The sequence below is a fragment of the Populus nigra genome, chromosome 5 (genome assembly GCF_951802175.1).
Source record: "Populus nigra chromosome 5, ddPopNigr1.1, whole genome shotgun sequence".
Classification (NCBI taxonomy): Eukaryota; Viridiplantae; Streptophyta; class Magnoliopsida; order Malpighiales; family Salicaceae; genus Populus; species Populus nigra.
This window is the reverse complement of record NC_084856.1, coordinates 1,909,456-1,979,408: the sequence shown is the minus strand read 5'-3', so window position 1 is coordinate 1,979,408 and position 69,953 is coordinate 1,909,456. Positions and strand designations below refer to the sequence as shown.

Below are 69,953 nucleotides of genomic sequence, written 5' to 3'. Positions count from 1 at the left end.
CTCCTATGACAAAAACCTTATCAATTGAGAAACAATAGGGAGCTTCAGCTAACAATTCCAAAGCTGTGGAAATGCTCCCACATGTAATAACATTTTCTTCATCTTCAATCTCAAAACTCCGAGTCAGGACCACATTCAATCGACCCGTAAGAGGTCGGTACTTGATAGGAATACTTTCCCATGTTTTCCTACCCATCAAAATTGCATTTTGTTTCCCAGGATCCGATGTGGCCAGTGTAATCTCCTTGAAAAACTTGAGATCACAAGGCAATCTCCAAGGTAACTTTCCATCCTTTCCAATCCCCATATCTCGAGTAGCAGCCACCACAACTTGGTAACTCCTCATTGAAATCTCACCCGCTATAGCAGTAAATCGTCTGTAATTTGAAGTTAAGATTTGAAATTTAAACAGCGGTGAGGTTGCAGCCAAAGAAGCTGAATTGCAGAAGCTAGTTTTGCTAGAATTCAGTAAAACCTAAAAGAAAAAATTAGGAATGCAATTAGGGTAACTATATTAATTGGAAAATAAAAAAAAATCCAAGAAAAAAAAAATCTTTTGTGAAAAGTGAAAAACCTTTGACAGGAATAGAGTCCTTTGAGTATAATAATGCAACATCATCTGAATTATCTCCTGAATTATGATGAAAGAGAAATTCCTATGAGAAAAAAGGACTTTAATTTGCTATTCAAACGCCAGATCGTAGGAGGTGCTGACCGCCGGCGAGATTTCGAACTGGAGCTGCGGTGGCTCTATTCCAGCAGCCAAGCGAGGGTCGCATGGGCTACATGTTGTTTATTTAGGAGGGCTATACCATGGGCTGGTACTCTGTGACTATGGTTTCGACCCATTATTCTCTTAATTGATGATTATGTTTGGGTGCGATATAATACAATGTAATTAATTGTGTAAATATTTATTTGTTGGACCATTAATATTTTAGTAATGTAATGGAGGTTTTTTTATATAAATTCTTATTTCAGTTTCTAATTTTTTTTTTGAACCTTTCTATTTTATTTTTATTTACAAACTTATCCTTATTTGAAATTTTTCTGGCCCTTACATTTTTTTAAAGGTACAATTTAGTCCTGACAAAAATTTGTTGATAATTATGTTTTCACATAATTATTATTAATCGTGTAATAGTACATTATATAGCTTTTTTATTTTATATAATGTAAAGAATCACCATGGTTGTAATGGTTTATCACATTATAATTTTAAAAGCTACAAAATCAAATATAGAAATATAATTAATAATTATATTACATGATTTATTAAATTCAATTAAACATGAAGTAACAGGTTAATTAATGGGTAAATTGATCAGCAGCCAGGCCAAACAAATTATTTGCTGCACCTATTTTGGTGGTCTGCTACACACAAGATCAAAACCAGCCATGAAGGAGGCAACCTTTAGAAACGAAGACAGCTTCCACCTATTATTTAGAAACGAAGACAGCTTCCACCTATTACAAGGAGGAGGCAACCTTTAGAAACGAAGACAGCTTCCACCTATTACATGGGTCAGTAAACTGAGAACGTTGCTGCAGATTATTTGAATTCAAACACGAGGAAACAGACGACTACAGCACGTGATTCACTGCCACTCTAATGCTTCACTCCTACTAGGGCTAGTGCGCTGTGTTCAGCTCGTGGTTCGAGTTATTAAATAACTGTAAGTTGACCTTAATTAATAATTACACTCCATTTTTATTTGGAAAAATCACTCCATCCTTCATCTTAAGAATGTACAAATAGTCAACAGAACTGCAAATAGCAATAGCATATTAATTACCAGCAACCTTGAAAAAAATGCACCTGCACCTCATAACCATTCTTAAATCTTAAGCTCTGGTTATTAATGTAAAAAGAAAAACTCATTAACCAAACCTCTAAAATATAATATAGCAGCCACAAATTCAAAGCAAGGGATCGGTCACATCCTTTTCACTGCGCGCACTCTATACAAAATGACTTTCGGGATATCTATTTACAAGGAAAAAACGACATCATGCCAACTTAACGAGATAATGGTATGTTCCTTGCCTCTTGGTGCAGATTGTCAAAAACACATCTTCTCATGACTAATTCTGTCGGGCTTGCATTTCAATTTCATATAGAATGGACAATGCAACGAAAACACTTCTCTCTTCTTTTATTTTTTCGGTTCTCTCTCTTTTTAGTCTGCACTGAAAGCCAAGCCCGAGCCCATGGGGCATGGGAACACCAACATGCCAATTAAAGCCACAAATTTATTGGGTCTCCTCCTCTGTTTATTCAATGTACATCATCCAAGTGCTATACCTCCACACACAAGGAACTTCCTGACAAGAATCATCTTCTCTCGAGAAGACAAACTACCACAGGAGCAACTACTCCCGCCCTCTTTTTTTTATGGACACCAAATTCTCAACCAATGTAAATTGGAATAGTACCTTATATGTATCTGGAAGATTAATTATGGAAATTGATGGAGTGGTATCAAGACCACACTAATATATTCCTCCTGTACAGAAACCTCTTGACCAGCAAAACTTCTTTTTCTGCATCAGGCACACCAAATCTTAATCCCAATAAATGAAACATGGTGATTTCGGTCTGTGCTTTAAAATGCATGTGTAAGGCTATAACCTTACCTGAAAACTTGCTTGTTCGCGACCATCTACGTACGCAAGAAGTTCTTCTAGCCTGATCAAAGCTTCGTGCAAAGCCTTTAAATGAGAAGCATGATGGTTAGAGATATGTCATGTGGACCACAACAACTACAAAATTCCTTTCCATCCAAAGGAACATATTACCAGTTTCAAGAAAAGAAAACCAAAAGCAAGTGGTTTGCTACAGTCATCAACTTCGATAAAAGACTGAGCCTTTATCAGAAAATGCAAATTTCATGGACACATGACTTTTGCGAGATGAGAATCCAGTGCCCACTTCATTGTCCAGCTCATTTTATCTAAGTTTTTTTTTCTTCCAGATCAGAATGAAAAGGCATGCATTCATCGAGAAATCCTAGTGGCATCACAGGTTTGATTTTCTTCTCGTTTTTTCCCACCAAACACAGTGGTAGTCTCATGACTCCTTAAAGATGATAATCAGATACCTAGTAGTTCATCATGTAATCCATACAAAACATGGTCCGTGGAGATGTCATTTAGCTCTAACAATATAGGTTTACATTTCTTATGTTCTGGTTAAACAAGTCCTAAAAGTTCTAGTTATTTGTTAAATGCAGAAAAAACGGTGGCGAAGAGCCATCAGGAAAAAATGAGGTGTTGGCATATAAACCTATTTAGCATGTCCAACACTCAGAGATCCAACCCCACCCCAACACACATGGAGATTCATGTATCTAATAGCTTCATGTTTGGTTGGTAAAGGCTTATTTCTCCCAGCAGAATATCTAAGCAGGAGAGACAGTTACCTTTTTCGTTGCAATTAGCTCTGCTTCTAATGCATCCACACGATAAACTGCAGCATTAAGCAGCTCCTCCTTTTCACAAGGCATCTGAATAGGCTTTGTCTGTAATGTACCAACCTTCTCCTCAAGTTCACCCAGCCTTTTCATGACAGATGAAAGAAGGTCTGCCTCTGTAAACCCTGGAGCAGGAGAAGGGGGTCTGAATTCCTCCTTCGGTGCTGTTTCAAAAGTCAGGTCAGTAATGTCACTGGCAGAATCAGATGCTGGGTGTTTCTTAGTATTCCAAAATGCCATTGAACGAAAGAAGGCAAGAAAGGTTATGAAGAAGGCCACAAGCAAAGCCCAGACACGAGCGGGGATCCCTTCTGAAGTCTTCTCTACACTTAACAGAGAAGGTGTGCCTGCAACCAATTTCATTAATTTTATTCAGCGCATGATATAATATCATATCAAATAACATTGACTCCAATTTAAACTAGTGAATTCTTAGTGAAATCCAACTAGCCATGTGGATGCCCCTTATCAGAAAAGATAATAGAGCATAAACCTATATCCAGGCAAAAAAAGATCTGGGACTGTCAATTAATGTTCTCCCAAAACAATAGGAGTCTTTAGGATCTCCATATCAAGGCAATCAAAGGTTATGCTTTTATATTAAAGTATCATACATACAACCTACTACGATTGGTGTTCTTTTGACTTCTCCAAAGGAAACACAAGGAAAATGGAACTCTTATTAGTGAAACTACAATAAAAGGGTTATTACATTTAACTTCATTTCAAAGTTCACTTCTCAAGGCTGCCACAATCCTATGCATTCGTATGTTGGAACTCCCACCAAGCGTTAACTGCTACACAATGTTCTTCTACACAAATTTTGTTCACTTGTTTTACATCAAATGATACCATCTTGTTCAAAGGTTCTAAAAATCTACGTCAGTCATTAACTATTACCAATCAGAATTTCTCCATACAATAGAGTTGGTAGCAAATAAGAATGGTGCAGAAACTTGCTAACCTCTGGAAGTACATAAATCTTGAAATTCAGCATCCACCGTCTTGTCAATCATAGGTATGTATTCATCATATTCAGAGACACTGGCAGTACTCATCCTACCAGCCATCCTGGCCTATATAAAACATCCAAGCATGGCCTATGAGATCAATTAATTTCAGATATTAACATTATACACACACACACACTCTCTGCATTTCATGCAAAGAAATGGATTCTGTCGGAAGATACGTTAATGCATCAGTCTTCTAGACTGAAAGTCTGAAACAACTTTAACTGAACTTCAAATAGACTAGTACATTTAAACTTCAGAAAAGCTTACTTCTTCAGAGACAGGAGCCAGCCTTGGCAGCAAATAGCTCCCGGTTGGCTTAGGAGAGACAACATCTTCCACTTCAGATCCTGACTCTGCAGTGGATGTATCACTTGTTTTTACCTGGTTTGGCCAAATATAAAACCAAATTTAGATAGCAAGCAGTCGAAATACTATGTTACAAGACAAAAGCTGTCCTGAGAGAATTTACCTTCACTGGATAGAATGGCTTATCAAGAGCAATTACCCTGCCCCCACTATTTGAAATAGTTACTATTTGTCTGGAATATAGTGCTTCGCCACTATGAACCATCTGGACACAGGCAAATAATCATATAGCATGAGTATATAAGAAAAAAGCTTAATAAAAAAAAAGAGTGAAAAAGGGTTTCAAAATACAACAGCACTGCTGGTAATTTCAAGTAACTACCAACCTTTAAAATGTTTGGATCTTTCCATGGCCCCCTATCAGATCTCATACAACCTCCCTGATCAGCACACGTACAGCTACCCCCAAGAAACTCGGGCAACTCACTGAACAAATTCCAAGATATTTTAAGAGGTTTTAGACAATATGTATAATTGAAATGGATGATGATTAGCAAGGAAATAATCAAAGAATTGGTTACCTTGAGTCTATTATTTCAAGTAACTTGTTCTGGTACTTGTTACCAAGAACCTGTTAAAATTCCAAAATCAGCTAATATACATCTGTTAAACTGTAAATTTTTGGCAATTCAACAAGATTAAGGAAAGGACCACTCACATGAATCTTGGAAGCCGTGTGGGAATCAATAAAAGATTTCACTGTTCTCCAAAGCAGCTTAAAACCAGGACCAGCGTTAATGACATACATTCTGCAAAGTGTCTGCACAATTTGTTGTTTTAGCTCTTGTAATAAAATGACATCCCAGCTTGATTTTGGGACGGAAGATCTAGTGTTAAAAAAAAGCTTCTATGAAAATTGCAAGAAAAATCACATGCCTCAGGATAGTTGTCACCATCAATCTTCTGAAGCTGAATGATGAGTTCTCGTGCAGACTTGGTGAAGTTTTTCAAACCCTAAAGAACAATTTTTTTGAACAAGAATGCAGAAGGTAACAATCTTAATGAGTTACTAAACAAAAATTTGATTATTAATAAGGAAAAAAAGCAGCTACCATACAATTCCTTGCACATCCAAAATAGTTGTACTTGAATCAATGTGTCTCTTTGCAGCAATGGTGCAAGCTGGAAACTTAATCGCAAAAGTCCTTTCAAACTCCTGCACATGATATCTCAAATATCTTTCTAAAGTGGTCACTTCCAGAAGTTTGCTGGAATCAACTTTTCCTAGTCTTTCGATGTAAACAGGTCTGCCATCCTTATCTACACCATGATAACCCTGAGGGTAGTACTTTCGAACTTCTTTCAACTCACTGAACTCAAAATCCTGAACAACAAAGTTTTCAACATCTCTTAATTAACAACATGTTACACTTTACATCAGAAGAAAAGGGAAAAACAGCAAGATTGTATGATACTAACTACTAAACTCAAGAACAGCCCAAACAGAAGGAAGAATTAAGCGTACAGAAACAGAGAAGGATTGAATCAGTGTTACCTCCAAAATGGTGTCAGTACCGAAATCTTTCCTCCACTGTAGCATGTTGGTCCACATCTGTTTTGCTTTCTCGACATCAAACTTCCTTGCTTTTAAGAACCTGCAAAGCGAAACTCTTGGGTACTGAAGCCGCACAGAAGTTCTGGTAACTATGCCTCATTTTAAGCATCAACAAATATGTGACTATAGAAACATTAATAAAAGCTAGCACTTCTGATATGTACAATAAAACTGAATATGAAACAGCCACTATAGAGGCTCATATTAAAAGCCTATTTTTAATTGACTTTAAACCAATATGAACAGTGCAACTAACAATGTTAATCATCCTCCCTCTCATTGCTTCTGCAACCGAAATAGAAATTCTGAAAGAAAAAGACAAAAAGAACTAATGAATTACATGACAACGTATACTAGGTGAGGTCAAAGTGGAGATTCAAAAAGAAATCAGGAACACAATAACTTACATCTTAACATTGAAGACTTTGACCAGCCAATCATTTTCCTTCTTTTTTTACAGGCCAATCTTAATTTATTTATTGACAGCAAGTGGCAAATTACAGAGTCAGCTCTTGAATATTATTTGGAAAAGGATGTAACAGCTAAAACACAACAAAACCCATTCAGAGTTTAAGGAAACAAGCACTCATGTAAGTAATCAATAAATTATAATACAGAGTCTAACAAGAAATCAATAAATTATAATACAGAGTCTAACAAGAAATCAATAAGAGGACATGTCAAGAATTAAAAACCTGCAGCAGCCCCGAGTATGGCCGCTTCAAAATAGCAAAAAGCACAGAAAGCAAGCAAGATATTTTATCAAAACAATAATAAGCACAACAAGCGAGCAAGGAAAAAAAAGAACCTCAATAACATGTGATAATCATCATGCCTGGGAGGAAGCAAATCCTCCGAAATAAGTGCCTGTTTAAATGCATCTACAAGCCGAAGCTCCTCGACATCTCGAACATCCTCAATTGCAGCAGAAACCCCTCCACCAACACCTCCACTGCCGCCATTGTTTTTCTTGCTCTTCTTGAGAGAACGCCTGAATTTACTAGATGCCTTTATGGCTTTCTTTTTCAAACTCCCGATTCTAGTCTTCCTATCTTCCTCCGAGTTATCAAAATCCGATTTCCGCTCCCTTTTCTCATCATTACTAGAGAATCCCTCAAAGCCTAAAAGCCACAAATAAGATTAAAAAAAAAACTAATAGGAAATTTAATTTCAAGGTATTATAAAAATTCATTACAAATTAAACCACTATTACCTTTCCAAATAATCAAAGAAATGAAAGACAATTTTGGTATGGAATTCATGAGAAAAAAAATAAACAGAAACTAACAATAATCGACAATTCAAATCCCTAGAATCCATTAAAAAATTAAATTATCAAATCAAAATCAATAGAAAATCATAGATTGAAGATGTTAAAGAAACAGAACTTACAAGGCCGAGCTAAGAGATCCAACGGACTCGACATGAAGATAATTTAGAGATCAAGATTACAAAAAGAAATCAAAAACCAATTCGATTAAGAACTGCAACTGTTGAATCGCTTATTTGGATCTGATTTTGACGAAATTAAGTATCTTTATGATCTTTCCATGGACTCCTTGCTGCTGCTTATGCTTGTAGAGGAAAAAAGTAGTCGTAACGGAAGGAGAAAGAGAGTTACGATTTGGAAATTGATAAACTGAAGAAAACAAGACAGTGGTAATAAATAATAATTATTTGTGAAGCAAATTCAAGTTTAATATTTTAACTGAAGAAGAGTGGAAGGTGGAAAGGCGGAGAAACGGCGCGTATAGATGCGGAATTGCCTGGTTAAACTTGATTTGTTTGTGGGTCCTATAGCCACGCGGCCGTAAGAGGTGGAGCCAAGTGGGGTTCCAGCTTTGGCGGGAATTTTACTAGCCGACACCCCTGGGTCATAGCAGTTTTGTTTTAATTGCTTTTTTCTTGAATTTGCAACTTGCAAGAATTATCTTTGGATTTTAAATGCAAAACTTGAGGGTTATTTTCCTACAATTTTGTGATAAATTCCTTTAAGAATTAATGAACCTTGTTATTTTGCTTTATATTATGTCACATATATCATATTTTCTTTAATTTATATATGTATATATTTTTAATCAAAATAAATAGTGAGTTGGATTTGTTCGTGTGAGTATAAAAAATAGATTTTTTTTTATTTTTAACATCAATAAACTAAAATTATAATAAAATACTAAAAAAATATTAAATTAATAATTTTTTATGTCAAATTAATTTTTAAAGGTGTATTTAGAAGTATGGTAATAATTGCTTTTTAAAATATTTTTTATTCAAAAAATATATCAAAATAATGTTTTTTATTTTTTAAAAAAATATTTTTAACATTAATAAATTAAGATAATCTAAAAATATAAAAAAAAAATAAGCAAAATAAATTAAAATTTGATAAAATTATGGTTGCACCGCCGAATAAAACACCCCCTGGAACGCGTATAAACACAGTTTTTATCACAAAAACAAAACTCACCGGAAGCAGGGTCGGTTCCGAAGTTTTCTAGTCTAACCGGTTTAACGGTGTACTAGAACTGCTCCAATAACCATCCTTTTCATTTATCATTTTTTATCGACAACTAGATTCTCTCGGAGCCTCGTTTACAAAAATAAATAAATTCAGCTAAGATAAAAGAAACTCATTTTTCAGCTCCCGAGCCACCAAGATAGACTCTTTAATAAGAAGCAAAGCCTGGTTCAAAGGAAGAGAGCCATCGGGTCCCTTGCTGATTCTGTAATTTACACTTGCGTGTTTCGAAATATTCTGGCCACGAATTTTCTAATCTAATTACAGTAAACGCCTTCCTCACTTCTTCAAACATCCCCAGATTTAAAACGTGTTGCTTGCTTGACTGTATGACCACTGCCCAATTTAAGGGATCATGGAAACCTCAAGAGTTGAGAACGTAAATATTCCAGTGCATTTCAGAGTGTTTACAAAAATTTTAAAAAAAATTATTTCTATTTTAAATTAATATATTTTTTATATTTTTAAATTGTTTTAATATGTTTTAAAATAAAAAGAACTTTAAAAATAATAACAACTACCGTGACGATACATGTCAAGAATCCTTACAACTACCTGAGGTCGCTCTTATTTATCATCTGCCATTTGGTCTAATCTTAAGATTTCCTTTGCGAAGATTTGAATTTTCTTTTCGGGTGGAAGTATGTTGGGTCGTGTCGGCATAACTCTTGGCAGAGAGATAACCTACTAAAGAAAATAATCCCAGAAATCATGTTCAGGTTGCCTCTCTCTCACGCATGGCTATGGTCCGAAGTTGATGGAGAACAACATCCAATTCTACCGTGTCAAACCAGGCTTAGCATAAGCACGAAATAAACATGAACACGGCAACACAGAAATGCTGGCAACGCCCTTTGAAAGGAGGCACTTGGGAAATCTATCTAAACCTAGAGGGGGGAAGACAAGGGTCAAGCTGGAAATGCCCTCACCAATCAGGCAATTACCATGCAGAGTTCTAACAGGCATCGAATCTGACAGAGACATTCGGACCTAGGAATGACGAGTATTAAATAAAACACACACATACAAGAGAGAGTCATCTTCAATATCATTTACTGGATTTCAAACATTTATAGGGTGCTGTGATTTTAGATACCCTTAAGACATGCTTTGGCAAAAGCTATAGAGCATAAAGCAGTGAAACGTTTGATGCCAAGGCAAATCTCTTGCGTGATTAATAGCTAATGAGCATTGCCTTCCATACAAGTAATATGCGGAAATGAACTGTAGTCCATTGCTTCCAACATTACATTAGCAAAGTTTATCTATACATATATTCACAAACTTGCTACGTACATATTGATAAAAGGGGGAAGCGACATAATCCCGCCATCCTCATCAGCTTCCAACAATGGTTTATATGCACAAGTTTAAGCTGTGAGAACTGAAACAGCCAAGAATAAACAACCTGTTAGTTAATCTTTTTCAATTGAATCAAATCCAAGAAAATTTTCATTTGGAATTAAACACTGATTAGATTTCCACCTTTTACGTATATTTCTTCAAGTTCCTCTTTGCTCGAAATTGACCAAGTTTGTCTCTCCATTGAGCTGTAGAAATCACGGAAATTATGAAGATAGCAGCAGTGAAAATAACTAATTAGCATGCTAAAAGTATGGGGGCCACAGTGCGGTTTCAATAGACAAAGGGCAACTTAGGAAAATTTTGGAACCAGACCTTTCACAATGATGAACAGCAGGGAGTTTTAAAGTTTAAACCCACAAGTTATTATTACATTTGACTTTGTGTTCAATCAAAAGTTATTTATGTAGACTGGTATGTGCAGTGCAACGATACAAGAAAAACCAATCTGGTTTGTTTGAAATTGATGATGGCTATTGGCTAAATAGACAAAGGAAGCCACAAGGGGGGGGGGGGGGGGGGGAATGCAGGAAACATGCAGCCAAAAGGCAATGGGCGCAAGAGATTGAAATGAAACATACCAGCATCTCCATAACGCTCCTCAATGGCAGCAGTCAACATGTTGCGCACAAGATCAAACTCCTTGGTATCAAGACAAGGTTGACCAGTGGGCCTGAACCATATTAATTCCAATTACACTTTTCTTTCTCAAAGCATAGGCATAATTTAGATGGATTCAATTACTTACTGTGCAAATTACTAATTCAGTTATCAATCTGAAAAGGATGCCAAACTATTGATAGTTAACTTTAGAGTCACACACAGTAGCTATATTCTTGAATCTAGGAAAGGCCACATTAATCCCTGAACATGGACTACAAAACCCTTGCACATATACAAAGTCCTGACTTCACATATCTTGACTGGTGAACACCTGCTATCTAAAGATTTTGAGGCTCACCGATCTAGTTCAGTGAATAACAAGCCATTTGAAGCATGGGACTGAATTGGCTTTCCAGATTCAATGACTCTCATCCCATCACTGTATGCCAGGTACTTATTGACTTGAATAGGAACCTGCACAGAATTAGAAAAGATGCACCTCTACAAATCAGTAAACCATGGACAAGTTTGTGAGGGGTTCAATTTAAACACATGAAAGAATGCTAAAATTCCAACAGCAAAGCAAAAACTCGAGAAACCAGCTGGTCACTTCAGCAGTTGGCCTCTAACAAGATTTATTTCAGTTTACTACTTAAGTGACTCCACTGCAAATCTTGAATCAAACTTTCTTCTCATTCCTAGTAGACAAACAATTATCAGAAAGTTTCTCTCTCTTTCCACTAAAAGGAAAGGGAAAATGATGCAGGAAAAACAGAGAAACAACTAGCATCTTAATGATTGAAAGTACTAACTAGCATGTAGGTGTCAAACTCTGCATCATGATTTGACATACTTCACCAAGATAAAGATTTAAGGATTTCACCATTACATGCAACAGATATGAAACGGACATGAAAATCCATCTGACTCAACATTCCGCAACAAAGAAGTATGCATTAGCATTTCACATTCACATATACCAGATACAAAAGGTCATACATGAATACCATTTCAGTCAACATTTTTAGGGCTTTTTTCAACAGGAAATGTCAATAGGGCTTGTGCCTTCACCCAGTCAAACAAACTTTGGCTTAGAATATATTTGGTACACAGCCAATAAAAAGATAGGAATTCTGTCCACAATTCCAAATGAGATTTTACTTGAATGTCCTCCATCATGTAGACAACATGCTACTATTCTTCAAATTTTTCACATAAATGGGGGGGAGGGGGCAAGAAACGGAGTACCTTGCATCTAACTGCTATATTGATAGCATCTGATGGACGAAGATCAAAGCTGACACATTCTGTTTCATTACCAATCTGCAACAATGTCAAGGTGTAAACCCCTTATACCTGTAATTATACAAGTTAGTCAAATCAAATGAAAAACAAGGGGTATACCTTAGTGAGGTACAACTGAGCAAAGTATGCTTCATGCACTCTCTTAGTAACTCTTACGAGTTTGACCTGAGCATCATAATCAAAACATCGGGTAAATTTATTTATTTTTTGGATAAGAAACATAGGAGTGAATTGGTAATATTTCAATTGCAGTGGCAGACAATAAGGAAAGAAGATTTCATATCTCCATAGATTTTCTACGTTGAAAGCTGTAATCTGCCATATGACATTAAGCTATTTGTACACTTCCATGTTCTCAAGCCTGGCCTCTCTCTCTCTCTAATGAAAAGAAAAGAAGAAATACCAACTTACTTCGTAACCCATCTTTTCAACCATCTCCTTCACCACTTGATACATAGTTGGCCTTGCCTGGAAACCGACAGCCAAATTCCTCAGCATTGCTATATATGAAACAAATCCAAGTAGTTGCCAAAGTCCAAATTTGACAGCTCAATTATTCCGAAATAAAAATCCTACCACAGTAAGGAAGCTAAATACATACAATTTGGACATTGCGCACTGCTGCCATGAGCAACACACTTGGCATCTCCACTGCAATCAAATGTAAATCATCACTTCAAAAAGAAGAAGGAAGCAATACTCTTCAAAGTGTTTCAAAGAATCAAATGCTATACATTCGAAACTATCAAGTATAACAGTGAACATACAAACAATAATTGGGAGAAGAAGACCAGTCCCGTCTTCCATCTTCAATACAATTGCTGGATGCGGAGCGTTGTCTGGTAGATGCCCACCTTGAGGGTTGTTGTGGACACATCGCAAGTGCCTCCCATCCCTCATTTTGATCACAAAACCATCCGATCCACTCTTCACCTCAACTACATGAAAAGCCCAATTCAAATTAACAATTCACGTTTCACCCCAAACAAACCACATTACACAGAAAACTTCATTGATTACTCAAATAGCGCTAGGCTGAGTTTGGTTCGTGTACGGACCAGAAGCAAGAGATACAGGAAAGATAAAAACATGTTTGATTTACGAGACAATGACAGTAAAAAAGTGAAATTTTATACTTTCAGAACATGAACATGAAGAGCAAAAACATGTCCCTCTGTCATAAATGTCTCCGTCTTTTCTATTCTAGACAATAAAAAAGGCTACGCTAATAAAATTCAAAGGCAAACCATACCAGCTTCAACTACACTAGAGTTGACATAATCTCCATGATTTTCATTGAAATTCTCTGCTGTACTCCCATTACCATCTGATGATGAGCTCAAACTACACTGCACTACACTGCATCTTCGCGCTTTTAGTTGCCGAGAAGTAAGAACCACCTTAGATTTGCAACCACTTAAGCCCTTAAATCCCCGCAATTCACTTCTAATAAGCCAACCCTTCACCAACGGACCAGTCATCGGGAAGCTGTAAGTTCCCGCTTGTTTTGCACGCACAGCAGGATAAATTACTGGTCCTTGCAGTGACCCCATGTCTCCGCCTCCGAAAAAACAAATCAACTAAAACAAACATATACACGAGAGGTTAAAAATGTAATTAACAGAAAAACCGAGGTGAAATTGAAGATATATATATATAATTTACAATTTATGATCAAAGGAAGAAACCGTATCTTTTCCAAAATTAGAAACAAAAAACATAATAATTAAATAATTTTAAATTTATAAAAGAAAATCCACACTGTTCAAAATTTTATATGATCATCTTCTCCACAAATCAAACGAAGAATCACGAAACTGAAAATCAAAAAATATCCAGAACGGGAACGCACCTGAAAAAAAACGGGTCACGTGTAAACAGTAAAACCTTCAGTTTCTCGATCTTGTATTTACAATTTTCTGTAGAAACGATCGAAACAAATTAAAGAAAAGAAAGGATCAAAGGAGATGAAGTGGGTTAGTTGTTGAAGGAGGCTTAAGGAATTGAGAGCATTTAGAGATGGGAGAAGCGACAGTAGGCATCAGATAAAGGGGGGAATGAGAGACGGGGGGCGAGTAGATAAGAGATTCTGTTTTTTTGGCTTGGCTAAGGGAGGGTGTGCGAGAGCGAGAGAGAGAGCGAGCGAGGGGCGGGCGGGAGAGAGAATGAAGGATATAACTGGAGAGAGGTAAGCTGGGCTTTTCTTATCGATATTTTTTGAAAATGACAGTTTTAGCCTTGTCAGTCTGTTTTTAATGGCATACTGGTGGTATTTTGGCTGTGTCCGAATGACAAGACACCTTGATATGTGAAATTATAATCGTGCTGATGATTTTTACTGTTTGTCCGGTGGAAAATAGTTTTTTTAAAAAATAACTTTTAAAAAAGTAAATTATTTTATGTTATTATTAAATAAAATAGTTTATTTTCTAATTTATTTTCCATCCTGCCTTGTTATCTGCCATTTGAGAAAATTTCTTCAGCCAGTCTTGCATGCATTTCTTTTTTTATGAACGAAATAGTTTCATTAATCAAACCAATCAAAAGTCAAACTCTCCTGCTTGCAGACAAAAGGTGTTTACAAGGAAGAAGAAACCACTTTCAACTGCAACAAAACATTAATATCTTCAAAATATTACAACTGACATATCTCAGAGAACTTGGAACTTCAATATAGCTTCCTGCAATAAATTGGATCTGTAAACAAACTATTTTGTACTGCTTGTATGATGCATGTACTCATCACGTTTCTCAAAAATCATCTTCGGAAGAAATGAGAAATCCTTTGCCTCAAACCTATTAGAATTCGATTTACCGTCATTACACTTTCCACCAGTCTATCCAGCAATAGTTTCATTCTTAGAGTTCCTCACATTAACATAAGTTACAAAAGAATATTGAAAGCCATTTTCAACCAATGGTGGAGACGAATACCAAGGCTGAAACTTAGAAAAAGCAATGCTTGGAATGAACGTATCACACTCAACACTAGTCTCAATCTCCGTAACATGGATGGCATCACATCCTGGACCATTAAGTGTTTCCCTGCATCAAAAAACCAAAATATTCTGTGTAGCACAGTTGAGACTACCACGGAAAGTAAAGCATTCATTGACTAGCAAAATTACCTCAATATCTGGCCACCTCCTATGACAAAAACCTTATCAATTGAGAAACAATAGGGAGCTTCAGCTAACAATTCCAAAGCTGAGGAAATGCTCCCACATGTAATAACATTTTCTTCATCTTCAATCTCAAAACTCCGAGTCAGGACCACATTCAATCGACCCGGAAGAGGTCGGTACTTGATAGGAATACTTTCCCATGTTTTCCTACCCATCAAAATTGCATTTTGTTTCCCGGGATCCGATGTGGCCAGTGTAACCTCCTTGAAAAACTTGAGATCAGAAGGCAATCTCCAAGGTAACTTTCCATCCTTTCCAATCCCCATATCTCGAGTAGCAGCCACCACAACTTGGTAACTCCTCATTGGAATCTCACCCGCTATAGCAGTAAATCGTCTGTAATTTGAAGTTAAGATTTGAAATTTAAACAGCGGTGAGGTTGCAGCCAAAGAAGCTGAATTGCAGAAGCTGCTTTTGCTAGAATTCAGTAAAACCTAAAAAAAAAAAACATAGGCATGCAATTAGGGTAACTATATTAATTGGAAAATTAAAAAAAAATCCAAGAAAAAAAAATCTTATTGTGAAAAGTGAAAAACCTTTGATAGGAATAGAGCCCTCTGAGTACAATAATGCAACATCATCTGAATTATCTCCTGGATTATGATGAAATAGAAATTCTTCTGAGAAAAAAGGACTTTAATTTGCTGTTCAAACGCCAGATCGTAGGAGGTGCTGACCGCCGGCGAGATTTCGAACTGGAGCTGCGGTGGCTCTACTCCAGCAGCCAAGCGAGGGTCGCATGGGCTACATGTTGTTTATTTAGGAGGGCTATACCATGGGCTGGTACTCTGTGACTATGGTTTCGACCCATTATTCTCTTAATTGATGATTATGTTTGGGTGCGATATAATACAATGAATGTAATTAATTGTGTAAATATTTATTTGTTGGGCTATTAATATTTTAGTAATGTCATGGAGGGTTTTTTATATAAATTCTTATTTCAGTTTCTAATTTTTTTTTTAATCTTTGTATTTTATTTTTACTTACAAACTTATCCTTATTTGAAATTTTTCGGGCCCTTACATTTTTTTAAAAGTACAATTTAGTCCTCACAAAAATTTGTTGATAATTATGTTTTCACGTAATTATTATTAATCGTGTAATAGTACATTATATAGCTTTTTTATTTTATATAATGTAAAGAATCACCATAGTTGTAATGGTTTATTACATTATAATTTTAAAAGTCACAAAATCAAATATAGAAATATAATTAATAATTATATTATATGATTTATTAAATTCAATTAAACATGAAGTAATAGGTTAATTAATGGGTAAATTGATCAGCAGCCAGACCAAACAAATTTCCTAATCGCTTATAAAAGAAAATCCACACTGTTCAAAATTTTATATGATCATCTTCTCCACAAATCAAACGAAGAATCACGAAACTGAAAATCAAAAAATATCCAGAACGGGAACGCACCTGAAAAACAACGGGTCACGTGTAAACAGTAAAACCTTCAGTTTCTCGATCTTGTAATTACAATTTTCTGTAGAAACGATCGAAACAAATTAAAGAAAAGAAAGGATCAAAGGAGATGAAGTGGGTTAGTTGTTGAAGGAGGCTTAAGGAATTGAGAGCATTTAGAGATGGGAGAAGCGACAGTGGGCATCAGATAAAAGGGGGAATGAGAGATTGGGGGCGAGTAGATAAGAGATTCTGTTTTTTTGGCTTCGCTAAGAGAGTGTGCACGAGAGAGAGAGAGAACTAGAGAGGGGCGGGAGAGAGAATGAAGGATATAACTGGAGAGAGGTAAGCTGGGCTTTTCTTATCGATATTTTTTTAAAATGACAGTTTTAGCCGAGTGACAAGACACCTTGATATGTGAAATTATAATCGTGGTTAAGAATTTTGCCTAAAGTGAATTTTAAAAAAATAATTATTTTTTAATGTGAGGTAATGTAATAAAAAATAAATTGAAAAATATTTTTTAGTGTTTGGTTATATCATAGAAAATTAGCTGGAAAATAACTTATTAATATTTTATTTTTCTCAAGTTTATTAAAATAATGAGGTACAAATCTTACAAATTAAAAGGTTGAATGAGAATAAAATTGAAAAAAATATAATTTTATAAATTATCTCAAATAAAATAAATAATAATCAAAATAATAGAGATCAAATTTAGAAAATAAAAAAAATAAAAGATGAAGAAATTAAAATAATAATAATTAACATTTCATAAATTATTTCAAATAAAATAAGTAACAATTAAAAAAATAAAGATCAAATTTGATAAATAAAAAATTTCAATAAAAAATGATAAAGAAAAAGTAAATAACAATTATAAAAATAAGGACTAAAATTAATATAAAAATTAAATTTTAAGAGATGAAATTGAAAAATAAATATTCAAAACAAAATATACGTAGCAATTAAAAATTTAAGGATCAAATTTGATATAATCAGTAAATAATATGATATTTCTAAATTTTTCACAACTTCAGAAAGTGTTTTCCGCCTAAATTTTCTAGGAAAATACTTTCTTGAAAACTAAGTTAAATTTTTCTCTGACTAGAAATTGTTTTTCATTGACCAACTTTTCTAGTGACAAACAAACACGGGAAATTTTAGAAAGTAGTTTCTCCCAAATCAATTTTCAAGAAAGAAACATGGCTTTTATAAATACCCAATTATTTACCAAGTGTGCTAAAGCACTTCTTGTACTTTTTTATAATTGAAAATCACTATTTAAAAAATAAAAAATAAAAATATTTTTTCAACTTTACAAATTAGGTTACAATCTGAAATAATTTTATTTTTATTTATTGTTTTTGTTCTTTTTAATTACTTAATCCAATCAATTTGAACATAATTATTAATTGATATACATGATAAAATTACTCGAATAAAATCAAAACATTTAATAATAATAGAAAAAATATCGGTATAATCATGTCATAAAAACTTATATTACCAGCTTAAATATAATCACATTAAAAATAAAAATTCATGCTTGAAATACGAAATATAAATCATTTTTTCCTAAGTGAATGACTGACAATTACTATTAGAGTGTCATGGTATTTTCTGTCTCTATCCGGACAGTTTTAAAAAAAGTTGTCACCGAGAATATATCACTGTAATATTGTAGTGAGTATAAGGGTATTGTTGTTATTGATCAAATGGATAAAACATAAGGCCTGGGACTGGAGCCGAAGTTCTGCGAGGTCGCATCATTGTAGCAGAATCACGTTGCGGGCGGCCGAGAATATCACGATGCCCATATGACTGCCGCGTGTGTAATGATTGGACGGGTCGATCTGGATAAGTCTCTCTGCCTCCTAAAATATCAAATTTCTTGCTTTTTTCTTCAAAAATCAAGTATTCACTTTCACTGGGTCACTGCCCTCGTTTATCGACACACTGTTGTTATGATCGGCCAGTATTCTTCGACTTTTACCAAAATTATATAGGAAGTGGATAATTGTCGTAGCACTGGATACAATAAATTGCGAGAGTGAAATTATTTTTTTATTCTTCGTTTTTTTAAAAAAAACACCTCTGAAAGTGGAGGTGTTTTATTCTTTTCCACCATTAAAAGATTATTGGGAACAAGTTAGTTTTTTTAAAAAAAAAAATTCAATAAAAATATATTTTTACTCTCAAAATCAACAAAATTTAAAATTATTGAACAATTTTTTTTTTACTTTTCATAAACTTTTAAACAATAAATATATTTTTTTACTCCATGATCAAAACTATGCTAGGTTGTTAACCAAAGCTTTTTTTTTGTTATTTTCTTTTTTATATAATTAAAATATATTATTATCCTCATAAAAGATTAAAAAAAAAATAAGGTTTGTATTAAGAAGTGCTTTTGTACTTTGACTCAATTTTTTTTAATTACCAAGGCTATAAGTGGCGTTTAAATATTTTTCACGTTAACTTTTTTATTTTCTATTCAAGAAAACTGCTAGCATATACTCATTAGGTACTAACAAATAAATGACATCTGTACCATTTGGATGGTGCATGCAACATTATTTAGTATCCAAACATAACCTTTCATTGTATATTTAGAAGCGTTGCCATGTTTTTTTTTCTCAAAGCATGATGTATGATAACATAGGGTGGTTGGATTGTTGCTTGTAATAGTTTCCTTATTTTCTTTATCCTCTAAGATAATGTACACAATTATCCTTTTTGTTTTTGCCTTTTCAATTTTAATCCTTGTTTTTTTAATTTTTGTTTTTTTTTGTATTCATTTTATAAAAGTCTTGTTTATTTTCATTTAATCATCCAATTAAAAATTTTCATATGTTTTTTAAGTTTGATTTATTTTCAATTTCATTCTTCAACCGAAGTTATTTGTTTTTACTTTTTCAATTTCAACCCTTATTTTTTTATTTTTAATATATTCCCTTAGCCCTTTTGTTAAAGTTTAATATGTTTTTAATTTCATCTCTCAACCAAAGTTATTTGTTTTTAACTTTTCAATTTCAGCCTTTAATTTTTTTATTTTTTTTTATCTTTTATTTTTTTTATAAAAGTTTTGTTTGTTTTCAATCTAGTCCTTCAATTACAATTTTTTATATGCTTTTTTTTTTCCTTAATTTTTTATTTTAAATTTATTTTTTAACTTTTTGCAAATTTTTTACTGCCTTTCAATTTTCATATTTCAATTAAAGTTTATATTGTTTTAGTTTTTTTAATTTGACCTTTGTTCTTATTTGTTTCTCCTTCTATTAAAGCTATTTTTCAATTTAATACCCTCCTATTGTAATTTTTTGTTTGCCCTCCGATCATATTTTTTAATTTTCATCTTCAATCTTTTAATTAATATTTTCATTAAATTTTTTTGTATAATTGATTTTTTCCTTGATTTCATCTTTTGACATTTGATTTGTTGAGGATCCGGCTCCGTGTTTTTTTTATTTGTAGTGCTCGTGATCTAATAACTTGGATCGCGAGTTTAAAAATTTAAAGTCGTTCAACATCTTCTTTTTGTTTTGCTCATTTTTCATTGTGATCTTATCATTTTACATTAGTTTTTGTTTGATATTAGTTTTGTGATTGTCTTATATTTCTTTTCCATAGATTTATTCTAGTCGTATGACTTCAATCACAAGTTTTGCATGTTTTTTTTAATATAAATTTTTTTTAAAAAAATATTTATTTATTTATTTATTTTTAAGATATTATTCTAATTCATTTATAGTTTTTTTTATGTTTTATACAAATAAACTTTATTTTTCAAGATAAAAATATATTTATTTTTAAATCATATTTCTTATATGTTTAGCACTGCGTAGTACTCTTTTTTAGAATGTATGTTTATTTAATCAGTTTCATTTGTTTTTGTATTTCTATTATTTTTCATTAATTTTAATAAATAAGTTAAGTGAACACAGCGAGTTAAATATTTCAATTTGTGTGATTGGATATTTAGATCTACATTTATTTTTTATTTTTTATCTTGGTTATTGTTAACAATTTTATTTATTTATTTACATAGATGATTCTTGATCTATTTAATTACAAGCTTTCATATGCCTTTTGATTTACCATTAAGATAATCTGCATACCAGGTATTTTTTTTTGAAAAAAAATTACAAATTGAGATGAAACGCAGGTTAAATAGTTAGTATTTATTAAAACTGATTTAAAGATGGATCGAGCATAAGATTCTAAAAAAAAATACAACTTAAGAAGGAGTACTGGTTAAATAACTAGTATTTATTAAAACTGATTTGAGGATACATCTAGCGCAAGATTATGGTCACATATAACTTGGTCAATCATTTTTTAAAGTTTTTTATATAAAAAAAATCAAATCAAATTAATTAAATTACAGGTTGGTCCATTATATCAACTAAGTTAGCTAGAGGCTGACTTATTCTCACACCTGATCTAGGTTAGGAAATGGCTAAATGTCATAGCGACTCGTCATACAAGGTTTAGTCATGGTATTCTCAAGCGGAGGTTGAGTGTTCATCCATGTAATCAAAGCAAAAGTGGGTCATTACAGAATATATTAAAAGGCCTCGCTAAAACATTGAAGTAATCCACAACACCACCAATATTCTCAAACACTCTTCCCTGGATCTCTCGGCACCACTAGCGGCAGAATTATGCAGCAAACAACGTGTCTCTTGCTTTTTTTTAGAATAAATGTTTGTTTTTAAAAATAATTAGGCGTATATGATCGATAAGTCAACATGATCAATTCGGTAAAGAGACACTTCCTGCTATTTGACACAAGATTGATTCTTTTTTTTTCCCTTCATGGTACGTTCCTTTTTATTTTTTTGGTTAATTAAATTACAGGTTGGTCCATTATATCAACTAAGTTAACTATTTGTGCGTGGACCCCTGTTTCTTTTTTATTATTTTCAATGTTAGTTCAAGAGTTCAAAAGGTTTTCATATAATTTTAAATTCATTCAATGATAAGTCGGCCCATTTTTTAATCTCTATCTTTTTATGTTTTAATTTTGAACAGTGTTTGAGAATATTATGCTAACATGCCATTTAGAAGTGAAAGAGAGTATATAATTATTTGTGCGCGTGGTGTGGTTTTTTTATGGTTATTTTTATTTAATTTTATATTTTAATATTAGTTTTTATTATTATTTTTTATTTGATCATTTAATATTTTATTTATTTTTAACTGGTCTTCATAGTGTATTTTAATTTTCTTTCTATTAAATTATCATAATTTCATATAATTATTCTGATATTTTGTTGTGCTTGATTTTCAAAGTGTTGTTTTTGTTATCAAATAACTATGTAAAAAATAATTTTTTTAAAAAATTATTAATCTAAGTTGAGTCCGTGATTTTTGTAGCAAGTTTAATAAGTTAACTTGGATTGACTTGAATTAATATAATATATGATCATTTCAATATTTTTTTTCAAAAACATATCATTTAATTTTTTAAGCTAAACCAAGTTATTACCAATAGTTAAATTTATTTTTTTTCTTGTGCCTATACTTTTTTTTGTTCATTTTTTCTTATTTGATTTTTTTTCTAAGTTTGGCCCACCAAGAAGCATGGGAAGTAACATGATTGGTGCTAAAATCAGAATTTATGAAAAGAATTATTTTTTAAAAGCCGAACATACTCCTTTATTGATCATATCAAGAACCTTGTATACCACTTAATTCAAAATATATTTCATAGGATCACGGATACAGACCTGGTGATGGTGCCCACAATTTTAACGTCAAACTGTAATGTGACTTGTGCTTTGTTACATGTTAAATATTTTTTTATTATAAAAAAAAATAAACAAGCTTTTTCATTGTTTATCTAGATATAAAAAATATTCTCAATTATAAATTAAAATACTTATACATATATCTAATTAAATAAACTAATATTTAATTAAGAGATAACTAAGATTAAGATATTTGAATGTGAAAAAATAATGAAAAAAAATGAAAATCAATTCTTAAAAATTAAATGTCAGAGGAAAAGATAAATGAAAAAAATTTAAAAATGACGTAAAAACGATCAAAGTTAGCCTGAACCATAAAAACTCGTAATCATGGTCATGAAATTGGGATTGATATCATAGAAGGCAAACAAAAAAAACAAAGAAAAATTCTCAACAAAAAAATATTGAGCAATGAAACTAAAAAAAAAACAATTAAGTCAACCTGAGTTAACCTATTAACTATACAATCATGATTTTAGAATTGAGATCAATTTTTTTAAAAAAAATAACGTCAAACTTTGAAATCAAGAAAAAAAATAAGTGAAACAAAAGATGTTGACATGAGTTAACTTTTCAAATCTATAACTTGAAAAAATTCGCAGAGCCCAATCCTCAACAAATCAAATGTTGAAGGATAAAATCATAAAAAAAAATCAATTATACAAAATGACAAAAAATAGCAATAAAAAGAATAAGGGTGAAAATCAAAATAAAAAATAAATTAAAGGGTGATGAGAAATTTTTGTCATGAAGATTAAATTAAAAAGAAAAATAACTTTGACAAATAAAAAAAATTAAAATAATTAGTATGAAATTAAAAAAAATCATATTATATATTTGAATTGAAAGATAAAATTGAGAATTAACAAGACTTTAATAAAAGGGTAAAAAAAATAAAAATAAAAAGAATGAAAACCAATTAAAAAAAGACCACATGTAACAAGTTAGAATTGGAGGTTAGAATCGAAAATAAATAAAATTTTTATAAAAAAAATTAATAAAAAAACTACAAATAATAAAAATAAGAACTAGCATTGAAATACAAAAAATAAAAAGGACTCCCTTACATAACTTTGTCAACACGTGCTGCACCGTCAGGAAAATGATGTAGCGATGATCCTAATAACATGAAGGGAGGGCAATTTTTACCATCCGGTCTAAAAGGCATGGGCACCCTATTAGTGATTAGACAACACACGCCATTAATTATATTTGCTTTTAAATATTGATTGATTAACTAAAAAAACTAAATTACCCTCAATGGTCTAATAATTAACCAAAAAGCCCAATTGAAAATACCAAAAGGCTATTGGCCACATGATTTATTAATTTTATTTTTTCTTGATTCCATATGTATAGGTGTAAATTAAGAAAAGTTACGTATACCCTTGACCACATTTTTAATGAGCAATATAAAAATACCAAACTACCCCACCCATGGATCTCTCATCTTTCATCTGAAAGGCAAAATAGTCAATGCAATGTAGCAATAAATAGTAATTTTAGTACGTTTGCACAATATTTTTGCTACGTGTTTTATTGTTTTTGTTAATGTTGGCATGCATGATTTGATCAAGCCATCTTACCATGGAGACGGACATATCAACAATTTATAATTGGTTTGTTAATTTCAATCCCTGACTGATTCAAACCATGAACATGATTTTTTGATTAATTGTTTTTTAAAATTTTATTTTTTATAAAAATTTACAATAAAAACAAATTAAAATAACTTTAGCTTAAAATTAATTTATAAAAATCATACCCAATATAATATAAATAACACTAAATCAGGGTAGAGGCCAATTCACCAAAGTGTCATAAATTATTATTATTAAACTCCATTTGCCTTGAAAAATTAATTTGGGATCCCCTTCCTGAACATGTTTAGAAAGATTAACCCAAAATTGATTAATTTAGATAAAATTTGTTGGTTTTTAAATTTTTTTTATTAACAACATAATTTTATTTTATTTTATCCAAATAAATTAATCAATTATAGCAATTACAATGATATTTAAGAGTATAATAGCAGTCATAGTTCGAAATATTTTTTATTTAAAAATATATCAAAATAATATATATATATATATAAAATATTATTGATATTAGAATGTTAAAATAATCTAAAAATATAAAAAAATTAATTTTAAATAATGTTTTAAAAATATTGTTTAAAAATATAGGCGAAGTAACCGTAAACGCAACAGCCATGCCGTATATTGAAAATTTTATCACATAGCTGCCGTGTCATTGTCAGACATCGTTCGGAACTAAGGGCTTTACCATGTGGCATTATTAATTAATAATATTACTGCGAGGGAAGATTCGGAACTAAGGCATCGTTCTTATAAATTAATATTATATTTTAGAATAAAATAAATTGAATATATGTTTATTCATAACGTCCATTCCAAGTTTTATTAAAATAACCTAAAACATACAAAAACAAAAAATTAACTTGAAACTTAAAAATTCTATACATTTTTTAAATGTGATCCCCTTATAAACACACGAACATTAAAATTACAGAATAACTATTATAAAATTACACCTCTTATTTTTTTATTTAAAAACTTTTATTGTTGTTATTTTTTAAGTTTTAAAAGCGTTTTTAAAATTATTTAATTTTTTTATTTTAAATTAATATATTTTTAATGTTTTTAGATATTTTAATATATTGATATTAAAAATAATTTTTTAAAAATAAAAAAATATTTTTTTAAATGAAAAATATTTTAAAAAATAATGATTATCATATTATTAAAAACATATGAAAGCACTGTTTTATTATTAATTTATTATTGTTTGAGTAGAAGATTACAAGACTTTTCAAATTTCAAGGAGGAGGTGGCAAATAAGACAGGAAGAGGAAGGGGCATTGCTTCACTTTATATTGTCTTTATCTACACAACTACTTTAATTTAAATAACCAATACAGCACACATTACAGAATAATAACAAATTGCATATTAAATACTTTTTGAAACTTCAAAATAGTTATATTTTAGAGAAAGTTTGGTGTCGCTGTCGCTTTTGTTTTTTGCTCAACCAAGAAAAACATTGTTTAGTCATTAGTGAACTAAATGATTTTTACTTTTAAAATAACGTACTAAAATAATTATATTTTAAATTTTGATATTTATGGAGGTCAATATCATGATTTCCCCTGTGAAATTAGAAATAAAGCTGTCAATCATCTGAATTGCTAGGAATTCAATTATGAAGATATTTTTCATCAAAAGAAAGGAGTGATTTTTCAATATTTTTTCCATTGGACCATAGGAGTTGAAGGCGAGATCGATGTATGATAGCTCAGTGAGCTGCACGTCAAAATCCAACCCATCGTCTTCCAAGCGAAAGGTAAGTACAACAAAGCCCAACCAGTCCGAAAGGGCAAGAGGGTTATCTCTCCAGAGAATCCTTTACCAGACCTGGCCCACACAGCATAGACCTGCCGGTTCTCCTGCAATCACACGGGCGTCCTATCTAATTCCAGTCCCTTTCATTTTACTACTACTTCTACTTTTAACCATAGGAAAAACCCAGCAGCTATGAAAGATTTAGAAGGCGTTTTAAAATTTAAATTGCGATATTAATTATTTTTTATTTGAAAATATATTAAAATAATATATATTGTTTGTTTTTAATATTAGATACTAAAACAATCTAAAAAACATAAAAAATTATTTTTAAGAAAAAAAATTCATTTTTTTTAAAAATATGATTAAATTGGCGTTTCTTAAAGCTACCTTATAAAAGTACTTCTATCAGCCTATATTATCCTTTTCAATCAAAATAACAAAGGTTTTTTTAATTTGTATCACTTAAAACTCATATGAATCTAATATGAATTTAATGACTTGTCTAGTTAATGTTTTATCCAATTCATCTAAAAAACCAGCCTGAATTAGATTCTAGATCATATGTTTTCAAATTAATCTAAATTAGATTTTTTAAAAAAATTAGAAAATTAATTGTATAAACCTAGATTGTTTTTTTTTTAAAATCAAAATAACAATGCTTTTTTGAATGTAACGCATTTTAATATCTTATCCAATTCATTTAAAAACTCGATGTGAGTTAGACTTTGAATCATGTGTTTTCAAATTAATTTACCTGGCCTGAGATGGAATTTAAGAATATAGGATTCATCCTAATATTTGATCCAAGGTTCTGTTAAGCCTCCCATCAAACTTAAAAGGAAAAGAAGACTGAACCCATTGAGGTTTGCTGCTAGCTCGTAGAAAAAAAGGATAATTGGATGTAATTTTCATTTCATTTCTATATAAATAAGATAATTTTCAAGCCATTATTTATTGGGATGCAATCGATCTTGTCAAGTTTTGGCAAAGTCCATTGCTTGTAAAGCAGGCAATACAATGAAGTTCATGAAAAAAATCAAACACAAGTGTTTAGATATTTTTAATACAGACAAGAATTGATAGCTCATTAATTAGGTCGTTTTCAGGAGATATTTGTAAATATTCACTTTCAGCTAGCTATCAACATGACCTGCAAAACGTTTTTGCTTAATCTGACGTGAAATTTCAAAAACTCGGCCTAGCCCCACAATGTTTATAGATTTGTGGATTTAATTCAGTCAGTAAAAAAGAGAGGCAAGTCCTCTTTCAAAATGCTTTGATTTGCCAAGTACCGACAACTTCAAACCCGCCCGACTTTTGTCCTCAATAATTGATCGGACTGACTAGTTATTGTGGGATCTTTAAGGACTTATGGTGCTTCAAGCACTTGCCATAAAATTCTACGAACCAAAAGCAAGGATGAATAAGTTGCCGGAGAAGAAAAACGGAAAAAACATGAACAGATTACTGACTAACAGAACAAGCTTGGTGTTAATTTGTGTTAATATATGATATTCATGGTTGAATAAAACGAGGCCAAGGTGCTCGGATTTTTCATAAAAGCAATAGTTTCTTAAACATTACATATGAATTTGTTACCTGAATTGTTAATGGATCAAATTTGGTCCGCCCCAGATCCTTACTTTTGGCAGGATGACCAAATTTGCTCCACTAAACAAACTGGAGAAAGATGTGCTAAATCAGAATTAATCTTTGCTCAAAAGTACTGTTAAACATAACTGCTTAAAATCCACATGGTTATGTCCCTCCACCAAAATTAGGTGGTGGCCAGATGCCTCCACCCCCACCATCAGTCGTTACGTAAGACATGCAAGATAGTGGCACCAGGCAGAGTCCTCGGCTTCTCAGGTCCCTCTTTGATTCTTGATCACCCCCCGAATTTGATGCCTAAAACAATTCAAATATACAAAAAAAATTTAGAAATTTATTGTGTTTCAATAACTAATTACTCAATACATATGCCTAACAGATGATCACCTAATTAATCACTCTAATAACGGCCCAGAAAACAATTCCTTTCCTTCTGTCATCGTTTTTGACGAACAGGATCGATAATGTAATGGTAAATTGGAAAAAATCAACATGCTCGAGATTTATGACAATAGTATTTCGGCATAGGCAAGATCCAAGCCCTAGGTAGCTATCATGCATGGTATAAAAACTAAGTATGTCCATGCGTATTTAATGAAGTCATGCTTATAACAAGGGTCCAGTGCTGACTTCAAAATTAAGCAAAAGATGGGTTCTCCTTCGACTTCCACTATATCTATTTTGTTCTTGTTCTAGGAAAGTCAACGAAACAGCATCTTGATGCCTCTGTTTAAACTTCCAATCAAACTATAAGAAGGGACATCAAGTGCATTCGCATTCTTTTGTATTGCCAGGTGTTAGAAAACCACTTTCATACCGCTTGAATGCTTCTACTGGTCTTCTTGCGGGATGACTTCATATATGGAACACTCAATGTCTGCAAAAATAGCACATATATATGTGATCTTACAAGCACTTCTATAAAAGAGTGTTAATGGGTTTTCATTACAAGAAGAAAAAGAAAAAACAAAAGAGGTTTAATGGGGTTTGATTCTTTTGAGCTATATATATATACATATATAGACACACGCACTAAGGAAAAGATTTTACCAATCTGTAATCTTACTCAGCTAATTAAAAGAAACACATTACTATTTTATCATCAAACTGCTCAGGTGAAATGCGATCACTAGGTGTTGATCTCTCTTGTACCTTTGCATATCATAATTAGGAAGATGCCAAAGCAAAAGGAACGGAAGAAAAATGAAACCATAATGGAAACCCTAGCTAGCCATTTGGGCTAAGCATATATATATACTCATAGACGACTTTAATTTCTTCTAGAGGGATGTGGGTTCTTTAGTCTTTGCCCTATTTTTGACCAAGTTGCACTCTAGCTAACACACTGAAACATCCTAGGGCATATTTTAAGAAAAAATATGGGTGTCAGAGAAGATAATTTAGTATATGACAAACTCTAAGAAGAATGTCGGGAAAGTGGAAAATACCTCGACCTGGTTTTGAAGGAACTTGATGTATCCGATAGCCTCCATCAGCACAGATGCTGTGTCTGTCTGCAATATTCTCCCAAACCCAACCCACATGCAAAATTACACGTTACTTTCCCTTTCGCAAAACAGCAACAAAATTATTATTTTATTTTTTAAAATTAGACGAGCATATCTTGATGAGCCCGCTAAGTATAAAGTTTTTTCTTTTAATTAAATCGAAGAGTTTGATTTCAAATTAAGTTAGAATTTGTAACTTAATTTTTAATCATCCCATTCAAGTGCTCAACAACCATTAAATTTAATCATCCTCTAGATTAGAGGCACAGAGAATTTAGATTACCTTGCCAAAGGGTGCAACTAACTGCTGCAAAGCTGCAATTCTATCTCCTAATTTCTCCTTTCTAACCTGATAAAATGCCAAAGGTAAAAAATCCGAGCCAAAATACACCAGAGAAAAAAAATAGTAAAAAGAAAAAACCATAGGCGCCCTTGTGCTCTACAAAATGCGATTCAAACAGTTTAGTTTTCGAACCTTAAAAGGAGGGCAGGGAGAGCGTGACTCAAGCCTAGATTTCTTGGGTGCAGCTGCTTGGGTTGCCTTCGGCTCCATCATGCTGTTGTTGGGCCTTTTAGCCTCTGTTATTTCATTGGTGGAGGATATCTTTGAAATACAAAGAGCACGTACTAATAAAAATCAGTTCAATGATCGCTCAAAAGTCATTTTAAGAAAAGAAGATAGTAAAGAGCGATTCTCCTGATAAAGAGATTCACACAATGTTTAAAGCTGAAAGTAAGTATCCCTCATGTAGCAAAAAGAGAAGGGTACTTATCTAGCTAAATGGCTAATCTTTTGGTGCCATGGCTTGCTAAAGCCGAAAAAAATATATATAATAAAGGGTTTTAACTTTTCAATTTTACTATTAACTTGCGGAGAAAGCATAATTGAAATTTGTTTTATCTTTTAATCTTGTTAGTTAACTCATAAGATTTACTAGCTATTTTTGATAATACACAATTAGGGTTTCTTGATGAGCATAATAAGGTAGCCTAGCTAGCCTAGCTGCTGCAGTACTAGTACAAGTTCAAATGGTATATGATTATTTTGCCTGATAAATTTGAATTTGCCAATCCATTTAATGAACTAGCAAATTCAAGGACGTATGCCTTCAGATATACATGATGCACGTACAATACTAAATAATAGCAAAAAAAAGCTACAATCTAGTATGCAATCATAACCATTCAGCCATGCCATGGTTACAGAAACTGCTTGCTGCTGGTACAAAGATGAAGAAAAAGAAAAGGATATTAAGGGAAGAAGAAACCTTACTTTACTAGGGCTACATGATGGCCTCTGATTTGATTGCTGAATACTATCGAGACCAAAAGAAAGACTGTCATTGAACATATCTAGAGGATCAAGAGAAGCTGGTTGGGGAAAACTTCCACTAAATCTAGTAGAGGTTAAGAGATCCAAGGCCTGTAAGTTCATGTCGAAGGAACCTGAGATCAGCGGTGAAGATGGCTGATGCAAGTTTGAAATATTTATACTAGGATATATCTGACTAAAGCTCCGTCTGCTGGGTATAGCACTTCCAAAGCTGGAACAGTTGTGATGACTAGAGGAAATCTGCCGGGGTGAAAACTGATCGTGGCCATTGATTGGAAAGCCGGATGAAATAGTCTCGAGAAGGAGCTTCTCACTAAGACTCAGATCCTTTAGCTCATCTTTAATGTAACTCGATGAAGAGACATGCGGATCTTCAATAGTACTTGAAGGGCTATTTAACATCTCGGTAAATTTGGGAAATGAATCTGATGATGAGAGCCCTTCTTTGATTTTTGAAAGTTGTAGGTCATAAGCTGAATGGCTACTGAAGTTGCCAGCATTGTTATTCCAGTAATGAAAGCCTAGGTCCTGAAACATGGTGCTATTGAGAGAAGAGATTGGACTCTCATTTTTCTGTCTTTGGTTGAAGATTACTCCATTATAGCTTGGATTTGAGTTGTCAGAATTCCTGCATAAAGAGAAAGATATAAAAATAAATATTAATATATCAGAAAACCCAACAAGCCCTAAAATCACCATTCCAAACATGAAAATTAGTAGCGTGAAACCATGATATTACTCTCTACAAATGAGAAGGAGAAAACAAACTTAACCCAACATACAGCTGGTTTTCATTTCTAGGCAGTTTGATTGATGTACATCAAATCACGAGTAAAGAAAAGATAGAAAGAAAGAAAGCTAAAATAGAAAAAGGAGATTCCAAAATCTAAAGTTAATCTATGCTGGCACTGTAAAATATACTAAACATCCATTGTGGAAAGCTTGTAGTTTAGGGAGAGAGAAAAGAGAGAGAGATAGAGCTGAGAATAAGCACTCACAAAGTGATGGTTTGGGTCCAAGCACGGGCGCTTCCAGCTTCTGCATAGCTAGATGGGGTAGCAGTAGTTAAAGAAGAAGACCCAACAAACTGGTCTTGAAGCTGATGCTGGTGATGGAGATTTGCAGACTCCATAATAATGACAGTTTATTTTTTAAAAGGCTTGAAAATCCCAAGATGAGTAATTAAAATTTAACTATCTATGGCTCGCTAGCTCCAGGAATCTCTCACTCTATTCGAAGAAACAGTTCAGGTGACACCCACACACCTTCTTGCTTTTGGAGAGACACTTTTCTCAGTTTGGTCTTTACTCTTTCAAGTTCCATCTAAAGTAGCCTTGAAAGAAAAGTAAGAGAGCACGAATAACCCATCTCCATACCTCTCTCTGGCTTTAATTATTATTTTTCATTCCTTTTCTTTTCTTTCCCTGCAGCTTCTCAATATATAGTATAAGACTAATTAATCTCCCTCTCCCCCTCTCTCTCTTTGTGCACTCTGAATTACAGGGAGATGATTATACTTCCCCTACGTTATGATTACGATCCTGCCTTCGATCCCAAGGCTTTCAACAAAGGTCTGAGGAGAGAAATGATAACAACCATGCCCTCTCTCTTTTTCACACGCACACACAAACGCTTACACACAAGACACTCATCGCCACACATGTCTAAGTGTGCTCATATATATACATACATTTCATTAAGCAAACACCCAACAATATGCTTAAGCAATTAAAGGTTTTATGCTCGTACAATATGTTTTTATGATGTGAATTTAAATGAAAGTCATGGATTCAAATTCTATTGGGAAGGGGTAAAAGTAAAATATATAATATATATATATACCTCGCCCATGCATTAATTCAAGGGGGTAATTACTTAAATATATAGAGATGAACGAAACTTGGAATTTTTTTTATCACATGGATATGTGAAAACAGTTTAATGACTTGATTAATCAAGCAATTGAATGATTAGAGTAAGAAAAACACTCCATATATAATGGAAAAACATGCTTTCTTATTGGTAAAATTCAATTTACGTATACTTGTGCAACCTTAATTTGTAATTTAGAACCCGATGCATTAGCTTAATTATTAGGGCAATTGATTTCATCGACAAGCAGTCGATGAAGGCCACAAGCGTCTTGACTAGCTAGTAGAACATGGTTTGCTCATTCGGATATTTCAAGTAACTTGCAATAATAATCGAGTATCGTCTCATCATGATATGAGTATTTCCTAATTAATGAAGATCTTGTAAATTAACCATTCCGTGTATTTTCTTGCTTGGGAACAAAAATATATAATCTCAATATATACATGTTAATTAATTAGCTAGCCCTGTGGTATTAGCACCACCCCATAACAGAAAGCTACTAAAAAATATTAAGGGAAAAGATTACATATATCTTCGATCTCTGATATTGGAGTGTCCAAGGGCTATTTGTACAGAATCGGCAAGCACATACAGCTCTCCTCGCTTGTTCAGCTTTCATTGGCGTTGTCTGTTGTGAATAAAGGAGGGAGTGATCAGGACTTATCAGAGGCCTCCGTTCATCCATGTTGTAGCCAAATATAGATTTTCTTATAATAAATAAATAAATTTAAAAAAAACCAAGGACAAATATGGTTTGGTTGTTATATATATATATATATATATATATATATATATATGAACACTGTAAATTTATCCTCCAAAAGCTCATCATGATGCTTTGGAAGAACGATCAATTATAATCTAATTTCAATCATATCCCCTAGTGGCAAACAAAAAGAAGCCAACCCTAGCCTTGTAGTCCTTTATTATACAAATATTGTGATGTCCACCTGTATGTACATCTCTTTTATTCTGTTTCAAGTTTTATATATTCGGCTTTTACATGTTTTTTTGTCGCTTACCTACTAGTATTTATACAGAAATACATACACACACGCGTACGTATACTTATTTGTACGTAGGATGAACATGTATGGTTTTTTTCCTGCTCGATCGATCGATCGATTTTTCCAAGGTACATAATATATAGTGGTGTGTATACCATATATAATACTGTTTTAAAGATACTTAATTGAGACCAAAACCTTATATTACAAATCTAAAACTCTAATTAATTACCGATGGAACCCTGGAGCGTCCAGATGATGGGAAAGTGCATGTTATAATAAATTTTTAACTTCTATGTGATTGGATGGTAATTTAATCTGAAATATTTAATGAATATTGAACTGATCTGAATAAATCAGTTATTTAAATAGTTATTTTATAGATAAGTAATTGATAAAATATAAATATTATAAATTTTCATTTGAAAACTAACCCAAACCTAACACGATCTATATATAATTCAATATAATATTTAATTTATTTATCTCAATATTGATATAATATACATATACAAATAATATTTATAATTTAATATATATGCATACTTTATATATATATATATGTATATAATTTAGTTTTTTTTATTACTAGATACACTATAAATAGGATATATATAGAACTCCTAATTATAATGGGTGTATATACCATTGCCAGAGAATCACTCATTCATACTCAGAAAACTTAAATTCTGATCACCATGGTAAAGCTAAAGAAAAATTAATATATATATCCCTCTCTCTCTCTAATGCTTTTGTTAATTAATTAATATTCATAGATTAAGTATGATTAAGCTGTCAATCCATTAAAGAAAGCCTATAATAATGTTGTTCAGCCCCACAAAGGTTCACATCAGTCGAAAAGGAGATGGGAGAATGTGAGATGAGAGTATGGGCAAAGCTTAGCTTTGCTTTGCTTTTTGCCCTTTCTCCTTTTACCCTCTTGTAGCTGCTGCTAGCATGCCCCCCTTTTGTTTGCTTGCTTGTTTATTTATTTTTAGTTGCTTTTTTCCATTTCTTCTTCAAGGCAATTATTCTTTTATTAATTAATGAAAGTTTGCTTCCTTATTCTTGCAGGTCACCTTTTGCAAACTTCCTGGTCTCGCTACCTTCCAAGATTCAATTCACAACAAAGAAAAACTGTTCCTCCATTTTTCACTTTCATGAATCTTACAAGATTCGTTCAAGAAAATTCGAAGTTGTAATTAAGTGTACTTCCCCTTTGATAATAATTCCACCAAAAAAATTCCACTTCGGCATGATGAAAGCAAAGGAAATTTGAAATATAAATTAGAAAAATCAAGAGAAAATATAATAATATTGTAAAAGAATATTCATTAGTATTAGTTAGTCTTTGAGGAGATGTACATGTTTGTATTGGATTACACACACACACACACACATATATATGAGGACTAAATATTATTCTTTAAATTAAACATTTAAATTATTAGGATTAAATTCATTTGTTTATATAAAAATTAAATTATTGGCTTGTGAACCATGTAAAATAATAATTGTTCACTTTATATTTTGCACTAAATAGTAAAAGAAAGGCTACGATAGATCACTAGTTAAAAAAGCCCAATCAATTAGGGAGATTATAAAATGATTAATAACATATATAAGAGTTCACATGATCTAAAAACTATATTCTATTCAGAATAAGAGTTCTTAGCACATTAAACTAGTAAATACTATAAATTAATTAGGATTTATAAGACTATATAAAAAAATGTGCTTATAGAAATATAGATTGTATTATAAACTAAGGAGACCATGTCCTATTTAGAATAAACGTTCTAAGCATATTAAATTAGCAAACACTATAGATTAATTATGATATAATACAGATTGTATTATAAACTTTGTATTTTATACAATTTGTATAGAACTAGGAATTGAAGTTTGTATAAAATTCTACCACTCTAATAATATAAATTGATCATTCAGTGTCTTAGAGTGATGACTAGCTCCATATATATAATTTCATTATTTTGCGGCAATTTATCTGTCTTATTGCAATTTATTATAAAAAAAATTTCAACCCTTTATTTTCTTTTATATTTCTTTAAGTTTTTATGTAGTTTAATCTTTAGCATTACTTTTCTATTCCTTTTAATTTGGTAAAGTAAAGTTAAGAGTGTTATATTTCATTTGATTTACAAGGTAGTTACTTGTTTTCATTATTATTTATAGTTTTTTCTTGTTGGAAGAAAAAAACAAAGAACATATAGCTTATTGATTAAGAAATAAATGATTGATCAATAAATTAAAATGTAATGGATCATCGAATTATCTATGAAATTAACAATTCATTTTTGTGTAGGAAAAATCACCTCTATCATTGTATAATTTAGTCAAAATTACACTTGTTTACCAACTTTTAAGAAATTACACTTTGTAACCTAAATTTTGATGGGCTCGTATTAGTTTTCATTCTAAGTTATCGTATAATTAGTTTATTTTACACTAACTAAGGATGTAAACTGTAATTTTTTAAAAATCTCTAGATAAATATAATTTTAATCAAACTATAAAATGTTAATGGTAATTTTTTCTTTTGTTTTATAATTATTTGGTGTTTTCCACTTTTACTCAAATATGAGATATTTCACTCATATATACACCAACACAAATTTAAGAACAGGGCCATCCTTCTTTTTTATATATATAATAATAATCGAGATATTATTGATAGAACTAATTTACCATCAAGGCTATGATAAACTAGAATTTAAAACATTAAGGGATGTACAAAAAAAAAAAAAAAGAAGCATTGGCAAGCTTCTAAATCAAGAACATTTCACTTATTAGTCTATGATAAAATGTTATCAATGCCTATAATTAATTAAATCATTCCCGTGTATGTAAGGTTATTGTTCAAAGCCTTTAACCAAAGTGTAAGACAGTGAAGAATGAGTTGAAACCATGCATTCCAATCCGACATTTTATCTTTAAATATCAGTTTGTTCTTTGCAGTCCAAATACCTCATAAAATGTCATACGATAGCATCATTAAGGCAATTCGCTAGAACCTGTCCTTAGCCATGTCTTGTCATTGGCTGATAATTTAATCTATTCTATTCAGCATGCACCTAGAAATACCAAATTAGTTCTGAAATTGTTACCAGAATCTCCACCTGTGATGGCAATGGAGGAAAAGATTATTATTATGTTTTGTTTTATGTTCATAAAAAAGACATATTGCTTGGGTAGGCGATGTATCAAAAGAACTGAACCATCCTGTTTTGAAGATTAACATTCCCAGTATTTTCACCACCTTGTTTAATTATTTTGTTAGGACCGGTTGGTTAGGGAGCCATAGGTAGTTGTAATAATATCTTCAACAAGAAGAGATGATGTAACGCTGTCTAATTTCCATGGTACATTATAGCATAGAGAAATTCATTCATTCATTCTTCTCTATCTTACTTGGATGCTGTTATAGATTTGTGCATTTGACCAGTATATAACATATTATTATTAAGGTGCTTATGCTTGCAGAGTCAGAAAATGAGCAAACATGGGCAGAAATATTTTCAGCAGAACAACGCAACGGCCTGAATAAATAAATAAATTTATTACCATATAACCAAAATATACTTAAACACATAGCGTATATAAGTGCTCACTTTTGCTTCTAAACATTATTCTTTTATATTTATTGACTTTAAGTATAAGAAATTAATCCTTCTATTCTGATATAAAATTTGTGTTTTTACAGGAGAGTATGAATCTATCGACCAATAATCAAGCCGGCCCAGTCACTCTATCAGCCGCTGTACGTGAGAAATTGAAAGTTCAGTTAATGGCAATAATTTTATTCGATCTTATAGAGACAAGTCAGACAGCAATTAATTAGAGAACTAGTTAAAGTAGTGTTGAAGTGAAAGATAATGGCCAGGTTTGGTCCCTACAGGGGCTCAAAACTGGGGAATTTCTGTCAAACGTGGTTATCTTTTTATTCAAAAGTAGTAATCATATCAAAAGTTAGAGTTAGTGATTGCATAAAAAGGGCATATGATTTCCATTTGAAAATTAAAAACCTTTTATTCCTGTTTTTTTCCCACCCTCTAAACACTTTAATTATTTGCAATACTCACTGTGGAAAATATAAAGGATTTTAAAGAGTAAGGAATTGCAGAAGGGTACAAAGAAAGACAAGAGGATGGAGGAGTGCCCTAGTTGTTCAGCCCTCCACAGTGATTTATTATATATATATATATATATATATATATATATATATATATCAGTTCTTTAGCCCTCCAAAAGCAATTTGGTATTATCGATGGCTTTAAGGGTCCATCAAAATCATAAAAAGAAAAAAAGCAGCCCTTTTTTCAGTCTTAGCCAGTCAACACTAGGGTCAAACACCTACTGGTGGCACTTACCATAAAGATATTTTATTTTTATTGAAAAGTTGCAGTCTTTTTCAAATAATTGTATTATATATAGATAGATACACATTAATTAAGCAAGACGTTCGTGCATTTCGTAAAGCCGATGCTTTCTCTAGTTCATCATAAATGAGCTATAATATTATTAAGTGATTAAGCAGGTTAATAGTCGATATTCCGAGTAATAAAGGAATCTCTTCTTGGCCTTGCCGGTACTGTGCCTGCAGCCGCCCTCCTATACTGTAGATTTTTGACATGAGTGATGAACTGTACCCTAAAACATATGTTTTTCGTTTTGTTTTTGGTTTTACGGCAAGCAGGGGATGGTTCAAGGGGCCAAGGTTTTATAATAATCTCTCAAAATCCTCCTAATTTTGCAAATAATTTTTAAATAAGATAGCCCCACCAGATTAAAAATCATACATCTGACCTCCCTATTTGAACCATGATGGTTAAGAAGAAAATACATATTTGTTTAACCATTAAATTAATCTCTTCATATCCCATATAAGTGCGCAATACATCACAAGAATTCAGCAATCTTTATGAGAGATGTTGATTTTAATTTAAGATTTCATCCACGTAATTTCAATCACACACAGACACGCATTATCATGATGAATATTATTGTAGTTCTAACAAGTATCCATCATCAATAATTCAAGAAATTCTCATTCCACGTCAACAAAGCAATTGTGTAGAAAAAGAAGCCAAAATCAAAGTAACAATCAATCTTACAACAATAAAGTTTGCCATCAACCTGTAATTAATTATATGAGCAGTTTCTCATTCTTCTCAATCATACTGCAGGGTCGGTCATGCATTTCCCTCAACTTTGAGTCAAGTACTTGGCAAAGCCCTTAAAAAGAGGTGGTCTAAAGCAAGCAGGTTAAAGGAGTTGGGAAGAAGACAAGGCATTGGAACCGGAGAATATATGATTTGTCAAGCTAGGGGCATGAAAATACAACAGAAGGAGGGCCATGCTTCTCTCTGCTTTCCATGTCCACTGAGCCATTATAAATATTTCCTTGTTCTCCATGATTCCTCTCATCTTTCTATAATCCATAGGGGTTTTTGCAGTGCACAACTCAGGTCGTCCAACATAAAGCAAAGGTTTTCTTGTCCATGTCTTTAGATGTAATCCAGTGATGCTGCCCCTTTCGCATCGCGTGTTAATTTATTTTTCAAATCTTTTTTGTTTTGTTGAACGTGAATGCATGTTTAGACATATCGATTAATTTTATAAATTTTTTTATAAATTATTTTTTGTTTTGTTAAATGTGAATGTATGTCTAGATATCTCGATTAATTTTATAAATTTTAAAATTAATAATTATATAAATTTTTAATAATTCTAAAATTTATAAAATTTAAACTAATAACTTTTATAAAACCAATTTAAAATCACATCATTTAAGTTAAATGTTATAGAATTTACATCTTGTTCTCTTGATTTGCCCAACTAACTGGATGGTAAAAATCATTGAGGATGGAAAGTGAAATGCATCAGCACTTTGTTTGGTACGGATAAAAGAGGATTGCCGAAGTGCAAAGGGGTCTGGAAAGTGAAGCTGGAAAGGATAAGAGATTGATAAACAATCGTTTTCTCATCAATTTCACTAACATTTTCTAAGACAAAAAGAAAGGAATCGACTAATTCAGGATGACTGGCCATTGGATCATTCGTTTCTTTTTTGACCAATCACATCACTGGCATAAATGCTGTTTCTTTTTTCTTTAAGCATTAGCATTGTCCTCTGAGAAATTAGAAATATATGAAAAAACACAACACAAAGGGTAGTCAATATAATACAGCTATTAATCTTGACCTAAGTTATAGCTAGTAATCGATCTGAAGTACCAACATATATAATGTATCTAGCTAGTTCATTAGAAGAAAAAAAGAAAGAAAAGAAATCAGATCTCTATATATGATTAAGATTTTATTAATTCGAATAGAGAATGTTAATATGAACTAAATAAATACTAGTTTAATTAAATCTGGAAAAGGAAAAAAAATTGTCATAATGATGTAAAGCCTTCCTCTATTCTTCGAACATCAAAGATAAACAACAAAGAGAAAATAAAAAAAAATTCAGCATAAATAGAAATATCTTTGATGGAGTTAAAGCAATGTTTTGTGTTAATTAGCAGGAGCTTACACAATAAGTTGGCCAGCTCTTTTATTTATATAATTATGGCAATATATATGGGATACTCTATAGCATACTCTATAGGATAAATTTATATAGGAAAAGTACAATATTTTATATATTAAAATACACTTCTTCAAGCTAGAAAACAGGGCACTACCATCTTTTCAAATCCTTTTCATTGTTATTTGTTTTTGTTTTTATTTATTTTATGGTATTTTATTTGTTTCTCTATTTATCAATTTGCTCCTCACTTTATCAATTTATCTTTAATGTTATATCACACAAGCTTATTTTTTATATATCACTTCTTGACATGTAAATATTTTTTGTACAAATAATTATTATTATTTCGGGTAGGGGTTTATAAATTAACTTGGGTTAATTTACACCCCTAGTTTTATATCACACATTATTTTTGTTCTTTATTTTACCAATTTATCTATAGTTTTATGTCACGCATGCTTTTTTTTTTGTATAAATAATTATTGTTATTTTTTGGTTGATAAGTATACTTATTCACCACGAGGTTTAAATTTTGGGTCCGGATTTACAATATCCTTTTTATTTTTGGCAAATATTAAAATTTTCATTCGATTATATAAGTAGTTTCAATGTTAACACAAAACAATTTTTTATATCAATTTTATCCTTAAACTTTGAAAAAATCTCAATTAATAAATTTGATAAATTTTAAAGCTTTCCACTCAATAATTCATTCAAATTGTACTTGTCATAACCCAATTTTTTATTTTTTTTATTTTTATTTTATCTTATTTTTTTTATAAAAGTAATAAAAAAATGACGATGAAAAAAATTAATGAAACAAAAAAAAATGAAATGAATGAAGAATAAATTGAAATTTGGGCCAAGATAACATAAATTGAAAGTTTTGGGACTTAAATGAACTTTGAATTAGTTTAATTAATTAATCAAATAAAGAGCTTAATTGAAAAATTGATAAGTTTATGGACTTAATTAAACTTTGATTTATTTAATTAATGCAATCAAGGGCTTAATTGAAGAAATACCAAAGTTTAGAGCCAATTAAGGACTGAATTGATTAAATTGAAAACCAAGGATTGTTTTGTAAATGTAGTATAACTCCAGGGCTTCAATTACAATTGATCCAGGGGCAAAAGTAAAAAAAAAGGATTTTCCATGAATAGGGGCCCAATCGATAAATGTCAGAAGTTCAGGGGGCAAATTGAAAATAGCCATTTCCATCGATAAAACGGCGCCGGTTTAATTAACTGTTCATTTTCTTCATTCCACTGATTCAGCAGAAACTTGTCGGGGGTCTCGTCTTCTACCAGCTGCCCACTATCCCTCACCCACACGATGTATCTCTAAATGCCAGAATGGGTGAAGCAATGACAAGGCTTTTAGCCCACGACTTTTCCTCAAACAAGGGCGAACGTGCAGGTCGCCACTCGCGCAGGTCGCTCATGATCATGCAACCAGAAGGGAGGAGCAAAACAAAAACAGAGGAGAAGAAACCACAAGGCAGAACACGGACGAACAGAGGAGAACGTCGAGCAGGGGGGGAACGAACAGAAAAACAGGAAGGGGGGCAGGGGGGCAGGGAAGAACGAAAACACATGGACAGGGGGTACCAGAGGACAGAAACGAAAAGGAAGACCAGGGGAATCGGACACAAAAAAAGAGGCAGGAACACCTAGAACAAAACACACACAGAACGGAGAAAACGAGAAAAACACAGGGGAGAACGAACGGACAGGCAGACGCGAAGGAGAACAAGAGGACGAACAAAAAACCCAGGAAATAGAGGAGAGGGGGGAAAACCAGAGACTGAACCATCAGGAGAACAAAAGACCAGAAGAAGAGAAAAACAAGAAGAGGCTAGCCGACCAGTCCTCCATCGTCTTCGTCCAGTTACCAGGTAAGTTTCTCCCGCTTTGCAATATAACTCACTAACACTGTGCACTTGTAAATATAATTACCTTGTGAGTGTAGCAAACGTGCGTGAACAATTCACGCACGCTTGCGGGTAAAAGCCGGCCGGGTCACTGGCTTGGGCCAGTGACCAGGCCAGGCCGTATAGGCCCAGACCAGAAGATTGGGCTAGACCCAGCCCAAAAAGAGAGAACATGCCAGGCTGGGCCTCAGACCCATCTGGACTAAACACGTAGCCTATTGCTTTTATACCTGGAAGGGCAAAGTTCGAGGCCTGTTGTTTGAGCCCAATCGGCCCAGGTTTAAATTGGATCCAGCTTTATTAATTCCTTCTGTGCTTTGCCTACTTCTCTGTGGAGCCTTGGAAGAAGACGAAGAGAAGCAACTTCGTAATCTTGATACAAGAGGATTTTAGAGAAACAAATAAACGTAGAAGACTTTGTGGAACCAAACTACGATTGTAAACTTGATGGTTTAGAGATTTCATTAATGGAAGTATAAAGGTGTTCATTGCCAAGTTGCCATCATAAAAGGAATAATAAAATTTTCTGGTTTGAATAACAGACTTTTTCGATGAAAAAAATATAGAATAAAAAAAATAGAGAGCAGTAGGACAAATGTTAACTTATATGATGTATCTCAGTTTTAGAATTATGATGATTATTGTACAAGTTTCTATAGAGGTTTGCTTTCATTTACTGAGGAGATGCATGGAGAAACTTTTACCTTGACAGAAGCGGAGGTAAAAGAGAATAAATAACACCTAGGTTGGATCAAAGCCTCCGTAGATACGGAGGCAGAAGGCTATAAACCTCCATCATCCTTCCTTTATAAAACCCCTAAACTCTAAAGCCGATGAAGATATAAAGTTACAAAAAATTGAGCATGCGTTAGAGAAGATTAGTAATGTTTTTTCTTCATCAAGACTGCTACTCAAGCTATTATCTTACTCATGCCGGAAGACACATCCAGGTCACCTGCCCTAGATCGATTCTGCAAATATGTGTCTCCACGAAACCCCAATATCTCTGCCTCCTGCTGCATTTCTTCCAGAAATATACACAGATTTTTACCGATCATGAACCAAGTGAAAACATTAACATGAATTGTTTAGTGCAGCTATTATCTTCTTTTTTGCTATGATATTTTATTATCATTTCGAAGATAATCTCTAAATTAAGGATGCAAAAACCATCATTACATCAAGTCAATGGGGCACGATAAAAAAGTAAGAGTAAACTTCAAAATATATTATCCATTAGGGCTTTAGAAATTATTAATAATGTTGTATTTTTATACCATTTTAATTATAATTTTTTACTTTACATGGCCATCAATCGTCACTCTTCTTTTCGAGCTTCCTCTGATAGGGCACAATTAAGCTCTGCCACGTGGATCTCCAATATGCTTAATGGACTTCACAAAAGAGTCAAATATCAAGATCCCACCATAGGTCAACCGAATCATGACTCATGAGGACGTGTGTCTTATACTCTTATTAATTACTTAATGCTAGATAAGACTATAGTATTAATCACTCCTTTAATTAAAGAAACAAAGTAAACCATGCACACAACATAAATTAATTAATGTGAGACAATTAGCATAAGGTTTACATGGTAAAGTTTGGAATCAAGATCTATTATATGTAGCACTATCTCTCCCGAGGATCTATAAAGTAGTCTAGTAGTGGCCTGGCCTAGCTAGTTGCCCTATTATTAATTAAGAAAATGCTTAGCAAAAAAAAAAAAAAAAAACCTTTGGATTGATTTGTATATAATTTGATACTGGCTGCTATATTTAGTGTGGAAGTGAAATGAATTTTTATTTTTAATATTGGTATATCAAAATCATAAAAAAAAACTAAAAATATATCAAATTAATATTTTTTCAAGTAAAATATATTTTTAAAATACATAAAAAAATAAAAATTATTACATTTTCAAACACTCTTTTAATATTCTGATAAGTTAAAAAAAATAAATTCTAGAGATTTTATTTTTTTATGATAGAAGTAAAAATTCGGACAAGTGCCTACTTCACGCTTGTTCAGTGTAATGATACTTTATTTGACCTAATTAACACTCAATACAATTTCCATGACATACAGAGACATTAAAAAATGAAATCTTGTGGATATATTTAATCAATCGATAAAGAAAGTGGTATCGAACAAGTGTAATAATTTTATCTCATCTCTCTGCCTTTTAAGTTATTGGAACTCTCCCTACCATACCAGATGTTTGCATCAGTTAGATTATTAAAATCAAATATGATCTCTTCGATCTGTCCATGGTGTGGCAGAGCTGTGACTCTATCACACCGATCAATTCTTTACATGAATGTGATATAGCCACTTTTTTTATTATTATTAATGTAAGTGTTTGGATCAGTTTACGTGTATCTTGATTAATTCAACGGATCCTGAAATTAACGACTATATAAGCTTCTAGTGATCATTATATTAACAATCACAGGACTCAAACCTAAAACTACAAAAAAAAAAAAAATCTTTTAATCTCAAAATTTTATCACTTAATCAACCACTAGATGGTTCACTTCTTAGTTTTCTTGGTATTTGGATAAGAAAAGGCAAAGGAAGAAGATAGCGCACTTGCATTCATACATAGCTGGACAGTGTTAATATATATATATATATATATATATATATATATATAGAGGGTTTCCAAATTAATAATAGCCCCCACTGGAATTAATTATATAGAAAAGATTAAAAAAAAACAAGAAAGATCTCAGTGACATAGCAATCATACATAGTACTCTTTGTAAATATTGTAATGTAATGTAATGGTATTCTCGAAACGCAGCTAGCTTGTACTCCACGAATGGCCCTTGTATTGATCAAACACTCAACAAATCATCATTGAAATTATCTAATAATTTGTTTCAAGAACATGATTAATTAAAAGGGTATTGCTTGCTTGAAATGGACAGCATAACCTCCATTGAAATTGAAACACAAAATTCTCTATAAGTTAAAAAAGGTGGTTCATAGCGATGATTATTTTATGTTTTAGAATAAAGGAAAGGAAAGAGATACCAACTCTCGACTTCTCAGAAGAGTTTCTTCTATGCTTATTCCACCCGATATACCTAATATATCCCATATACTACTTAATTAGCATCCCTCTAAGATATGCTATGCCACTGCTTTCTTTTCTTTTATTTTATTTCTTAATCTGAAAATTAATATTATAATCCTAAAACCATAAACAACGGTTTCCAATTAGTGTTTTTGGTTTCGTGATAATATTATGATCATGAATTGGGCACTCGGCTTTTCTTCTTCTAGGCACTGGAGAATCGAATTGATTTTGTTTAGAATATTTTTCAACCGATGAATTAATTCTCAAGGCTATAAATTAATTAGACTATATCTTATTATCATATCTTCATCGTTATCATGATTATTATTTGTGTTTTTCGGGCAAGTCTCCATTATAATGTTTCCCTAGTGTGCCTTTCTAATTAATCAGATTGTGATTGACACTACAAGTGATCACATCCACATAAATTTCTTCAAGAAAAAGCAACAAAAAAAATACAATATATATCTACTAAAAATTTACTTTGTTAATTTGATAGATGTAATTTAATTAATCAGATTTTAAATTTATTTTTTAATAATTATTAGTTTGAGTCTTTTCTTCTTTAGAGATATTAAAAACTTATATAATTATTAATTTTAAAATTTATAAAATTAATCAAAACTTACATAAACTGAATTGAATATTCATATTAATTAAAAAAAACGACCTTGTTCGATAAGTTGAGGCCTAATACGCCACCCTATAAAAGGCTACCAAGAGGACTTTTGTTAGATCTGATCTGCAGAATCACCTAGCTGAAATACAAGCCAAGGAACATGACAAACTTGTATTCAGGCAACGGACTTTGTAGGCAAAATTAATGTTACCTTACGTCTCCATAGGGTAGCCAGAGTTTCTGCTTTCCTGAAGAAAAGAAAAGGAGAATATTCTTCTCATCCTTGACATTTTACATTGATTTATTAAACAATCATCGTAGAAGCCAAACTATTGTAAGAGAAATTATTGCATCGGTCATTCTAGTCCCACTTGAAGTAAGGGTCTGATAATTTGACATATATAGTTGTTTTTAAAAATATTTTAAAATAAAAAATTATTTTTAAAATTTTTGATATCAACATATTAAAATGATTTGAAAATATTAAAGAAATATTAATTTAAAGTAAAGAAAAAAATAATAAGATAATTTTTTTCAAGAATATTTTTAAATAAGCCACAGGTTTAGAAAATTATTGCAGCAATTGTTAATAATATTAGAATTTACTGTATTAATTTTTTGATATAATTTTCTGATTTGTATAATAAATTTTATAGTTTGACAAAATTCACAAGGCAGAAGCAGGCAAAATTCTTGAAAGTGATACTTGTATTTTGATAACAAAATTTTAATAAATTAAGATTATATTTGGGGTCTCGCTCCCATCAAGATAAAAAGACAAAGTACAATTTTGTTTATTACAGTGAAAACATACAGGCGCATCTCCCCGTAAAGGCTATTAATATTGTTATTAAACTCAGTACTGCTCCGTAAATTAAATTAATTTAATTATTCATTGACTGTGATTTGGTTTAAATTAGATTTTAAGTTAATCCAGATGAAAATTGATTTGAAATAATATTAATTTAATATTAAAAAAAATAAAAACTTGAAACAATGCATTTTAGATTGATTTACGTAAACCGTGTTTAATCCTCCTAACTCACAACTTAACTCAAGTTTAATATTTTTGGTAGCTATGACCTCACATTATCCTTCAGATTTCGTTATCATATACTCAAATTAATTACATTAACATGATTTTATTAATTAAAGTTTGAAAACAAGAAAGAAATTAAAACAAATAGCACAAGCTTCTTTAACATAATCCAACTCTTGTATGTACATGCACTTATCCTCATCAAGCTATCAATGTTAATAAACATGATCGGCCTATCAATTTAATTACTCATTAATTAGAATTTAGTTTAGATTAGATTCCAAGTTAAATTGAATAAAAATTAATATGATTAAACATTAAACCTGTTTGAAACCCTATTTAATTTTTTAAAAAAACTCAAAACCATGAAATTTTATAATATCTTTTTAAAATAATTGTGAAATAATGCATTCTAAATTTATTTATATAAACTTAGATTAGTCATTTTAAGTTGTAACTCGAATCAAGTTTAATAACTTTGTTAGCTAGATCTTCACACTACCGGTCAGATTTCATTATCAATTACTCAAATTACATTAACTTGATCTCATTTCACATGGTTTTATTAATTAAAGGTTAAAAACAAGAAAGAAAGAAATTGCACAGGCTTCTCTTAACAGAATCCATTTTCTTCTATATGATATGCCCAATATTAGCATCCCCGTTTGCTTCCTTACCCGAACATTCCTTCATGTAATGCTCAAACTTCTCATGCACACTCTCTGGCACTGATACCTGCACTCTCACAGCTTCAAAATCACCAATAACAGGTAAAAACAAGCAGTAAATATCACTTGATAGAGGACCCATATGCAATGGCTTCCCTTCTCCGAAATCTACATCCTCTAACCCTAGCTTAGACCATTGTGATATAACCAAGCTCATCGAAAGGTCCGTTTTAACTGATTTATCCTCCAACAAATCAATCATTGACCTCACATAATCATCAGTTAAACTTGATTTAGCTTGCTGAACCAACTTGACCCCATGGCACATGTTACTAGCGACCAAATCCTTGGCACTGGTTTGTGCACATCCTAACACAAATCCATTCCCATAATACCCTTGTTGTATTTCTGGGATTAACCGTTTCCTGACATTAACAGAGAAAAGAAGCTTGACATTGAGCGAAGGCGACAAGTCCAGTGCCCTAACCCAAGAACGCCATGTGTGGGATGCCAAGGCTTCAAAGGCAGTGCACTTCAGTGATGGCACGCACTGCCTCTTGAGGTGGATTATATGGGAGGTGGTGAAGGTTAAGGATGATGGCACTAGTGGCTGAGATTGTAAATAATGGTTGATGTCGATGTCCAAGTGGCCATTCTCTCTAGGGGTATTTCTGACATATTCGGGGTGAGTGAAGGTTATTTCTGGGGGATTTCGGGGTCTTAACACGTGGCGGGTATGCAATGGCGCGATTGCCAGATCAAGATTCGGTTTTGCGGTGATCTGGGCCCATGCATGTAAGAACTGTGATGTGCCGATGCCATCACATACACAGTGATTGATCGCGGTGCACACAATCGTCCCTCCACACCTGAGATTCGTCACCTGAAAAACTAAAATGTGAAGGTAAATTTTTGAAAACCAATCGGAAATATAAATTTGTTAAAATTATCTTCTTCCTTTTTTTTATTTTTTATTTTTTATTTTTTCAAATAATAAAGTGAAGATAAATCTGAAAACCAGGGACATTTTTGTAATTTAGAAAAAGGGAGAGGTGTCCGGCCCTCCAAACTCACCAACCAAGCCAAGTGGAAGAACCAAAAGAGAGAGTAGCCATAATATGATCAGAAAAGGGTAGGGACATCTACTTTTTGGGGAACCATTATACCGACTCCAGGTGGCAGGTACAAAGCTAAACGGCGTCGTTAGCCATAGAATGTTTTGCTGGTTGCTTTGGCTCCATCATGTGTAATTGAAAGAGAAAGATCATACTGAACAACTTGATACCAAATTTTTCTTATTTATCTATGATTTCCCAACTCAAGAGGATTTTGGAGCACTAAAGCAAATTGGCAATCTGGCAAAATTCTCCAAGAACTTAATTGGTTAACGAAGGAACAAAATCACATTAAGCATTGGTCGGTAATCACTAATTAATTAAGAAATTAAGCTACAATTAACTCAATAAATTAACATCCTGATCGCTCATGATCATGTCCGAAAAGTTGACTGGTTGCAAAATATATTAATTAATCATGAATTATTCAGGGTCTAGGGAAGTGAGAAAAATCAAGAACTCTGAAGGAGTAGATGGCTCTAGCTAGGAAAATAAAAGAAAATAGGAGGGCATTCATTTCAAGAAAGTCACAGGAAAATAGGAAAAGAAGAGAGTAGACAAACAAGGAAATATGAAAAAGCTGACCTGAACTACAAGAGGAGGAATATCCAAGAAACTCTGAGCTTCCACTTTATACATAAGTTTTCTCCAGGACTTGTTTGGCTTCTTAGAAAGTTCAAGGAACTCTTCAGCAGTGATATCCATGAAAGCTTCAGCAAAGACAGCACCTTCTCCATTGCAATCAATCTCAAGTTTTTGATCAACTTCTGTGCTGGCTCTCAACCTCCCAGCTAAAGGGTAGTAATGCACAAGAACTTTGGAGAGTGAGTATTTCAAGATATCTAGGCTTATAGATTTCTTGAAGAGGTAGAGATATTTAATGGAGAATCTTAAGAACTTTTGGTCATCAAGATTGGAAAGATACAGAGAATGCTTTAGTGTTGGGCTGCTTGGACAGATTAAGGATGGCTGGTTTTGATAGAAACAATCTGGAAGTTCTGGTAATTTTAACATGTTTTCCAGCTAGGTTTTCCTCCTGTACTCTTCAGGTGCTTGGAGAAGCTTGAAGGAGAGGGAGAGAGAGTGGGTTGCAGACAAGATCACAAGAGAAGCAGAGATCTATGGTTAGATATATATGGTGAAGGTCTATCAGATTCTTTTTGTAAGAGTGAGGCTAGAAAGAGTGCTTGTGCTTGTATACATCTGTCTTTTATAAGCTAGCCTTCTCATTAATCACCAGATATTACAAGCACATGTCCGTACACAATCTTTTTTTTTTAAGCTACAAGAAAGATCGAAATTCCAAAATTGAGAGGGGGCATATCTCTTGTGGGGATCATCTAAAAATATATAGGATCGTGGAATTAATTTAAAGATTCAGAGCCCACCAATACTATATATAGTCGTTCTTCTTTATTTTTTATTAATTAAAATGAATATATATATATATATCATCAATATTTAATTAATTAATGGTCTACTATTTTACTGGTAGATGATTAGATAAATTACTTTTAGGTCAGAAATATTCAAGAAAATTAACAACCAATGATTAAGATAATCATGAGATATTTTTTCAATCATATAATTAAAAAGAATATCAAGCATTTTATATAATTTGTTTTATTATATGTATTTATTTATCTTATTCATTGATTTTATAAACTTTATTAAGTTAAATGCAATTAATCAAATTATCAAATTAATGATGAACATTCTTCTCTATTTTAAACTTCTATGTACTGAGGGCCGTAGACAAAAATTCTCATATCTCCATAACAACTAAAACCTATAAAGACACTTGATCGTGATAAGATTTTTTAGTCATATTTTTATCTGAGGTAGATAGAATTACGATCATAGTGTAATCCAACTATAAACTTGGTGATGGCTGACAGCTGACAGGAGTGATCAGCAATTAACTTTTAATATTTAAGCTGTAAAGCATGGAAAAAACCTTTAATTAATTAAGCTCAAAGGAGATTCTAGATAGTCAATTCCAGGCAAAGGGTATTCTCTTGTTCATTTTAAATTTCTGTTCTGATCGGAACCAGAGTAAGCTTGGATCTAATTGTATTGACACAATACCACTAGTAAAAGGAAAAAAAAAAGGGGGCGTGTGAAGATGCATGGCTCCATCTTGTAGGTGAGTGCATACACCTTTTTTTCGAGTCATGTTTCAATTTCGTGAGACACCTCTTAGTACTGAAAGCAACATTTTTCATGAGAAAACAAGAACTTGTATGCAAACAAATTGAGAAAAACATTCAATCATAGGTATGATCTTATGATATGGACATGGATGTTCATTTTTTATAATATTAACACATATCTTGTTATTTGAATACAATATTACCCTATAAAACATGCTTAATTAATACAATTAGTCTTGTTAATTTAAACTGTTGTCCAAATAAACCACATGACTTATGTTTTGATTTTCTAGCTTTGGTTCCAGTGTTTCAGCGATCCGATCCTTGTCCAGGATTTTCCTAAATGGTCGACTGGAATTTGCTACAAAGTATATATGGTCTCTTTTAAGAAACATGTCTAAACATAAGAGTTTTGATGGTAGCATGCAGTGCATCAATGGAGGTAATTAAGTTAATTAATTTGTCTATAGATTACTGCAAGAAAACCGAAGCATCCAAACAAACTCAAGACCTGACCTGACTTCCACTTGCTTGCAGGACATTCTGGGCACTGTTCCTGCTTGGAGGTTAGGGAACTAAATCATCAGTTGCCAAAGTGGAGATGTGTTGGATACCATGTCTTATTGTCTGAATTCCCCCCCCCCCCTCAGTTCTCACTTCGTAGTACGGTCAATCTAATTTTTGCCTTGTAAGTTTCACACACGCACATCTTGATTACTATGAATTCTTTTCCTTGAAAATGAAAAATATTAATTATTTACGAAAAAGTGTTACTGTAGACATGAATATTTATTATGATATTTTTGGTTTGAAAACAGTACTGATGCAATCGCAGTTGTAGCTACGTTTCCAAACAAGCATCAAGTAGCCTATTGTTTTTGCTTTTATTTTTGGAGGGGGAGGGGGGCCTCTTTTCTTCTTTTCTTCTTTCCATATCTCTGTAAATCTAAGAGCTTGACAGCTCCACAGCAGGTGTGAGCTTTAGTCATCTCAACAAAGGCAGGGATGATGTGTTGCCAAAATGTTCCCGAAATAATTCATGTACCTTATTAAGCATACTTCTTTTTTAAGATTAACCTTATTAAGCATACTCGAGAATAAACACATGGTTATATTGATTTGGACTTGTCCTTTATAAACTACATCTTTATGGATAATTAAATATTGAAAGCATACTGCTTTACGGTACTACAGGGATCAAATTAGCTTTACTTGATCTTCAGTTTCAACTAACCTTTAGTTGATTGAAATGATTAAACATGATTCACGCTCTCCATGCACACACACATATACATGCATTTATGTCTACTAGCAGTCAAAATAAATCACTTGAAAACTTTATTATTCAGAAAAAGGAAAAGGGCTTTGACAGATAAAGCAATGGAACTAGAATCAAGTTCCTAAAGCAAGTGTTAATTTCATAAATATCTCACATCAATGAAAATCCAAGAACTGACGTAAATATTTGATATTAAAAGCTTTTCTTGGCTATCTTTCAGTTACGAAAAGTGGAATATTTCCATGTTATCATATACAATTATCTCTTAAGATAGCCTTTTAGAATCTACTTTGTTGAGAGCAATTTTTTTTCTCCTGTCCCAAGCATAACCCCATAAACATTAAGCCGCCCAACTATCATCTATGCACATTTTTTTTTGACTTGGGATAAAAAACAAGGAGAATCAAGTTCTTGTCAAACCCACCTTAATTATAGAGGCATATATGCCCTACCGAGAACTTGTAAACCCGAGACAATGTATACAGAGAATAGAGAGAGTTCCAATCAAAATCTCTCCAAGCAATTGCTACTGTAATGGCATGTTCAACTAGTATGTGGTGCCGACATTCCACCACCACTATCTAGGACAAGCCATTCTTCTAAACTTTAATCGAAACCATCAAAATTAAGAAGCTTCCAATAGTATCTATTTGTTAACCACGGCAACAATACTATTAGCTAGCGCCGCCGCGTTAAAAGGACTACTTCGAGACTCTTTAGCTATAGTAAGGTCGCCGGAAAAAAACTAACTCATGGACACGAATCTAACTCGATATTCATCGTTTCACAAACTAATCCACCAAATAATAAGTGTATATTTATTTGTACAACCATCCACGCGATTATCCCACAAATAAATAGACCGTAAATCAAAAGAAATAGAGCATGTTTAGCTTGCTTAAAAAGATAGTGCAGCCCTCTCCAAAAATGGCAAGACCACAGAAAAATATTAGATTCTCAATAATCTTTTTGATCGGATTGGAAAGATGAATTTAATAGCAAGTTAGAGAATATCAGCCGTCAAAACTTGTGAAAATCACCACGGTATAGCATGGTCCGGTCCCTTAAAAACTTTCGATCATAAAGTTTGATACCTGGGTTTGGGCCAAGGGGGACAGAATTTCCTCTCCGAGAAAACATCGTATGTTCGAGTCAAGCCCAAGTAAGACGTCTTGGGCTATTCTGGAATTAGGCTGATTCCTAGAATCGAGCCCAAAAAAAGTATCTTGGGCGTTTTTAATTTAACTTGACTGCCTTTTAAGAAAAGCCCAGAAAAAAAAAAAAACAAAGATAGAAACGAGGGAAGGAAAAAAGCAGGTTAAGCTTAAGAGCATCGCAAAGTCTCTCTGCTGCTCTCTGCTGCTCTCTTTTAACACACCAACGGCGGCTCTGTATTTCTCAGGTTAGTCTCCTCCTCTTCGCGGCTTCTCTGTATAACTACACCAACTCTTTCTACTGCTGCGTATGTATTTCTCTTTTCCAGTACCTCGTGTTAATATTTCTTACATGGTTTCTCGTTTTTTCTATCTCTTTATGCATAAAAAAGTGCTGACCTGTTATTGTTCCATTCTAGGGTATTGAACAGAGATGGATACACAAAATGAGTACCAGGTTGACCTTGGAAATCTTATGGCTTTTGACCCCTTTCACCACTTTACCTCTATTCCTTCTTCTAGGTCTGTGGTCTTTTTTTTAACCAATTTATTGTTTTATATTTTCATGTATATGCTTGTGGTACTTGTTATGGTTCTCACTAGAAACTTGTATTTGAATTTACTTTCGGCGGTCAAGTTTTAAGTTTTTTGTGTAGTTTAGCGATTGCCCAGCTTTTATTGGTTTATATTTTGTTCTTAGGAGACTGTATTTTGATTGTTTTTATCTGGGTGCCTTTTCAATCTACTTAGGGAGGAGTTAGTTGCAGAATGTCTAAGTAATGGCACTGAGCTAGTTCAAGCCATTGTCAGTGGTGTTTTCAACTTGCCTTCAACTGAAGATATAGACGGTCCTCTTGTCAAGTTGCCGCCTCCAACAACAAAACTGCCAAGGGAGAAGCCTGTAAGCTGTTTGTTCTATTTTGAACACCGTGCCTGTTCTTTATCTTTATAATTGCTGCTTTTTTACTATCTAACTGATGGATTCTCTTTTTCACCTGTGAAATTTTATAATGCTCACTGTCTACCGTAGGCAAATAAGTTATCCTGTTGTTATACCACCAGACATCCTTAGAGTTACTTGCTGAAATAAACAGTGTCTTGTTCCATGTTGAGAGACACTACCCTTAAACATAGTGTCTCGTTCTATGTTGAGAGCCACTTCCCTCCCTTTTGCTGGCGTGTTTGTTTTAGAACAAAAATCTAGGTTCATTTTCTGTCCTACCAAAACCTTCGCTTTTTTTTACCTCAACAGCTCAGGGTTTAAAGTGTAGTTGTAAATTCTTATTCTTTATGTTTAGCAGGAAACTTATTTGCATGTGATGTTTTGTTTTCAGCTGCCGAAGCCAAAACCTCCTACAAGATGGGAACAGTTTGCCAAAGCAAAAGGTTATCTTTCTTACTATCTGCATCCTAGATGGGAAATGAGAAATAGATTATGGGACAGCTTGCTGTTACAAAGTTCTAATTAAATTTAGTGGCATCTGGGTGGTTATTATTATAGTTGATCTATATTTTTTGGTGAATCTTGATTTCTTGAGATCAAAACTCAATGTGCTTGGTTATGTCATGTTGATATTTTTTCAGGAATAAGGAATCGCAAAAAAGACAAGGTTGTTTGGGACGAACAAACTGGTACTTGGAAACGTCGTTATGGATATGATCGTGTCAATGATGATGCCGATGTTCCCATAATTGAGGCCAAGATGACCGATGGTAATAGTTCTAAAGAATTTTCTGTCTTATAAGAAAAACTTTTATTTTTAAATTTATTTTAATTTATTCCAACTGGATTTGAAATCATAGATAACCAACTTGGTATATTAGGTTCAGTTGGTAGAGTATAAGAGGCATCTAATCTATGTAATTGTTGATGCTTGTTGCAGAGCCAGGAGTGGATCCTTTTGCCAAGAGAGTAGCAGAGAAGAAGGAAAGGGTTCAAAAAAACCAGAAGAATCAGTTGCAAAACTTGAAAACTGCCGCCAAAGCTGGTGCTTTGCCTAGGTTTTGCCTTTGACTAACATTTTTGCCTATCTTCAATGTTTAATTTTTTTTCACTGTCCCCAACTTAATATTGACAAAAGCATCAACTTTGGTCTGTCAAAAAATCCCTACTGCCTTTGCTTAACAGATGCATGCAATATTCATATTATGTTATATTTGATTTCAACCTTGCAATTCCCTTTGCTTTTGAGATGGGTTTCTCTTAGATCTTAATGATCACTTCACATTATCGATGTTAAATGGATCCCCTAGGCATGCTTTTAATACTTTGACCTAGCAGCAACAAAAACAGCATATGGGTTTGAGGGGTGTTGGGGTACAAACCTTTCAATACATGTACTCAGCTTGTGTGTGACAGTCGGTTTTAGTATGCTACTTAGCTCATAGAAGTGTTCTAAACCCAAGCATGCATAACATTACAAATAAAACTTAATTGGTAACCCAGACCACCTTGTCTTGTTTACCTTTCCTGTTTTGCATTGTATTAATCTTGTCATTTACATTTTTGCCTTATATGCTTGCTGAGGGCATGTTCTATAATAAAGAAGGATTGATGGTCTTCTATTCTGACTCCCTCTTTTTCTTGATTTGGAATACGCTTTCCCGTTCCTGTGTATCATTTCTTGCGTAACCAAAAAGAAAATAAAGAACTTCAGACAAATTTGAGACTTTTTGGTGCAACACCTTGATATATTTCAGTACATAACACTAGCTAAGAACAACTTTTGCTGCAGCCATGTTCAGCTAGCTGCCACAGCCTTGCCTATAACTGGAACCCAGGCTGCAAAAAAGAAATTTACCAAAGACGAGCTAGGAAATGTAGCTGGACTAGCTTCTACTGCAACTGCCAGTGGTGGAAAGTTTGACAAGAAGTTGCGAGGAGAAAAGCCCGTAAAAAATCAAGGAAAACATCGCAAGGTTTGAACCTACCCCGTGTCTGTGAATTTTGATTCAATTATTTCTTCATTTTTACTGTGTGTTCCCATGATTTTAGCTCCTTTGTTCTTGTACAGTTCCTACCAGTTGTAGAAGGTTCGGGGATTGGCAGTCAAGAAAAGGAACAAACTGATAGAGTTCTAAGCAAACTAATCTCATCGAATTCACATGAGATTCTTAATGTGGATAAGGTATGCTCAAGTCATTGGGTGATTAATTAGAGTGCTTTTGTTGATTAATGAAATACCTCTAAAAAAAATACTTTTGGCGTCTAGTAGATTGCCATAGAAAAAACGTTACTCTACTTTCATACTTCTACGAATCAAGGAACTGTGAATCATACTTAAACTCAGTTTTCTGCTCGAATCTAAAATAACCTCTCTTTTTTAATTCAAGTGGATTTATAACCATACTTGATTGTAGATTTTTTGAACCAAAAGTTAAAAACAACTTAAATTAACTATTAGAAGGCATGCTAAACGCACTCTTAACATTGTTTGCGTTCTCAAGTAGAACAGAATTTTCCTTGTTTTTTGACTTTTCTGTCTGGAAATAGGCTGTTACCATGTACAATGTCAATAAGGAGAGAAAACGAAGGAATCAATATGGGAAGCCTTCTTCAACAAGGAATGAGCAAGGGAAGTCTTCTTCAACGCCAAGCAAATTGAAACCAAATAACAAACCAATGAAGGCAAAGAGCTTTCCAAATAAAGGAAAGGGGAGTTTTTCGAAGAAAGGAAAGGGGAGTTTTTCGAAGAAAGGAAAGGCATAGTGAAATTGACGATGAAGTAAAGTGATGATTTTGATTTTATATTGTTTCCCTTTCAGTACCCCAAGATTGTTAGTCACGGGGGAGAGAAATCTTCATACAATTTTGTTGTATTTTTGCAGCCAAAGTTTATAACTTATTTAATTAAATGGGTCCTGCTATCCCTGTCTCGTCTCTTTCTCCATCCATACTAGTTTTTCCATGTTAGATTGGTACCCTTTGCACGATTCTCTCGGAATCTGGTACGATCCCCCTCCTGGTATTCTCCTCGGAATGTTAGCTGATAGCTCTGGAGGCGGCCTTTTTCTTTGGTCAGCAACAGTAATAGTTCATTCAAATGAAGTTAAATATTACAAACAGAACTACTAATCTAGAAGAGTTTATCACGCAAATAGACAAAAAATAACATGAAGAAAATTCTTATCTATCTTGGGAAATGATATTTTGTGATGCCAAGGAGAATTTCTGAAAGTATTAGGTAGAAGAAAGTAACTTGGGTGATCGCATGCAGTCAAGGTTCTTCACCGAGTTTGATTGGTATTGTTGTAATAATAGTTATTTATTAAAGTATTTTTAAAAAAATATATATATTAAAATAATAATTTTTTTATTTTTTAAAAATTTATTTTTAACATCAGCATATCAATACAATTGAAAAAAATATAAAAATTAATTTAAAAATAAAATATAAAAATAAAATTAATTTTTAAAAAAATATATTTTTAAAATACAAAAATATAATTTGGTTGGGAGACATGAAAATGAATAGAGTTACCTGTCAGGTCCTGGAATATAACGAGGTATTTGTTTTTATAGAAGTGTTTGATTTAAAACAATTGTTTTCTTCCATCCCATATATTGACTTGTCGAATAATTTAAGTGATTTTGCCTCGTAACATATAAAGTTTATTCTTAAAAATTAAGCATCGATATACAAATATTTTTTTTTATTAATATGAATGTTCGAGTTAACTTATGTATATTTTGATTAATCCCACAAATCCTAAAATTAACAATTATATAAGCCTTTAATGACCTTGAGATTTATAAGACTCGAATTAGTAATTTTTAATGAATAAATCTAAAATCTAATTAGTTGAATTATACTCATTATAATTTATATTTTTATTTATTAAACTTTAAGGTTTAATAAATAAATCTAAAATCTAATCAGTTGAGTTATACTTATCATAATTTATATTTTTTTATTTGCATAAAGCGACCTGATTAAATAAATTTGCTCTCGACATTAAAAATAAAATTATAACTTAGAATTCGTCACTGATCACGCGACATGGCATTCGGAGTTTGGCTTAATGGCAAGCGTGTTTGCTAATCGTTACTCGATCTCCATGTTACATGAACAAACAGCTCTTATTAATTAACATATATTAAAAGGACTTGGTGTAGCTATGACAGTGAAATGCCAAGCCCTCCTGCAACTAGATCCTCAAGGTTAGTTTATTAAAAAAAATTTATATATAATTTTATATTTTAATGTTGAGTCTAATGAGTATTAAATTTTAGAATTTATTTTAATTTATTTTTTATAAAATTTTCATAGTTTTATGATGTAAGTTTGATCACAAGTTCACCTTACTTAACTTAATTTTTTAAAATTTTATTTTTTAATATTATGTTGATTGAAAATTTAGTTTTATATTTTTTATTTGTTTTTATGGGGTTATCACGATCTTATGACCCGATAGCGAGTTTTGCGGGTTAGCCAGACTCGGTTTTTTTTTAATTGAATATTTTTTTTTTCAATTTTATTCTTTAATGTTATGTTGTTTGACAATTTGATTTCATGATTTTTTATTATTTTTATGGAGTTATCCCAGTTTCATGATTAGGGTTTGGCAAGTTAATTCAGGTTGACTCGATATATATTTTTTAATCTTTTAACATTGGGTTAATTAGGGATTGTGCTTTATTTTTTTTTCTATGAGTTTATCACAGTCTCATGACTTGGGTTATGTGTTAGCTTTGTTGTCTCGGGTTTGTTTGGTCTTTTTCAATATTATCCTTCAATATTGGGTTGATTAGGAATTAAGCTTGATAATTTATTATATCTTTCTTTCTATAAAGTTATTCTAACCTCGTGACTCGGTGCACGAGTTTGGTCTATTAACTTGAATGGTTTTTTGTGTTTTTTTTTAATTATTTTTTTTTCAATATTATCCTTTAACACTAAATTGATTAAGAATTAAACTTTTATAATTTTCTTTAATTTTTTTTATATGCTGGTATCATGGTTTTATGACTAGGGCTTGATGGATTAATCCGAGTTTATTCGACTCATTTTTCTAATTGAAATTTATTTTTAATTTCATCATTCAATAATCAATATTGAGTTAATTGAGAATTGAGCTTAATATATTTTTTTAATTTGTTTTTTATAGAGCTATCATGTTCTCGTTACAGGTGTTAAAGATTTGGCAGGATAAACTAAATTAATCAAAGTCAATCCAAGTAGATTAAATATGTTTTTGTCTCAATATTTTAAAAAATATATCCTCTTGATCTTTTTTTAAGTCAAATTATATTTTTACTAGTCATTCAAGTTGTTTTTTAACCTGTAAAATCAACTATGTCATATTGAATTAACCTTCATGTAAATTTTTTTTAATAAAAACATGTTAATAATACCAAAAACAAATATTATATTTAATAAAAATTTAACCTCCCTCTCACAACACAGCACAAACAATTATCTAGTCCAAACAAAGGGAAGCATGCCAGAGTTTTTTTATGAATACATTAATCCGATAGAAATGATCTACTTGAACTCTGGGTTAAAAATAATAATAATAAAAGAGAGTTTTGCAAAAAAACCAGCAATTAGATTTAACTTTTATAATTTTCTTATGCTATTTTTCAATCAAATCAAATAATTTTATCAGAAATCCAACATTTACGTTTTTAATATTGTAAACTTACGAGGATGTGTTTGTTTTTTTATGATTTAATCGGTGTTTTTTTAAAAAAAAATTACTAAAAAAATATTAAATTAATATTTTTAAGTGTTTTTTTATATATTAATATTGAAAAATTTTAAAAATATTATATCAATTTATCTTCAAATAAAAAACACTTTTACAAAAATATATTACACCACATTATTAATCACAACCTAACCTACTCAAGAAATGCTCCAAACCCTCCGAGTTCCCAAGGCCATATTATCTTACTAACAACACAATAAGATCGAAGACAAGCTTCAGATTATAGTAGCTTCAGATTATAACCAAAAGAAAACGGTAAAACACGGTAAAAATGGTAATTTTGTAAATTTCTTCAATTATTTACTATAGCGGATACTATAAGGATGGTGAAATTATAATTTTCTACATTTTTACTATAGCAAAGACAAATTTCTAATTTCTAATTTTTTCCCTTTATATTTGGCTTATTTATAACTTTATACATAGCTTATTATCATCATCCTTTTTTTTATTTTCTTCATTCATTTGTAATTTTTTAAAATAAAAATTTCCTTTTTTTTCCTTAATTTTTTTTAAATTATTATTTCTTATTATTAACACTTGCAATATTTATCACTAGCTCCCTCACATGAACCCTTATTTTTTTTTTCCTTTGTTAATGGAGTGGACAACACTCTATACTTGCAGGGTTGCAGTCGTGGGCTAAACACACAAACCTAGATTGTCAGGTATAATAGTGCTTGACCTCTTTTTATTTTTATTTTATATTTTTGTTTTTCTAATTGATAATTTTTAATAAGTAATTTTTAAAATAATTTTTTATTTTCTATTAAAATTAATATCTCTTATCTCATTTTTGTTTTAAATTGTCTTTTAATATTTTTTAAATAGCAGTTTTTTTATAATTATTTTATAGTTATTTAATGTTTTGAAAAATTATTTTAATTCATCTATATTTTTTATATTTTATACAAATAAAATTTATTATTAAAAATAAAAATTATTTATTACCGGTAATAAACAATGACCTCTAAGATAAAAAAAAATTAAAAAATTATGTGCATCAAAGGAAAAAGTTAGAGTTAAATATCATATTTATCTATCTTTTATTTTTATGAGAATTATTATCCTTTTATTTTAGAATTTCAAGGTCAATAACAATTATTTATCAGTTCATACATTTTAAAATTTATTTTGCATAAATAATGTCATTACATTTCTCGATTAAAAAAATCACAATATAGTGAAATGCACTCATAAATTATTTTATTTTTTTACTACGTTAAAAATAAACTCGTGATTTTATATATTTTTATTAACATATATGATTACTGTTTTATTTTATGACATTTAAGCATTAACTTTTTAATTTACAATTATATTTTAACTTAATGTTAAAAAATATGTCATCAACATCTACACATTTATTTCTTGCTTTAGAAAAAAGTGTTATATGACCCATGATGAGGCAAGTCAAATAGATACATGGCGCTAAATTTTTTTTGTTATATTTATTGGTATAAATAATTTTTGATTTATTTAATTAAATGCATGAATAAATTTTCTAATTTATAATTATGATTTTTTATAATAAAAAACATTAAAAAAACAATATATCAACCCACAACAAAGAGCCAATAAAAAAGATAGTATATCTCTAGATATTTTGTTCCTAGGCAATTTTTTTATTTTAGTTTTATCTGCATACCTCATTGATACTTCCGTTATAATTCTACAATAATAATAAAAAAAAACAAGTTCTTACAAAACGATGTTTTTCGTTTTTTTTTAAATTCAATTTGAATGGAATTCATAATCAAATAAGAACCGAAAAACTTAATTCAGAATTCTGAAACTCATTGCTCAAGAAATAAAATAATACACAAAAATTGTTTCAGGATAAAATTGTAAATATTTGTATAGTTCCAGGGCCTTATTCGAGGTTCGTGTAAGAAAAAATATCTGCCAAGGTGCAACGACGTCGCATCTTCATCTCCCTTATTCGAGGGAGTCTCACCGCCATAAACAATAAACAAATAAAAATATCCGTACCAGTCCGTTACAAAGTAAGAAAGAAACCGAGTAGACCGAAATAAATAAATAAATAAAAAAAGACATCCTAGTAGCCTGACATTTTTCACATTTTAAAATCTCTTACAATTATTGTCTTTTCCTTTCTCTTTACTAAGCCTGTCTGATTATGATCTCTACAAGATAACGAATCTTGATGCCCCGCAAAAAATCTTTTCATCGTTGTTGACAAAATCACTCACGCCTACCCGAGATCCAACACTCAAAGCTTGAGCCAACCTTGCAAGGATCCACATCCTTGCAGATTATGGCGCCAAATTGACTGGTGTTGGAGCTGGAAGTTGTCGAAATGGGAGGATTTTTTGTGATGTTTTGAGGGTCAATTTCGAAAGAAAATGGCTTTGGTTTCTTGCAGGAATTGATTGCTGTTTTGCATGTTCTTGAGAGGGAATTCTAGCTTTGAGATTTTAACATGAGCTCTGATGTGGCTTAGCGAATTGTGAAGAAAGTTTGTTTTTTTGGATAAGGAAATCACATAAAACGAAAAAAGGTCAGTTCTTTTTTTCATTTTTGGAAATGTTCCCTTTTTGTAACTTTTGAATAATTGCTAGTTAGAATTTAATGGCTACATTGCGTTTACGTTTCTAGTTAGAAAGTTAGAAACCCATCTTTCTTTGCAGGTGCTTTTGGACCGAAATGATAAAAAGTTGAGTTAATTTTTGGTGCGTTGAATGCTTAGCTTTGTAATCGATCTTTACGTGATATTGTGGCTATGCCAAGTGGCCTTGATTTTTGATGAAGACAGCCTAAATACTCACAAGTTGGATTAAAATATAATGGGTCATTATTGGCATTTGAAGGAATTTAAGTAGTTGAGAATGTTTTTGGTTTTTCTAAGCGACTCTGTTTGAATTGAATGAATGTTGCAGGGAATGGCAGCTCCAGTTGAGCCTCCAAATGGGGTTCGGATTCAGGGGAAGCATTACTATTCCATGTGGCAAACTTTGTTTGAGATTGACACGAAATATGTGCCGATCAAGCCTATAGGTCGAGGGGCTTATGGTATTGTGTGCTCTTCTGTGAATAGAGAAACTAATGAGAAAGTTGCGATTAAAAAGATACACAATGCTTTCGAAAACCGTGTTGATGCGCTGAGAACTTTAAGGGAACTGAAGCTTCTTCGGCATCTTCGACATGAAAATGTGATTGCTTTGAAAGATGTGATGATGCCTACCCAGAGAAGAAGCTTTAATGATGTTTATCTGGTTTATGAACTCATGGATACGGATCTGCATCAAATTATCAAGTCTTCTCAAGCACTTTCTAATGATCACTGCCAATATTTCCTATTTCAGGTATATACGTGCTGTCCAGTACTGGAGCACGTTCTTCTTTTAGACTTGTTTTGGTAGAGAGTTTGAAAGAAAAGGGTTAATCTGTGCAAGACAGTCTTTATTATTGGTAGTTTTTGCGGTAACCAGATATTGAAATGTTTTGTAAATTGCTTGAGCTTGCTTGGATTTGGGTAAAACTTTCATGCAATTATTTAAGAGCTGCAGCAAATGTAGAGTTTCCAGATTTTTCTTTTATGGCCTCTCAATCTATTATTACTTGGCTTTGGCTAGTAGCAATTATCCCCGGTCAGATGTAAGCTTTGCATTTTACAACTGGGAAATGTGTTAGTATGCTTTGATGTGTGTTGTTCTTGTACTAATAGCATACCTTTCAGCATCATAATTGTCCTGTCTAGTTTATGATTTAGCTTATGAGGTAATGATTAACTCAGTGTTTAGATGTAGGGTTCACTTGTCGCAACTGGGGTATGATACTGATATAGAATTGTACTAGCATAATTCTTAACATTTCCTGAGTAGATGTTCTACATGCTCTTTTTTTTTTGTTACCCTTAAGTATTTCTTAATGCAAGTTGCTGGTTTGAGATTGGAATCAGTTTATCTGATCTTCCATTTCACTTGAACGAAGATTTGAAAGATCTTCATAGCGCCAATTTCAATTTTTAGGATACCAATCTTCAGATTTTTTTGGACAGTACTTTAATCTTTTACATTGAGCATTCTTTTCAGGAGGCTTATGTTTTTAGTGCTTAGGTTCCAACATTCATGATCTTAGGAGGTCCCACAAAATCGTTTCATTTTTCTCGTGGTATTATGATAAACTGCTTGTGTAGTTAGCCCTGTTCCTGCAGCGAGATATCTGGCAATAGAGTCCTGGGAACTTGGTTTCATGCTGTAAAAATGTGGAATATTTGAACAATACCATTAGTCCTTTGAATTTTTTTTCTACTTTTGACTTGGATCGCCATCCTTTTGTATTATTATTTTTTCACCATTTAAATATTTACCTGTTCTTTAGGCTTTCCATTTCCATTGCATGGTGACACATTTTGTGGCATCCAAATGATATGTTTTCTAGGTCTAAGAGTCCTTACGATTCTTACTTCTTCATGCAGTTGCTTCGTGGTCTGAAATATCTTCACTCAGCAAATATTCTCCATCGTGACTTGAAGCCTGGAAACCTTCTCATCAATGCGAACTGTGACCTAAAAATCTGTGATTTTGGGCTGGCGCGCACTAGCAATGGCAACAACCAGTTCATGACTGAGTATGTTGTCACTCGTTGGTATCGAGCTCCAGAGCTCCTTCTATGCTGTGATAATTATGGGACATCAATTGATGTCTGGTCTGTAGGATGCATCTTTGCAGAGCTTCTAGGTCGGAAGCCTATCTTCCCCGGCACAGAATGTCTCAATCAGCTTAAACTTATCATCAACATCCTTGGAAGTCAAAGTGAGGAGGATCTTGAATTTATTGATAACATGAAGGCAAAGAAATATATCAAGTCACTTCCTTATTCACCCGGGACTCCCTTTTCCCACCTTTATCCTAATGCACATCCTTTGGCAATTGATCTGCTACAAAAAATGCTTATTTTTGACCCATCAAAGAGGATCACTGTCACTGGAGCACTGGAACACCCTTACATGTCTCCACTATATGATCCCAGCTGCAACCCTCCAGCTCAGGTCCCAATTGATCTTGACATAGATGAGGAATTGGGGGAAGAAATGATACGAGAGATGATGTGGAAGGAGATGCTTCTTTACCATCCTGAGGCTGCAGCGGCCAATGGTGAGGTGTGTGCTCCTAATCTCGTCTGTTAATTCTGCTGGCCTAAGAGGGTTGCTATTTTGCTTAAACCAATGAAGTTTTGGTTGGTGTTACTAGTTCTTTTGTTCATGCTGTATTTCCCCTGTTTCAATAAGCTTAAAGAAGCATGCACCAGCCAGCTACGCTGGCTGTGCATGATATGACTAATTTTTGTTTTAAGAGTGTGTTTATGAGCTTGAGCTCTGAAAATTAGGTGGCCCTTTCGGTTTGTATATAGGTGTGTTTTTGTACGTTTCTGGGAAAACTTCCTTTGTAAATGTAGTGACTGAAGATGTGTGCCGAGACTATAATTATGACCTAGTTTCATGAGGAAAAAATCTCCCTAATGGGTGCCAGGCAGTGAGCTTCTAGTTCTACCTTGCTTTTTATCCATGTAATGAGCAAACATGTACTGGTAATAAGGTGGTAAGTTATAGCACCTCTTAACCTATATTTCTCCTGTCTGCATATTTCCTTTTTGTACCTTTTTTCTGGGTCATTTGGCTAGAACTATAAGCCCATTAGTTGGTGCTCTCTTCCAGGTGAGGTATCCAGTTTGAGTTCCATTTTTATCATCACTGAACCAGATAAAATATACTGCCGAAGAAGAGGAGTGCTCGAAAATGTGATTATAGCAGGAGGTTGCTTGAACCTTGTTTCAGGCCCGTGACTTTTGTTAGTTGGACAATATAAGTCGCATGGCCTGAGCCTATTTTTTGGCCTTTTGTTGTGAACCGGGCTGGTAGGAATCGGACCTTTTCTTCCTCTCCACTGGGTCGAGGCCTCAAAGGTTCAAGTTTTCAGGCTTGATCTTTCGGAGAAGTTAAGCCCCTGTACTCCTACTGCCATTGGGCTATTACGATCTTTTGTACATGGCATAAACACATGCAATAGAACGCCTTCGTCATGTAGAGCGCGATAAATTGATTGATCTTCTGTTTTTAAGTTTTGAGAGCAAATTGGTGCTCTATTGATCCGGGTAGATAAATTCAGTACATTGGAGAAAATTAAGGCTTGGCTGCCTACAAGAATGATATCCCTGATGATTTGTATTTTCAAGCATAGTAATGAAACCTGGTGCTACCCTTTAATTAGTTACTCGGCTCAAGGTTTGAATTAAAAGTTTTACGGGTTAATCAGATTCGAGTTAATTGCTTCCGAATTAACTTCTCTTGAACACCATGCTCGGGCCAGGAACGGGGACAGGGTGGCAGGTCCCGGGTCAGGCTGGGCTTAATAAGTGTGCTTTCAGGAACGCCTAATACATACAAATAGAAAACCAAGTTTCATTATAATGCCTTTCAAGGGCATCGCCGGCACTGTTCATCTGCTTGGCAGCTGCACTGGTTTTGCAACGTGTCAGATTATCCAGCTAGGCACCTTTCAAGTTTCAACCAACCACCAAACATTTTTTTGTGAGGGGTCACCTTTGTCGACCACTTAAAGCTGCTGATCAGTACAGTAACTAGGCAATCATGCATCTGTTGATCAGTTCACGCGTGCTAGAGAGATCATATATATATATATATATATATATATATTGATTATTGTACCACCTTGCTGATAGTTTATGTAAATAATATCTAACATACTAGAATCGTGTAAGTTTGCTGTGCCTGTGTGCCTGTGCTAGTTTGCTGTGCCTGTGCTATGTGACCTTCTGCAGTATACTCGCAATTCTATTGTATGGTTCTTTAAATCTTGTCGAAGAAACATACCATGACAATTTCTGAATGAATTAGGTGATGAAAGTCTGAATTAATCAAAATGCTCACATGTTATACAGAAGTTACCTCATCTGTGTGTGTATGCATTTGTATGTACAAGGTAAGAGCGATGCATGCTAGATATAACAAAACTTTCCAACGAATAAATCACAAATAGAAACAATGGCATCTGTTTCAATCCCATCTATGGTCATTTATTTTATATGTTTGTTCGTGATTTATATATTAGATTTTTTTTCTTCTTGTTAATCATTAATTACTGGATAAGGTAAGGAAATGTACTAAAGATCAATAATATAAATAATATCTTAATATCTCATTTAACAACTTAAAGTTTTGAGTTAAAATGTTTTTTTGATATTTTAATCAAAGATTTATTGATTAAATGTTAATGAGTTTGAATCTCACAAATTTTTATATAAAAATTTTCACTTAAAACAACATGTTTAAAAATAATAGAAATATTTTAAGATTTTATGTAATCGTATAAATTTTTATGTTTAGATTGTTATTTGACATAAATGGTTAACTAGACTATTTCAAAGGAGATTTTCACACAAGCTAGGCAATATAATTTATTTTTTTGGTACTATTAGAATATTGAGAGCAGAGCCCTAACAGATCAAAGAGAACTGGGTAATAAAATCAGTGAGGACTAACTGAGTTTTGATTCGAGTGGCGCAGAAGGGGTACCACCAATTGAATGGAAAAGAAAAGGAACGCGGCACGTAGTGTTTGACCTATTCTGTGTCGAGACATACTGTGACAATATTTGAATTCCCAAAGAGATCACGTTTTGATACCCCATTAATTAAGAATGGTAGATAATCGAGAGAGATTTGGCTGGCACCATGAGAAGCTTCTTGGCTCTCACTGAAAAACAATGCTTTTATGTATAGTGGTTCAAGATGGCTGGAGTCTTTTGTCAGCTTCTAAAGCCTTTCTACTACCGTGTATGCATATAAGTAATTTAACAGTAGACAATTAGACATGATTTTCGACATCGAGCAGCCAGTTTTGGACTAGCTTCGGCAAAGCTTTTAGGGTTCTCCGTTACTTTGATTGACATATTGCATGTACAATTAATGGAAAATGCATGCATCTTGAGTCATCGTTGAATTATTTTCTTCGTCTTCCACTCAACTGTTCATATGCTTTTAGACACTTTCAGCAGCTAGACGGAACCAGAAAACTAGTTTTCACACACTTGGAATGTGATTCTTAATTAAAATATTGAAATCTAACTTTCTTGGTGAGCACAGGAGAGTACAAATTGGAATCAAATCATGATCTTCAATAAACTAACCAACCAGAAAGAATTTGGAAAAGTCATTATATTTTCTTTGATAAATTGTATTTCAAGCTTTTAATATACTGATCGATGTACGTTCCTTTCACACCAGGGTTAGAGTTTTAAAGTAAATTTAGAAATAAATTAATTATAGATTCCCTTTAATTTCCTCTTGTTCATGTTCTGTAAAAAAAATTAATTGAAACATTTGACCAACTTTTTCAAGGAAAAAAAACTTTAAAGTAGCATTATAAAATCTGGCTTTGGTCGGGGCCTTGTTGGTTGGTGTATCAGTTATTAGAGAGACCAATTAATATTTCCTTGTTTACAATTACAGAAGACAAAACTACCATCTTCTTGCTTTTAGACTGTTAGTTGTCTGGAGCACTTCGCATTTAATTTAACTTCGCATATCGAATCAGCTTATTAAGGAAACTTCTGGCTAATCAAACCTCCCATTCTCTTGATTGAGTTAATTAATGGTAATTCTGCCTTAATTCCAAATTCCAAGGCAATGTGCAAAGTTTTATTTAACCTTGATAGGTTTTTTTCAACGGATTGATTAGTGAGGGATTTTTTTTTTCATGAAAGTTTAGAGTATGGGAGGCAAGACTAATTAAGTTTATTGTATATATCAAGCAATAATGTAGCCTGTATAAATACTCGCATCTCTCTTCCTTATAAAAATTATTAGCACCCTAGCTAGATGCTTGGCTAGCTAGTTTGATTATGATACATCCATGTATGGAGAATATATCATCCTAATTATTTAAATTATGCTGACCAAGAGCTTTTCTGACAAAAACGTATTATATATATATATATATATATATATATATATTCGTACGTATACAAGCAATGAAGGAAATAAATAGAAGTTGTATCAATTAAATTTTGCTGCTTCTGGTCTTCCTACCATTGACGATGCCTTCAAAGCCAAGGTTAATTTTACGAGGAATTAATATAGGTGATGCGACAGCTTTCTCTCGTTGATACGAAAGTGGAGAGCGAGAATGGAGATTCCCCACAGGATGATAAATCTCGATCAGGACAAGAGCATTTACCTAATGCAAATCTGAGACTGATGAACTGTAGCTAGTCATAGCTATGGTGTGGTGCTGCGCCCCAACTCTAATATCTTCCCCTAATCTTGCGATGGCCACTTTAACACTGTTGCTCCATGCACGAGAAATTGTTTTAATGATATGTTTAGTATATTGATGCGGTTTAGATGGAGATACTTTTAAGCTGATTGTAACTTTAAAAATTATTTGATTTTTATTATTTGAATCTGTTTTTTTTTCATTTTTAATTATGATAAAAAAAAACTGAGTTTAAAAAAATTGCAATTTATAATTCCTTAATTTAAATTTATTTTTTTCAATCTACAACTACGAAAGCTGGTAGGGAAGCCAAAAACACAAGTAGGGAGGAAAGGAACACGATCTGCTTTTAAGATGATGCTATTTTTGAAGTTTTGAAAGCCTTAAAGAGGATAAAGGTGAAGACTGATGGGTGCTTTTACCATGCACTCTAAGGGCTAAGCTAAAGCAGACCTGTGGGTGTGCAAGATATTAATTTGATGACAGGAATTAAGGAATAGATCACGAGTAATTAATGATTTACAAAGTTGCATGATGCACAAATCACAAATGCTTGGCCTAGCTTCTTTCTTAATTTTGTTACTTAATTTGATGAAATAAATATCAACAATTTTGTTGCAGTAATTAAACACCATTTTATTTTAAATGTTTTTGAAAAGTAATTTTATCTTAAAAAAATATTAAATTGATTTTTTATATTATTTTTTAAGATGAACAGAAAGGAAATATTTTTAAATTTTTTTTTAAAAAGATAACTATTTTAAAAACCAAAAGATATTGTTTCCACTCAAGTCGAAACGATGAACAAATGATCAGAGAAATAAGAGAAATGGAAAGTTCAAAAAGAAGTAGGAAAAGTAAAGGCTGGCAAAGGAAAATCATTGCTTCATGGATACAAAAAATAAATTCTCACTGGTCTGACGGCTGACCCTACCAGACCGACCATCATAAATATTTGGCATGCTCTATATCTCCTGCCCCCAGCCGCAGCAGCGTTCTTTGAATCAAAATGGAGGAAAACTAAAAGCAAAAGCAGCGCGTTATTTTACGCACGTAGAATGCATGGCATGTTGGCATCTCAGGCTGCCCTTTTTTTTGGCTTTTAAACCACGAAACTCGCTGTTGAT

General features: G+C 32.5%; 7 protein-coding genes and 1 pseudogene across 21 annotated transcripts in view; 2 read left to right on the top strand and 6 right to left on the bottom strand.

The window, feature by feature from the left end:
• LOC133694482 (bifunctional dihydrofolate reductase-thymidylate synthase-like) overlaps positions 1-963 on the bottom strand; it is a 2,411-nt gene extending 1,448 nt beyond the window's left edge. For 2 of the 6 annotated variants that reach the window (XM_062116004.1, XM_062116003.1), the window contains exons 1-2: positions 575-937; positions 1-475 (exon numbers count right to left, since the gene is read on the bottom strand). The exon at positions 1-475 is cut by the window's left edge and continues 16 nt beyond it. In XM_062116004.1, the coding sequence (XP_061971988.1) occupies positions 1-475; positions 575-619 (520 nt within the window). In that variant the 5' untranslated portion in view covers positions 620-937. Of the gene's footprint in view, positions 476-574 lie in introns of all 6 variants that reach the window. The other 4 variants (XM_062116008.1, XM_062116007.1, XM_062116006.1 and 1 more) reach the window with 4 other exon arrangements.
• An 841-nt stretch (positions 964-1,804) lies between these two features.
• Positions 1,805-8,134, bottom strand: LOC133694481 (phosphatidylinositol/phosphatidylcholine transfer protein SFH8-like). Of its 3 annotated transcripts, none has more exons than XM_062116000.1 (14): positions 7,803-8,134; positions 7,219-7,531; positions 6,351-6,450; positions 5,913-6,179; positions 5,732-5,809; positions 5,514-5,615; positions 5,377-5,426; positions 5,182-5,281; positions 4,959-5,060; positions 4,757-4,870; positions 4,438-4,549; positions 3,423-3,820; positions 2,638-2,712; positions 1,805-2,544 (listed from the first exon to the last, which is right to left on the bottom strand). In XM_062116000.1, exons 1-14 carry the CDS (start codon positions 7,834-7,836, stop codon positions 2,494-2,496), a joined length of 1,896 nt encoding a protein of 631 aa, XP_061971984.1. In that variant the 5' UTR covers positions 7,837-8,134; the 3' UTR covers positions 1,805-2,493. The 3 variants fall into 3 exon arrangements, with proteins under 3 accessions (XP_061971984.1, XP_061971986.1, XP_061971985.1); XM_062116002.1 differs by lacking the exon at positions 7,803-8,134 and adding an exon at positions 6,818-6,952 and having other exon boundaries at positions 7,219-7,350; XM_062116001.1 differs by lacking the exons at positions 7,219-7,531; positions 7,803-8,134 and adding an exon at positions 6,818-7,208.
• Positions 8,135-10,073: 1,939 nt separating this feature from the next.
• LOC133694749 (bifunctional nuclease 1-like) lies at positions 10,074-16,950 on the bottom strand. Of its 2 annotated transcripts, none has more exons than XM_062116434.1 (11): positions 16,816-16,950; positions 13,451-13,778; positions 12,966-13,136; positions 12,800-12,849; positions 12,610-12,666; positions 12,298-12,363; positions 12,142-12,216; positions 11,252-11,367; positions 10,872-10,963; positions 10,414-10,478; positions 10,074-10,312 (listed from the first exon to the last, which is right to left on the bottom strand). In XM_062116434.1, the coding sequence occupies exons 2-10, from the start codon at positions 13,749-13,751 to the stop codon at positions 10,417-10,419; spliced, it is 990 nt and encodes a 329-aa protein (XP_061972418.1). In that variant the 5' UTR covers positions 13,752-13,778; positions 16,816-16,950; the 3' UTR covers positions 10,074-10,312; positions 10,414-10,416. The 2 variants fall into 2 exon arrangements, with proteins under 2 accessions (XP_061972418.1, XP_061972417.1); XM_062116433.1 differs by lacking the exon at positions 16,816-16,950 and adding an exon at positions 14,051-14,369.
• On the bottom strand, positions 14,739-16,958 carry LOC133694750 (bifunctional dihydrofolate reductase-thymidylate synthase-like; annotated as a pseudogene).
• A 10,484-nt stretch (positions 16,959-27,442) lies between these two features.
• On the bottom strand, positions 27,443-32,019 carry LOC133693402 (transcription factor bHLH110-like). Of its 6 annotated transcripts, none has more exons than XM_062114609.1 (7): positions 31,372-32,017; positions 30,314-31,001; positions 29,516-29,644; positions 29,324-29,389; positions 28,981-29,046; positions 28,350-28,409; positions 27,443-27,829 (listed from the first exon to the last, which is right to left on the bottom strand). In XM_062114609.1, exons 1-7 carry the CDS (start codon positions 31,503-31,505, stop codon positions 27,680-27,682), a joined length of 1,293 nt encoding a protein of 430 aa, XP_061970593.1. In that variant the 5' UTR covers positions 31,506-32,017; the 3' UTR covers positions 27,443-27,679. The 6 variants fall into 6 exon arrangements, with proteins under 6 accessions (XP_061970593.1, XP_061970597.1, XP_061970596.1 ...); XM_062114613.1 differs by lacking the exon at positions 31,372-32,017 and adding an exon at positions 31,156-31,304; XM_062114612.1 differs by lacking the exon at positions 31,372-32,017 and adding an exon at positions 31,147-31,293.
• Positions 32,020-46,979: 14,960 nt separating this feature from the next.
• LOC133693895 (alcohol acyltransferase 9-like) lies at positions 46,980-49,598 on the bottom strand. The gene is made up of 2 exons (XM_062115264.1): positions 48,856-49,598; positions 46,980-48,038 (listed from the first exon to the last, which is right to left on the bottom strand). The coding sequence occupies exons 1-2, from the start codon at positions 49,282-49,284 to the stop codon at positions 47,121-47,123; spliced, it is 1,347 nt and encodes a 448-aa protein (XP_061971248.1). The 5' UTR covers positions 49,285-49,598; the 3' UTR covers positions 46,980-47,120.
• A 3,461-nt stretch (positions 49,599-53,059) lies between these two features.
• LOC133693474 (ribosome biogenesis regulatory protein homolog) lies at positions 53,060-56,723 on the top strand. 2 transcript variants are annotated; one of them, XM_062114693.1, is made up of 9 exons: positions 53,060-53,104; positions 53,276-53,378; positions 53,607-53,757; positions 54,191-54,242; positions 54,441-54,569; positions 54,740-54,857; positions 55,592-55,775; positions 55,871-55,984; positions 56,350-56,723. In XM_062114693.1, exons 2-9 carry the CDS (start codon positions 53,290-53,292, stop codon positions 56,563-56,565), a joined length of 1,053 nt encoding a protein of 350 aa, XP_061970677.1. In that variant the 5' UTR covers positions 53,060-53,104; positions 53,276-53,289; the 3' UTR covers positions 56,566-56,723. The 2 variants fall into 2 exon arrangements, with proteins under 2 accessions (XP_061970677.1, XP_061970678.1); XM_062114694.1 differs by having other exon boundaries at positions 53,060-53,164.
• Positions 56,724-61,596: 4,873 nt separating this feature from the next.
• LOC133695084 (mitogen-activated protein kinase homolog NTF3) lies at positions 61,597-65,156 on the top strand. Its single transcript, XM_062116882.1, has 3 exons — positions 61,597-62,088; positions 62,468-62,893; positions 64,009-65,156. Exons 2-3 carry the CDS (start codon positions 62,471-62,473, stop codon positions 64,717-64,719), a joined length of 1,134 nt encoding a protein of 377 aa, XP_061972866.1. The 5' UTR covers positions 61,597-62,088; positions 62,468-62,470; the 3' UTR covers positions 64,720-65,156.
• The last annotated feature ends 4,797 nt before the right edge of the window (positions 65,157-69,953 follow it).

Bases quoted from the DNA above. Each gene is read 5' to 3' on its own strand.
- LOC133693895 (XM_062115264.1), bottom strand. From the start codon at position 49,284: ATGTTAAAATTACCAGAACTTCCAGATTGTTTCTATCAAAACCAGCCA. The intron at 48,039-48,855 runs GTCAGCTTTTTC...TTAGTTTTTCAG, and splicing joins TTCCTCCTCTTGTAGTTCAG to GTGACGAATCTCAGGTGTGG.
- LOC133694481 (XM_062116000.1), bottom strand. From the start codon at position 7,836: ATGTCGAGTCCGTTGGATCTCTTAGCTCGGCCTT. The intron at 6,451-7,218 runs GTTCTTTTTTTT...TTCGCTTTGCAG, and splicing joins GATTATCACATGTTATTGAG to GTTCTTAAAAGCAAGGAAGT. The intron at 5,427-5,513 runs GTGAGTGGTCCT...GAATTTTAACAG, and splicing joins ACACGGCTTCCAAGATTCAT to GTTCTTGGTAACAAGTACCA.
- LOC133695084 (XM_062116882.1), top strand. From the start codon at position 62,471: ATGGCAGCTCCAGTTGAGCCTCCAAATGGGGTTCGGATTCAGGGGAAG. The intron at 62,894-64,008 runs GTATATACGTGC...TTCTTCATGCAG, and splicing joins GCCAATATTTCCTATTTCAG to TTGCTTCGTGGTCTGAAATA.
- LOC133694749 (XM_062116434.1), bottom strand. From the start codon at position 13,751: ATGGGGTCACTGCAAGGACCAGTAATTTATCCTGCTGTGCGTGCAAAA. The intron at 13,137-13,450 runs GTATGGTTTGCC...CTTTTCATGTAG, and splicing joins CTCTAGTGTAGTTGAAGCTG to TTGAGGTGAAGAGTGGATCG. The intron at 12,364-12,609 runs GTAAGTTGGTAT...TATGATGCTCAG, and splicing joins TTGAAAAGATGGGTTACGAA to GTCAAACTCGTAAGAGTTAC.
- LOC133693474 (XM_062114693.1), top strand. From the start codon at position 53,290: ATGGATACACAAAATGAGTACCAGGTTGACCTTGGAAATCTTATGGCT. The intron at 54,858-55,591 runs GTTTTGCCTTTG...CTTTTGCTGCAG, and splicing joins AAAGCTGGTGCTTTGCCTAG to CCATGTTCAGCTAGCTGCCA. The intron at 55,985-56,349 runs GTATGCTCAAGT...GTCTGGAAATAG, and splicing joins AGATTCTTAATGTGGATAAG to GCTGTTACCATGTACAATGT.
- LOC133693402 (XM_062114609.1), bottom strand. From the start codon at position 31,505: ATGGAGTCTGCAAATCTCCATCACCAGCATCAGCTTCAAGACCAGTTT. The intron at 31,002-31,371 runs GTGAGTGCTTAT...CTCTTTATGCAG, and splicing joins TGGACCCAAACCATCACTTT to GAATTCTGACAACTCAAATC. The intron at 29,390-29,515 runs GTTCGAAAACTA...GCATTTTATCAG, and splicing joins CTCCCTGCCCTCCTTTTAAG to GTTAGAAAGGAGAAATTAGG.